Source organism: Microtus oregoni, unplaced genomic scaffold (assembly GCF_018167655.1).
Source record: "Microtus oregoni isolate MIOR12 unplaced genomic scaffold, Mior012 000003F_ref0000135, whole genome shotgun sequence".
Lineage (NCBI taxonomy): Eukaryota > Metazoa > Chordata > Mammalia > Rodentia > Cricetidae > Microtus > Microtus oregoni.
The window spans coordinates 19,475,265-19,525,897 of NW_024543062.1; the positions used below are offsets into that span (position 1 = coordinate 19,475,265).

At 47.6% G+C, this 50,633-nt stretch overlaps 2 protein-coding genes across 5 annotated transcripts; one reads left to right on the forward strand and one right to left on the reverse strand.

The window, feature by feature from the left end:
• The first annotated feature begins 492 nt into the window (after window positions 1–492).
• On the forward strand, window positions 493–11,725 carry Rilpl2 (Rab interacting lysosomal protein like 2). The gene is made up of 4 exons (XM_041648719.1): window positions 493–1,111; window positions 5,505–5,656; window positions 6,497–6,601; window positions 11,296–11,725. The coding sequence occupies exons 1-4, from the start codon at window positions 806–808 to the stop codon at window positions 11,324–11,326; spliced, it is 594 nt and encodes a 197-aa protein (XP_041504653.1). The 5' UTR covers window positions 493–805; the 3' UTR covers window positions 11,327–11,725.
• Window positions 11,726–13,856: 2,131 nt separating this feature from the next.
• On the reverse strand, window positions 13,857–37,387 carry Kmt5a (lysine methyltransferase 5A). Of its 4 annotated transcripts, none has more exons than XM_041648798.1 (8): window positions 37,323–37,387; window positions 30,434–30,558; window positions 29,192–29,348; window positions 25,158–25,377; window positions 24,724–24,811; window positions 18,924–18,983; window positions 16,179–16,369; window positions 13,857–15,579 (listed from the first exon to the last, which is right to left on the reverse strand). In XM_041648798.1, the coding sequence occupies exons 1-8, from the start codon at window positions 37,330–37,332 to the stop codon at window positions 15,369–15,371; spliced, it is 1,062 nt and encodes a 353-aa protein (XP_041504732.1). In that variant the 5' UTR covers window positions 37,333–37,387; the 3' UTR covers window positions 13,857–15,368. The 4 variants fall into 4 exon arrangements, with proteins under 4 accessions (XP_041504732.1, XP_041504734.1, XP_041504731.1 ...); XM_041648800.1 differs by lacking the exon at window positions 37,323–37,387 and adding an exon at window positions 30,778–31,007; XM_041648797.1 differs by lacking the exons at window positions 30,434–30,558; window positions 37,323–37,387 and adding an exon at window positions 30,778–31,007.
• Window positions 37,388–50,633: the final 13,246 nt, after the last annotated feature.

Genomic DNA, 50,633 nt, shown 5'->3' on the forward strand with positions numbered 1-50,633 from the left:
TCAGCGTCTGAGGCAGACCGAGTGCTGCTCCTGTCTTTTCTTTTACTTAATTTTAATAACAGGAAGCTGATCTCCCTTCCCTGTCTGGGAACTCCTCGGTTGTGAGCATTTCCTGGAAATGTGTATTGTGGTTGTTTCTGCCGGCTTCTTTCCCTTTAGCAGCCCGTTTCACAAGGTTCATTCAGGGTACAGGGGAGTCAGAGCTCTCTGCATTTTCTCGCTCACAGGTACTGAGATATGACTGGGTAGCCAACAAGATAGTTAGCTGCCTTACTCCACCAACTGCTCGGCTTCCCAGCCCAACCGCTGCAGCTGCCTACTGTTTTTGCTACGCAATTAAAAAAAAAAAAAACTTCAATAGAGACCAGGATTTCCCCTCCCCGGGCATGCAAATTCGATAGCTGGAAAGCTCCAGTTTGCAAAGTGAAAAAGTTGTGAACTTTTTTTTTTTTTAAACCCTCTTTCCGTTACCACCCTGGAAAGTCCGCCCCCGTCTCCGTAGAAACCAGGCTTCCACGCACCCGTCACCAAGGGCGGAGCTTCGTGCGGCTCCTCCCCCGAGGGCTACCAGGCCTGTGGTCAGCTCGCGCTGCTTCGTGCCGCGTTTTCGCTGCACTTCCCACGGTCCCTTCTCCGTGTCCCCTTCATCAGGCGCACGGCTGTGCAGCTGCGCGCGGTTTTCCGTGGTTCGGTGCTTCCCGCGACTCGGCGCATTCTTCCAGCCTGAGTGAGGCGTGGACTCGGCCCAGAGCCAGTGGACGCGTAGGTGACAGCCGCCCCGGAGGTCGTCAGAGTCGAGGGCGCCATGGAGGAGCCTCCTGTGCGCGAGGAGGAGGATGGGGAGGACGACGAAGGCGCCCTGGCCAAGAGCCCCCTACAGCTGACCACTGACGACGTGTACGACATTTCCTATGTGGTCGGCCGCGAGCTGATGGCCCTGGGCAGCGACCCCCGCGTCACCCGGCTGCAGTTCAAGATCGTGCGTGTGATGGAGATGCTGGAAGCACTGGTGAACGAGAGTAGCCTGGTGGCCGAGGAGCTGCGGATGGAGAGGGACAATCTCAGGCAGGAGGTGGAGAAGCTGCGGAGAGCTGGTGCATCTGGAGGCCAGGTGAGCGAAACCCAAGTTCAGTCTGGAAGTTTTCCCACAGTTAACATTTGTTGAGTACCTACTAAATGTCTGACCCTACAATGTTCCGTGTCAGTAGACTACTGCTTCGGCTTTCAATTTACTTTAATCTTTATTTTTTATGTGTATGGGCAAACCTTTTGCCTTCAAGTTCTTCAGTGCGCCACATGCGTGCAGTGCCCCATCCGGGGCCAGAAGAGGGCGTTGAATCTCACACTATGGATTTATGGATGGTTGTGAACCACCTTGTGGGTGCTGGGAATTAAACTCAGATCCTCAGCAAGAGCAGCCAGGGCTCTTAACCGCTGAATTATTTCTCTAAATCCTATTTTACTTACTTTTAAAAAAAATTATTAATATTGTGCGCACATGTGCCTCTGTGTCTGTGTGCACATGCACGTGTACCTGTGTGTGTATATGTGTATGCGCTCAGGAAACAAGTTTGTAAAGTGATTTTCTCCTTCCGCCATGCGGGTTCTGGGTATAAAACTCAGGTCCTCAAGCTTGGTGAAAAGCATCTGAGGATCTCTTTAGCCCTGTCCACTCCACTGTATCTTTGACTTTAGCCCCAGCAATTGCTTCAAATGTTAGCACACTTCAGAATCCCTTTCTAAGAGTGATCGTGAAATCTTGAAAAGAGACAGTACCTGACCTGCCAGTAGTAGTAGCTCACACCTTTAATCCCAGCACACCAGCAAGGTAGGCAGAGGAACCTGAGTTCAAGGCCAGCCTGGTTTGTAGACCCAAGTTCCTGGACAGTCAGGTCTACACAGAGAAACAGTCTAATTTTCTTTTTTCTTTTTTTGATTTTCGAGACAGGGTTTCTCTGTAGCTTTTGTTCCTGTCCTGGAACTAGTTCTTGTAGACCAGGCTGGCCTGGAACTCACAGAGATCCGCCTGCCTCTGCCTCCCGAGTGCTGGGATTAAAGGCATGCACCACCACCGTCTAGACCACAGTCTAAAAAATAAATAAATAAATAGCACTAAAGCGCAGACTTGTTAGTCTCTGTGGGTCAGAACAGGGATCTGAGAAGCTGGATGTGGGGTGTGCTATCTTTTCTGTGGTTTAGGGTTGAAGTGTTGGGCACTGGAGGGGCCTGAATGTGCTGAGCAAGCATTGTGCTGCTGAGTGAGTTGTATAGCCCATTTCTTACTTCATTAATTTTTGGTTACGAGATAAGGTCTCTCTTTTTTTCTTTTTCTTTTTTAAGCACTAAGTAGCCCTTTCTGGCCTGGAACTTCGCGTGTAGACCAGAGCAGCTTCAAACTCACAGAGATCCTCCTTCCTAAGCATCGAGAGTTAAGAGGTGGCAAGCATGAGCTGCTATGCCCAGCTTAACAAAGGTTCTAAGAAAGGACTTCCTGTAACTTCACACACATACACTCCCCCCCCCACCGTCTCTCCCTCCCTCTCTCTCTCTCTCTCCTTCTCTCTATGGGCATGTATTTCTTTCCTGTTCTATTTTTTCTTTTATTTCACTTACTATTTTCTTGTTTTGTATTATTTAAGGCAGAGTCTCACGCTGTAGCTCAGGCTGGTTTCGAACTCGCCTCAGTCATTCTGAGTGTTGGAAGCAAAGGTGTGAGCCACTACTACTGGCTATTCATTGTAGCTGCAGAGACTCTGCTTCCACATCCAGCCTGGGTGATGGCCAAGAATCTCCATCGAAGCCTGGCCTTGGACATTCGAGAAAAGTTTAACTAGTTGATCTGCCTGGGTGGCTCTGCCATGTTCTTGCTATTTGGTGTATACGGTCTTGAGGCACAGGGAGAAGGAGGAAGTTACATTGTGGCCTGGAAACTGTAGTTTGCATGTGGCCCAGTGATTTCCCCCCATGGGGCAGAGGGGACAAATGTCACAGGCACCAGATGAGGTAGCATATTTTCTTCCTTAAATACCGTCTTTAGGCAGGGTGTGGGAAGAGTGGGGGTGGGGAGCCGGATGTGGTGATACATGCCTGTCACAGTAGCTGGGAGGCTAAGGCCAGATGGTTGAGAGCTTGAGGCCAGCCTGGGCTACATGGCAAGACCCTGCCTCCAGGAAGAAAAAAAGGAAGGAAAGAAAGAACGTTTTCAAAAAAAATGTTCACTGACAACACAGTTTATTAAAACATCCTGTTCTTTTTTTATTACTTTTTTATGTGGTCATTACATGTAACGTGAAACCCTTTGCCATCTTTACTTTATGTCTGAGACAGAGTTTTGCTGTGGCCTGGAACTCCCCATGTAGACCTCAAACTGGCCTCAAAGTCACAGAAATCGGCCTCTGCCTCTCCAGTGCGGGATTGATTTACTTAAAAATGATTTTTCAGATTTATTATTGTGTGTGCCTGTCAGATCCCCTGGAACTGGGGTTATTTACGGTTGTGAGCCGTTATGTGGGTGCTGGGAACCTAACCCAGGTCCCCTACAAGAGGCATCTCTCCAACTGCTGGGTGTAAGGGTGTGGACCACCACACCTGTCTACTTTTTATTTGTATTTTTTTAAGTTAATTTTTCTTTTGAACCACGGCAGAAATGGATCTCAGGGTCTCGCTCACACTGGACTTGTGTTCCACCAGTGAGTGGCTTCCCCAACCCTCCTTTATCATGTTCAAGTGTATTGTTCACTGGCACCAAGTTCATTCATGTTTTTTTCTACACTTTTTTGAGGCTGGCCTGGTCTACACAGTGAGTTCCAGGACAGCTGGGGTTACATAAAGAGACTCTGTCTCAAAATCAAACAATCCATTCCCTCAAAGAAAACTTGTTTGTTTGTTTTTTTAATGCTTGTTTGTTTTGTTTTTCAAGACAGGGTTTCACTGTGTAGCTCTGGCTGTCCTGAAACTTGCTTTGAAAACTAGACCAGCCTGTCTCTGCCTTGGGATTAAAGGTGTGCACCACCACTGTGTGGTATACCTGGAGTTTTTGCTTGTTTGTTTTCCTTTCTCCTCTAGGTAGGCTAGTGATTTATGCTGAGCACAACATTCTCCTAATCCCCCCCTCTCCCATTTTTTTTTATTGTTGTTGTTTTTGTTTTTTTGTTTTTGTTTTTGTTTTTAGGTAAGGTCTCTTTGTGTAGCCCTGGCTGTCCTAGAACTCACTTTGTAGATCAGACTGGTCTTGAACTCACAGAGACCTGCCAGCCTCTGCCTCCCAAGTGCTAGGATTAAAGGTGTACGCCACCACCCTTGCCTTGTTTTTTTATTCTTTGGATTCAGGACGGGTAAAACATTTCCCTAGCACCCTTCAGTCACCCAGGGAGTGGGAAGCCCTGAGTCAGCATTCTGTTTAAACAAGCAAGCAAAAAGAATATGAGGAATGTCTTTGTTTTTAATGACCTTGGGAAATGTCCACCACCCTGTTATCAGTGGTGGGAGTCCTGAACTGAGCGCCTGCTGCCGCACTACTGAGGAAGTCTGAACAGAGCCGTGAGCTTTTTATCTTCTCCAGTGGCTATGGAATGTAGGCCTTGAGATGGGGCGCACAGCCCCAGTGTGTCGTGTCCCATGGGAGTCACATGGCTCTTCATATTACATAACACATGTATCTTGTGACTATTTTGATTTAATATATTTTCATGGGTGTTTTTTGGTGCTCGGGATGGAACCCTGGCTTCACACATGTGAGGTGGGTGTTTGCCTCTCAGTACCTTCTTCTTTTTTTTTTGTTTTGTTTTTGTTTTTGTTTTTCGAGACAGGGTTTCTCTGTAGCTTATGGAGCCTGTCCTGGAACTAGCTCTTGTAGACCAGGCTGGCCTCGAACTCTCAGAGATCCGCCTGCCTCTGCCTTCCGAGTGCTGGGATTAAAGGCGTGCGCCACCACCGCCCGGCTCACCTTCTTCTTTTGTATTCATTTATATTTCATGTGTATGGGGGTTTGTGTGTGTGTGTGTGTGTGTGTGTGTGTGTGTGTGTACCACGTGTGTAGGTCTAATACCTTTGGAGGACAGCAGAGGGTGTTGGATCCTCTGGAGCTGGGGTTCCATCTCATCTCATCAGCCCTGCACCTGTTCTCAGTGACGCACTTCACGGCTTCTTGTTATCTCTCATTCTGATACTCAAGTCCTTCTCAGTCTGAGCAGGAGTAGGACCTTCAGCCAGGCAGTGGTGGCGCGTGCCTTTTATCCAGCACTTTAATTCCAGGAGGCAGAGGCAGGCTTATCTCTGTGAGTTCAAGGCCAGCCTGGTCTACAAGAGCTAGTTCCAGGACAGGCTCCAAAGCTACAGAGAAACCCTGTCTCAAAAAACCAAAAAAAAAAAAAAAAAAAAAAAGAGTAGGACCTTCAAACTTTCTTTTCATTCATCTGCCTTCCTCCGCTCAGAGCTGACCTTTCCCTTCATGGGTGGGTGTGGCCCACTATGGTGACTCACCCTGTTGATCTGTTGTCTTTCAGGTGAACTTGGGACCGGACAAAATGGTGGTGGATCTGACCGACCCCAACCGGCCCCGCTTCACCCTGCAGGAGCTGAGGGACGTGCTACAGGAGCGCAACAAGCTCAAGTCGCAGCTGCTGCTGGTGCAGGAGGAGCTGCAGTGCTACAGGAGGTGGGCTCCCCGCAGCAGCCTCGGGACACGCTGGCTCCTGGTGCTCTCATCCAGTTTACTGAACATGCACACGTGCCAGGCACCAAGTGCACAGCTGCGCAGTACTGGACAGGGCTGCCCCTGGTAGCAAAAGGTCCTCGATATTTTAATAGGGAAGCCATGACCAAGTGAAGTCCAGGCAAGCTGCCAGGTGGTGGTAGCAGTGGCACAAGTCTTTTTTTTCTTTTAATTTATTTATTTATTATGCATATAATATTCTGTCTGTGCGCATGTCTGCAGGCCAGAAGAGGGCACCAGACCTCTTTACAGATGGTTGTGAGCCACCATGTGGTTGCTGGGAATTGAACTCAGGACCTTTGGAAGAACAGGCAATGCTCTTAACCACTGAGCCATCTCTCCAGCCCCCGGCACAAGTCTTTAATCCCAGCACTGAAGGGGCAGAGGCAAGCGTATTTCTATGAGTTAAAAGCCAGCCTAGTCTGCATTGTGAGACCTTGTCTCAATGCCCAACAACAAATACCTTATTCTGTTTATTTTATTTATTTATTTTTTTGGTTTTTCAAGACAGGGTTTCTCTGTAGCTTTTGGAGCCTGTCCTGGAACTAGCTCTGTAGACCAGGCTGGTCTCGAACTCACAGAGATCCGCCTGCCTCTGCCTCCCGAGTGCTGGGATTAAAGGCGTGCGCCACCATCGCCCGGCTATTCTGTTTATTTTTGGTGTCAGGGATGGAACCCGAGGCCTGCTGTGTCCTAAGCATGTGCTGTGCCACTGACCTAAAACCCCAGAAAAGAGATCCGTAGTACAGCTGTTTACTCATCCCTGCTCTCCCACTTTCCCAGTGGCCTGCTTCCACCCAGAGAAGCTCCGAGAGGAGGAAGAGAGAAAGATGCTGTGGTTACCATGGGCAACAGTGAGAAGGAAGAGAGGACCATCATGAAGAAGCTGTGAGTCACCTGGCTGCTCCCATGACCACTAGCTCATGATGATGAGATGCTGTGGAATGGGGGGGAGACTGGCCAGGCCCGGGATGGGAGGTTCTCCTCTGCTGCAGCCCGGAGGAAAGTCCCATGCCACTTAGTTATAACTGTACCAGTGCTAGGAGGAAGTTTAAGCTTGGGACACATCTTGGCAAGTGTGGGCAAGAGCCTGCCCATGGGTGACAGTCTCTCTGACTCAAGTACTTTGAACCATTATGTTATTAATAGCGTTAAAATTATTCATAGGGTCACTTTCCAAGATTTCACCTAGCCATGGACACCCAGGATCCAAAAATATTTAATGGATTATTCTAGAAATAGTTGAGTTTTCAGGAGGGTATGGTGGTGCACGCCTTTAATCTCAGCACTCAGGAGGCAGAGGCAGAGGCAGGCGGATCTCTGTGAGTTTGAGGCCAGCCTGGTCTACAAAGTGAGTTCCAGGACAGCTTAGGACTTTATACAAAGAAATCCTTTGTCAAGGAAAAAAAAAAGAGAGAGAGAGAATGAGAAAAAGAAAGAGTGAGTTTGCCAGTTTCTGGTTGTATGCTGTTCTAAGCAGTGTGGTAAAATATTCTGTTTCCCACCATGTCCAGTCTGGGGTATGAACTGTCTGCCATCTTTTTGAAGCCAGGCTGTCCACACCCTCTGCCTGGCCATCGTGTAGTGGTCAGGGGTCAGGGGTGGCTAGTGTCAACAGTGGCTTCAAGGCAGGAGAGTCTTCTGCTGGCAGTTTGGCATGCCAAAGATAAGCTATCTAGAAGGGATTTCTCGTAAATAAAGAGGGAAGTTGGGGCTGCAGCGATGGCTGGCAGGTAAGAGCACTGGCTGCTCTTCAGCTCTGACCGGGTTTCTGTGCTGCCATGAAATACTGAGCAAAGCAGTGTGGGGAGGGGGCTGGCGAGATGGCTCAGCGGTTAAGAGCATTGCCTGCTCTTCCAAAGGTCCTGAGTTCAATTCCCAGCAACCACATGGTGGCTCACACCATCTGTAATGTGCCAGAAGAGGGCACACCATCTGGTGCCCTCTTCTGGCCCGCAGGCATATATGCAGACAGAATATTGTATACATAATAAATAAATAAATATTTAAAATGTGGGGACAGTTCACCATCAGAAGCCAGTAGGGCATTGTGGTGTGTCACCAGCTCTTCCTAGGAAGACGAAACCCACAGCGACTCACTCTGGATAGGGAACCCCTGACAGACACCACCAGAGTCCATCTTAGTGAACCAAGAGTTTTACTGAGGCTACTTGCAGGAATCTGGGTAAGAGGTTACTTAGAGGAGCAGAAATGACTCAAGGACAGCTGCATTACCAAAGTTCACCCCAGCATGGGTGACAGCGCATGCAGCTGGGAACCAGGAGCCCCTGCAGGCTGCTGAGCAGCGAGGAGAGTACTTTCTGGGGCCTCAGTTGGTCTAAACCTCTTCCAGGCAGCTCAGTCTGCGTCTGTCTCTCCAGGCAGATGGGCTGGTCCGAGTCTCCTTTGCAGCTCTGTTCATTTAGTCTTGGAGGGACTCTCAGCTTTTATTGCTTACTCTGGCAGGGAGGGGCCTAGTGAATCTGGTCAGTTTCAGGGACTTCCTAAAGCTCCTTTTAGATGTTTTTCTTCCTGCTTAAGGAGCTGCCCTCTGGGGCTGGAGAGATGGCTCAGAGGTTAAGAGCATTGCCTGCTCTTCCAAAGGTCCTGAGTTCAATTCCCACCAACCACATGGCTCACAACCACATGTAATGGGGTCTGGTGCCTTCTTCTGGCCTGCAGGCATACACACAGAATATTGTATACATAATAAATAAATAAATATTTTTAAAAAAGGAGCTGCCCGCCATGATGGAACCTGGAACTCACACAGGGCAGGGACCTGGATGCAGGAGCTGATGCAGAGGCCCTGGAAGCGTGCTGCTTACTGGTTTGCTCCTCATGGCTTGCTTAGCCTGCTTTCTCATAAAACCCAGAACCACCAGCCCAGAGATAGCACCACCCACAGTGGCTGGACTTTCCCACATCAATAACTAATTAAGAAAATGTCCTATAGGCTTGCCTTAATGAGCCCGTTTCTCAATAGAATTCCCTTCTCAGATAACACTAGTAGGTTTTGTCAAGTTGACAGAAAACTTAGCACACAGAGAGTATGTTTAACCAGCAGATTCCCTGAGTGTGCTGTCACAAGTCCTGTGTGTACTGTAGAGACCCTGGAGATTCTGATTCAGTAGCAGAATCCTCCAGCTTTCAGATGTCGACACCCATTTCTTCCTCTTGTGTAATGGCAGTGGCTAGTGTCCCAAGCTCTGCCTCCTCAGATCGCCACCCTGTGTAAATTCCTCTGGAGCCTAGATTTCCTAACATGTAACCTGAGGACAATAGAACCCACTTCCTTCTATCACAGGGTAATAAGTGGTGGCTCACTATTTTCTGATACTTTTTTACATACATTCCTAAAATAAATTCCTTCCCCCCCCCCCTTTTTTTTGTTTGAGATAGACTGACTTCCTTTGTGTAACAACCCTGGCTGTCCCAGGAACTCGTAGACCAGGCTGGCCTCAAACTCACAGAGACCCATCTGCCTCTGCCTCCTGAGTGCTGGGACTAAACGTGTGTGCCCCCACCACCTGGCTACTGCTTTTTCTTTTAGAAAGATTTATTTATCTTTATGTTATGTCTATTGGCGTTTTTTCTGCCTAATGTGCATTTAGTGCCAGTGCCTTCAAAGGCCAGAAGAATACATCGGATTTCCTGGAACTGGAGTTACCACTGAACCATCTCTCTAGCCCCTTTTTTAATTTTTTTGAATGATGTGCATGTACATGCGTCTACATGCAAGTGTGCTCTCTTGCAGCTAAGCCATCTTTCTAACCCCTGCTTTTTCTTCCTCAGCACCATGGTCTTGAGACATGATCTTACTGGCATTCACTATGCAGACCTGGATGATCTTGAACTCACAGACATCTGTCTGCCTACTCAGGAGTGTGTCCTGAGTGCTGGAATAAAGATGACGTGCATCACCATGTTTTGTTTTTAACAGTAATTTTTTTTTTTTTGGTTTTTCGAGACAGGGTTTCTCTGTGGTTTTGGAGCCTATCCTGGAACTAGCTCTTGTAGACCAGGCTGGTCTCGAACTCACAGAGATCCGCCTGCCTCTGCCTCCCGAGTGCTGGGATTAAAGGCGTGCGCCACCACCGCCCGGCTTAACAGTAATTTTTTAAAATTAGAATATATCCTTTCACCCTTCCCATGTGCCCCTCCTCTCAAATTCATGGCCTCTATTTGGTTTTTTGAGAGACAGAATTGGTTTGTCAAACAGTCCTGGCTGTCCTGGAACTCACTTGGTAGACCAGGCTGGCCTAGAACTCACATAGAGCTGCCTGCCTCTGCCTCCCACGTGTTGGGCTTAGAGGCGTGTGCCACTACCGCCCAGTTTTGGTTTTTTTAATTTTTTTTTACCCTTTTTTTTTTAATTATTTGGTTTTTTTGAGACAGGGTTTCTCTGTAGCCTTGGAGCCTGTTTCCTGTGGAACTCTTGTAGACCAGGCTGGCCTCAAACTCACAGATATCCGCCTGCCTCTGCCACACCTTAGCTGGGATTAAAGGCGTGCCTGTGCCATTATCAGTTTAACCACACACTCTACCACTGACCTCTATTCCCAGCCCTTGTGTTTTGAGACAGAATTTCACTAACAGTTGCCCAGGTTGGCCTTGCATTACTGATCCTCCTGCCTCTACTCTCCAAGTGCTGAGATTACAAATGTGTGTCCCTAACAGTACACCCAGGCTAAGGTCCCATGCTTCCTTCATGCAGGGGGAACACAAGGAGCTCTAAGATCAAGCGAGCCGTGCTGTGTTGTCTGGGGAAGTGCGGCTATTTCTCCCTTTTCTGTATATCTTGGTCTAAATGAAGCCAGAAACCACTAGTTTCTTTCAGCCTCCCCTCTGGGAATTCTTCAAGCCAAGTCACTGGCATTCAAGCCAAATAAGGCAAACGTAAAATGTTGCAGGTTCACATCAGATAAGCTCACTAAACTGGTGAAGGAACCAGGGGACAGGTGACTTTTTGAGTAAGTAGTCAGGCTAAGGAGGATTTTTATCTTTGTCTTGCAGTAATGAGGAGCCAGGAAGGGATCTGCCCCTGTGTGAGTGAACCAGGACTAGCAGTGGAGGGGGGGGGCGCACCTGTGTGGCTCAGGTGCTTTCAGTCTTTGGTTACCTTGAGGCAAACCTGTCTGTGTAGCCCTGATTGTCCTCAAAGCACTCTGTAGACCAGGCTGGCCCCCTGCCTCTGCCACCATCAATATGATGTTTTGTAGATCTATCCATTTGTCTGCACATTTCATGATGTCTTTTTTTTCTGTTGTGTAGTACTCCACTGTATAAATGTACCACATTTTCCTTATCCATTCCTTGGTCAAGGGGCATTTAGGTTGTCACAAATTTACTTTTAATTACATTTATTAATTAATTGGTTGTTTATGGGTGCTCATTCCACAGCAGCTATGTGCAGTTCAGGCAGCTAGTTACAGTCAGTTCTCCTCTTCCACAGTGTGGGTTCCGGGGATCAAGCTCAGGCTGTCAGGCTTGAGTTAAGTGCCTTTACCTCCGTAACATCACACAGGCCTGAATGAATGGTGTCCTCAGCTTGTTCTCCCTTCCTTTCCCCTTCCATCCAGGTTCTCTTTCCGGTCAGGGAAGCATACCTAGACTGAAGGCCGTGGCCACGGTGGTGACCCTCTGACTGGAGAAGACAAGTAAGATGTCTTCTGGAACCATCTCTCTGTGCCATGCTTGTGCTCTGGGCTTGCACACTCGTTTCCCCCTCAGAGCAGTCAAAGGAAGATGTTCTCATGCTTCCCAGGGACAGAGCTGGACAGCCAGCAATACCAGGACTCCAAAGGAACACAACATGGCCACATCCCGCCTCCACACATGGAGAGGCCTCTGGCCTACAGCCTGTTCCAGCGTCAGCGAGAATCTGGTGATTAACGTGGCAGAGAGAGACAAAAATGTGGGAAAATATGGAACTGACGTCACTGATATTTGGTGAATACTTTTTTCTCATGCAACTTTATATGACTTTTGTATTAAAAGTAAAATGGCCTTTATACTTTCTATTGCTGTTTCAGAGTGGTCTCTTAAGAGTTAAGATGGTGCATACGCCTGTGGGCATGCAGCTCAGTATGGAACCCCATGAGGTGTCAGCCAGGGAGGCTGTCTCTGCAGCCTGAAGGAAATGCCGGAGCTCTGACTCAAAGGGGACTCAAGGCTTCTGAGCTCTAGTAGTGCAAAGTGCTTCTCATCTTATTACATCAGGTGTCAGATCCCCTGGAACTGGAGGTACAGACAGTTGTGAGCTACCATGTGGGTGCTGGGAATTGAACCTGGATCCTCGGGAAGAGTAGTCAGTGCTCTTAAGGACTGAGCCACCTTTCCAGTTGCTAGAGGTTAATTTTAGAGAGTAGGTTCTGGACTTCCACCTTGTTGAGGTGGGGGTCTCCCTTTTTTTTCTAATTTTCCATGTATTCCAGCATTGCTGGCTCTGGAGCTTCTGGGGAATTCTTCAGTCTTTGCTTCCATCTCCCTGTCAGAATGCTGCCTTACGTAGTCGTAGCTGGCATGGAATTCACAGAGATCCATCTGCCTCTGCCTCCTGAGTGCTGGGGCCAAAGGCATGTGCCGATACCCAGCTCTGTAGGTGGGTTTCACAGCCTGAACTTGACTCACCGGGCTTGTTACAGCTAGAGCTGTACAGCCCTGGTTCTCCTGGAACTATCTATGTAAGAGCAGGCTGGACTTGAACTCAGAAATCTCTCAGAGTTCTGGGATTGGGGGTGGTGCCTAATGCTTTTACACAGTCGTTCACATCCAGCTTAAAATACCAGAACTGGGAAGCCCTCGCTAGCTATCAGCCTCGTGCACTTGGAAAAGTTTGAAATTATTTTTTAAATATTTATTATATATAGCATTCTGCCGGCGTGTTTGCCTGCAGGACAGAATAGGCACCGGATCATTACAGATGGCTGAGCCACCATGTGGTTGCTGGGAATTGAACTCGGGACTTTTGAAAGAGCAGCCAGTGCTCTTAAGGGCTGAGGCATCTCTCCAGCCCACTATTTTTATTCTTGGGGATACCTGCATTGATTACCATATGCAAAGCGCTAGTCCAAGGGCCATTTCAGTATCAACACATCTCATTAGCCCTTATACTCCTATTGCATCAGTGCTGGGCAGGAAGCAGCTCACATTTGACCACTAGGGCACAGAATCCTCTACAAGGGACCATGCGACTTCGGAACACCCTTTGAGGGCAATGGGCAGGCTGTTCCATTTGACAGACATCCAGTCCCAACAGGTGGCAAAGAAAGGTTGCAGTAACACAGCCAGTCGACATGGCATATGACTGGGGCAGATGCAGCTCTAGGAGGTACCAGGTGATGCTAAGAAATCTATCTTAAGAGTCAAACCTACAGCTGGGAATGGTGGCGTATGCCTTTAATCCTAGTATCCTCAGAGGTGGAGGCAGGCAAATCTTGAGTTGCAGATGTCCAGGGATATCACACAGTGGAACTGTCAAATGTACTGAATTTGAAATGACGACAGAACCTGTATGGGGATGCACACGTGTGACCAGCACTAGGGAGACAGGAGTAAGTTATCAGTTCAAGGGCAGCTTGGACACGTCTCAAAACAAGACAGTCATACTACCATTTAGGGTATTTGCCACATGCTAGTCATTACCCAGAGATACCATATATATTACCAAACTCCCATTTTATAAAGGTGACTCAGGAACCCAATTCTAAAAACATACTTGAACTCTGGCTACCTAGAACAAACCCCAAATTGTGTCTCAGCATGAAGCTAGATCCCACCATCTTTTTTGTTTGTTTTTCGAGACAGGATTTCTTTGGAGCCTGTCCTGGAACTAGCTTTTGTAGCAAAGGCTGGCCTCTCAGAGATCCGCCTGCCTCTGCCTCCTGAGTGCTGGGATTAAATACGTGCGCCACCACTGCCCGGCTCCCACCATCTTTTCTATATTTATAAGTCACAGTATGTGTAAAGCTCAGAATAGAACTTATGGGGATTGGTTCTCTTTTTCCATGTGTGTGGATCCCAGAGACCAAACTCAAGCAATCAGGCTTGGTGGCACAGGCAGAGCCACCCGCGCCCACCCATTTTAGTCCATCTTACCCTCATAAAACACAACACATAGGTGGCATTGCCTGGCAATAAATATTTTAATTCTTTTCTCTTTATTTTTATGATGACAAATAATTTTCAAGTTTATTTCCTTTTTTTTGTGTTTGCTATTTAAATACAAAGCTAAGCCACAAACAGGTACAACCAAGACATTTTAGCTCACAGTTACACCCTCCTGTCGGATCCTCCTCCAAGTCTGACCACTGACCGGACTAGCAAGGGGTGTGGGGAAGACTTTCTTAGGTAGCACCATCAAGAGGCTGGGGGACGGGGGAGGTGTTGGGGACAAGGGTAAGTTCTCATACCTGGCTCCAGAGCCCCAGCCCCAAAATGGAAGGAAACCACCTACTTCTGCTATCACAGGTTAAGAACAATCACAATGATTCTCTGGCTGCCAGGCACCCTAGTGCCACACATCTGATGCCTCCAGGGATCCTGGGCTGCAGCATCTTCACAGGATACCAGGGGTTGTGCCTTGGCAGCAGATAGAGAACTTTCCATGCCGTAGAATCAGGATTGCAGGTCGGGGGTGGAGGGGTGGGTAGGTGTGTATGGACTTAGTAATTTCTGGTCCCACTAGAAAAATCTTACTTTTGATTAGAAGAGTACCATCTCAAATCTTCTCTACACAAACCATCCAGCCAAGCCAAAAAAGCTTAAAAAAAAAAAAATCCAGAAGAAAACAGTCATTTCACTCCTTTCCTTTCAAAACCTATATACATATAAGTTGTTTTCTGTGGTTTTTTTTCCATTTTTTTTTGATTTTTTTAAAACGTTTTATTGTTTTATTATTTTTTTTTAAAATAAATTCAGTGTTCACATTTCTATAAAGAATTAATGCAGTTTCAGGAGACCTGCCCCGCTGGGGCAGGAAAACAGTGCTTTTCCCGGCCTGCCTCTAGTCTGACTGCCCACCCTGATGCTTCGAGGTGCCTGGAAAAGCCGAAAGCCTGTGGAAGAGGTCTGTTCCCGGCTGGGCTTCCGAGCCCCGGGCTCAGTAAGCTTTGGAGAAAGCAGAGGGGAAGACGAGCTTACTGCAAAACTTTTGCTAAAAAATATTCACACATGTCAATGTGTACGCCTGTCAAGACGCTGAGGAGAACAAGAGCTTGGAGACATCCTGTCCAGGCTGTGTGTGGGGGGTGGCAGCACCCTCACACCCGCCTGTCCTTGGACGTGGGGTGCGGGGGAGTCCTGGCTTTCATCTTGGGCAGAGCCCGGCTTCCTAGTTCATGTTCCACTCCATTCTCTACACCTGTGCCGGCCGAGTCCTCGACTGCGCGGGAAGCACAAACGCTCAATTGTATGCAAAAAGGTACAAAAACAACGAGAATATAAAAGTTTTGGTAATATAAGGCCATCTGTTCAAGTCCACCTTGGAAACCTGTAACAGATATTTAAATACTACATGAAAAGGCATCTTTAATAGACTTTTAAAAAACATCTGGAGTAATTAGCTAAGAGTAAGTGTGTGTAAAAAAAAATCATTTCCCTTTGAGGGCACTTTGTCCTTTGAAGGAGGCAGGGTGGCAGGGAGGCCACATGGTTAATGCTTCAGCCAAGGATAGGCCTCAATGGAGGCCTTGCTGCGGTCTCCATAGTCGTACAGGAGCTCTTCCCCAGCTGCAATGTCGCGGGAGGCGATGAGGATGAGGTGAGGCACGCCATCGATGTCATGCAGTTTGGTCTGGCAATTCCCACACTTACTATGATTGATCAGCCTTCCCAGGCGATTAGTTTCTCGAGTGGCATCCACGCTGGTGTGGTGGGAGAGCAAAGGGATTACACTGATACAGAGGCCTCTCACGTGCTGGGATCTTGCCCCACATGACTGGTGGGTATCGACTGGCAGCCGCCCTTGGGGGAAGACAGTTTAACTCCAAAGGCTACTTTGGAGAGCTTGGAGACAGACCCAAAGACTCTCTATGGAGCTAAGTTAACTGTAGTGTTTCAAAATATATAAATGGTAAACCAGCTCCCCTGACCTCAGCCAGGAAGGAACAATTACCATCTTGGTGAGCTTCTGAGGCAAATGCCCAAAGGGAGAGAGAGGCCTTGGGAGCTGCTGAGCAGGTTTCTAGGGGATAAGTTCCCTCCTGCTTGAGGACAGCTACAATCCCAAAAACTAACTAGGGAGGTGAAAGCAGCTGATCTCACTAGACATGGCTCTTCAAGCTTGCAATCAATCCTAGGGCGCAGGAAGCTACGGCAGGAGGCTAATGAGTCTGAGGCCAGCCAGGGCTACGGTGGGCTCTGATCTAATGGTAACAAGCAAGGAAACTGATGGAGACTCAGGAAGGCTCCAGGGCACCCAGCTCTCTGCCTGACCTCCGCTGGTCACTCCCAGGGTACTCACCAGTAGGTTTTGCTCAGATACTGAAAATAGTACATGTAGCAGCCTGTGGAGGGGTCTTGTGCATACAGAGCCTCCCGCTTCTTGGCATCGGTGATCTCAATGAGGTCCCCATGGTATTCTACAACAAAGTCTCCCCGGGAGAACTGCTTGGTGGCAATTACACCCCGGCCTTTTCCATCAATGAGATCAATCTGTCAGAAGGTGACAAGACATCATGAGTTCATAAATGTAAGAGATGTCACCAAGCATGTTGTCTTCTAGGGGGCTTGTACTACATTAAAATAAAAAAAAAACTTTATATTTTAAATAAAAATAAAACCCACACCAGACAGTGGTGACGCATGCCTTTAATCCCAGCATTTGGGAGGCAGAGGCAGAGGCAGACAGATCTAAGTTCAAGGCCAGCTTAGTCCACAGAGCGAGTTCCAGGACAGCCAGGCCTGTCCTGTCTTCTTGAAAAACCAAAAATAAAATAAAAAAATAAAACTTACTCACTAGCCAAGTGGTGGTACACACACCTTTAATCCCAGCACTCAGGGGCAGAGGCAGGTAGATGGATTTCTGTGAGTTTGAGGCTCCAAAGCTACACAGAGAAACTCTGTCTGATAAAATCAACCAACCAACCAAAAAGACCCACTCGCTATGCAATAACTTAATGGCTTTTTTCTTAGTTTTTCAAGATAGGGTTTCTCTGTGTAGCCCTGGCTGTCCTGGACCTAGCTCCTGTAGACCAGGCCGGCCTCGAACTCAAGAGATCCACCTGCCTCTGCCTCCCGAGTGCTGGGATTAAAAGTATGCACCATGACATGGCTTTTACTAAAGTTCCAGGTCTAGTTCAGGCTATTCCCATCCCACCATGTAAACGAGATCCTTTAGGCCATTACAAAGTACATTCCATGTGCAATACCTATGACACCACTGGGGACTTTGGCCCAAGCGGGTACCTGTCGGAACAAGATTGTTCTAAAAAGTAATAACAATGTTTTAAGGGCCAAGTGTCTCTAGGAGATTATGAAATCCATAATGGGATGAACTTGGAGCTTTATCACCAATAGACGGAAATTCCTTCTCCTTGCCTACCCTGCCTTCCTCTCCCACCCTCATTTGACAATGGTGTAGGTGCCCATTTTTAACAATTCACATGAACAAAAACTTCAATGCTAAGAAAAACAAAACAAAACAAACAAAAAACAAAGTATACTTCGTGTTAGGCTCCCAGGTGAAATTTTGCAGATGAGAAAACTGAGGCTTGGAAGGGCAGTCACATGTTCAAGACCACAAAGCTAGGAAATGATGGTGTTGGGGGTTCTGGTCCATAAGATTCTCTGCTTGTTGGGGAGGAGCAGACCCAGCATCCTGAGCCTCCTGCAATCCAATAACCTTGGTGTTCTTCCTCACACTTGTTCCAAATGGAAACACAGGATGGATGGCTGCTCAAGGGGCCCAGGACTAAGTCGAGAATTTATAGGTGGCATCTAGGCCATACACATCTGCCTCAATACCCTGGCATAGAGAGGTAGTTCCCTCACCCAAACCACATGTGTATAGAACATACCAAGAGTCTGTGTGTGGCTTTGATTCGGCACATGCTTAGCATGCAGAGCGCTGGGTCCAGTCCCCAGCACCAACAGAAAATAAGACCCACCAGGAGAAAAGCAAGTGCCTTAGATCTCGCCACGGGTAACAGTTTGGGATACACTTTATCTTTTGCTTGCAGTGTTCTTTCCTTAAGGAATGAGTGCAAGGACGGAACACAGGGCTTCGCCCGTACTTGACAAGCTCTCTCTGTCACTGAGCTACATTCCGAGCCCCCTTTTTGTACTGAATGGACTCCATGGCTTAGACAACACTTGATCTTAGGACTATGCTACCTCGGCCTCCTAAGGAGCCGGGATGACAGCTTCTGCTACTATCCCACTGCATCTTTCTTTTTTTCATAGCTCACCCAGGGCCAGGCATAGTGGTGCTCGCCTTAATCCCAGAACTTCGGAGGCAGAGGCTACACAGTGAGAGAATCTGTCTAAACACACAAACAAACCAAAAGAGTTCTTTCAAGGGCTGGAGAGATGGCTCAACATTCAAGAGCACTTGTTCTTGCAGAGGACCCAGTTCAGTTCCCAGTACCCATGCCACCACATTGGACAACTTACAACCAGCTGTAACTCCAGCTCCAGGAGATCTGATGCCCTCTTCTGGCCTGTTTGCAACCCCATTCCATTTGCATAAAGCAGGAAGATATACACAGGTGCATATAAACAAAATCCTTTGTAAAGATTACATTTAGAAATGAAGCCGAGACACAGCAAATCAATTAAGAGCACTTATTCTTGCACAGAACCTGGCTTCTCAGGACCTACATGGAAGATCACAACGACAGACCACGAAACTCCAGTTCCAAGAAATCAAATGCCTTCTTCTGACTTTTTTTTTTTTTTTGTATTTCAAGACAGGGTTTCTCTATAGCTTTAGAGCCTGTCCTGGAACCAGCTCTTGTAGACCAGGTTGGTCTCAAATTCAGAGATCCGCCTACCTCTGCCTCCGAGTGCTGGGATTAAAGGTGTGTGCCACCACCACCTGGCTTTTGTGTCTACCAGGCCTGAATGTGGTGCACGAACATACATACAAGCAAAATAAGCATTACACACAATATATATATATGTGTAGCCAAGGCAGCCTTCTGGCTGGTCTCAGTCATGCGCTACGTAGTAAGGCCATGACTACAGTGCAGTGATGCTGTGGCCTTACCTTCATGCCTTCTTCCTTCCCGCTCTCAATCAGTTCATCAATTTTTTTCTTTTCTTCAGACTGGGTAGAGAGGAAGCAGAAGAGTGTTAGCACTCACTCACCATGTACGGCCGACCTGGGAGGCCAGAGCCCTGAGCACACCTCTCCTGACTCATCTGCGGTGAGAAATCCATCATCTAGTGTCTCTGGGACAGGAAGGACACAGCTCTGGGTTGCTTGCTATACTTAAAGACTTGATTCCTGAGACATGTAGTCATTCTGAAAGCCCAGGCTGGCCTTGAACTCATGTTCACAGAGTGTGGGAAAATAGGTAGGCATTACCATTCCCAGCTAGTTTGGATCTCAAACGTCTCACAAAGGTTTTTGTGAGAAACCCAAGTCCTGTGGTGCTACTGGGAGGCACTGAAACCATTAAGAGGTGGAACCGAGTGTGTGTGTGTGGGGGTGTCCACTGGGGATGTACCCTGTATGGGGTAGTGAACTCCTGCCTAGTTTCTCATTTCCAGCAATGAGGCGAGTGCCTTTGTCCCATGTGCTCTTCCATGAAATGCTGCCTACCTAACGCAACAGGGGTCAGCTCATGGGCTGTCTCCTCTAAAACAGGAACAGAGAACAAACTTAACAAATTCAGGTTATAAACACACTGCTTGTCCTGCATAGTGCTTCTTAAAAATGTTTAATTTACCAGGATCTAAAAATCAGGACTCTAAAGCCGGGCGGTGGTGGCGCACGCCTTTAATCCCAGCACTTGGGAGGCAGAGGCAGGCGGATCTCTGTGAGTTCGAGACCAGCCTGGTCTACAAGAGCTAGTTCCAGGACAGGCTCCAAAACCACACAGAAACCCTGTCTCGAAAAACCAAAAAAAAAAAAAAAAAAAAAAAAAAAAAAAAAAAATCAGGACTCTAGAGCTGGCAAGATGGCTCACTGGGCAAAGGCATTTGCTGCTAATTCTGACCATGTGAATTTATCTCCAGAACCCACACAGTAGAAGGACGGAGCCAACTCCCTTAACATTGTCTTCTCTGACTACCACACCCAAACCATGGCACACGAATGCCGCAGCTCCAAGTAAGTAAATGGAAAATTTGGATTCCAACTTCATGTGAAATCACCATCACCATGAACTGGGCACAGTGGCCTATGCCCACAATCCCAGCTGCTCAGGAGGCTGAGGCAGGACGTTCACACATTTGAGGGCAGCCTCAGTTACATAGTGAATTCTAGGCCAGCAGAGGGTAATCTGGCAAGGCACATCTTTAATCCCTGCACTCAGGGGGCAGAGGCAGGCGGATCTCTGTGAGTTTGGAACCAGCTTGGTCTATAGAGTGAGTTCCAGGACAGCCAGGGCTACACAGTGAAGCCCTGTCTTGATAAACAAACAAGAGTAAAAAAATGGGGGAGGGGTGCAGCACTAAGGAGACGATGTCTGCTCAGCATACGGTTTAATGCCCAGCACTACCAAATGCACACACAAATGGATGAATCACAAGAAGCAGATTAGAGAGGCTTTACTTTTTTTTTTTTAAGCTTTTTCGAGACATGATTTCTCTGTATAGCTCTGGTTATGCTGGAACTCACTCTATAAACCAGGTTAGCCTTGAGCTCACAGAGTGCTGGGATTAAATAATTGTGCCACCACAGCCCAGCTCTGCCTTTGTCTCTCAAGTATAGACATTAAAGTTATGCAGTACCATGCCCAGCCCTTTTGAAAGTAAAAAAATTAGCACCACGCTTTTTACTGTGAGGGAAGGAACTCAAAATCCCCTCAGCAGACTCTCCCCGATAGTGAGAACAGGCATCACACGCTCACTCAACGCCGCTTTACTATACACCTTTACACCATTACTCTCTCCAGTTTTGAGACAGTTTGACCTTGAACTCAGAGATCTGCGGGACTCTGCCTTCTAAGGGCTTGGATTAAAGTTTGTGTCACCTTTAATCCCAGCACTCGGGAGGCAGAGGCAGGTGGATCTCTGTGAGTTCGAGACCAGCCTGGTCTACAAGAGCTAGTTCCAGGACAGGCTCCAAAACCACAGAGAAACCCTGTCTCGAAAAAAACCAAATAAATAAATAAATAAATAAAGTTTGTGTCACCACTCCAGACTTTTCTACCATAAGCACAAGACTAGGTATCTTATGGACAAGGTACAGGCCTCACCTCCCCCCACTGCCTTATCTACACCTCCTCACCAGCTACACAGCCAGCAGCTCTTCCAGAAAGCCGGGTCTTCAGCCTCTAGGCCTCTGAGCAGCTAGCTGTGCTTCCGGCAGAGTGACCTTTTCCCTCATCCATCTGCCTGCCGTTTCCTCCTTTGTTCCGGAGTTCTCAAGACACCTTTTCAGGGAGACTGCAGACTCCTGCAGACCACGGGGCCTTAGGCTCCACCCTCTACCAAGCTGCTCTAGCTCACTAAGCTAATAAATATCCAAAGGTATTCAAGGTTGATTTTTGTCTTCCTGGCAGGACTAGTGACTGCACGGAGGGTTTCATGCCTGGGAGACAAGGACACTAGAGCTGCTCTTCAGCACCGGCCGCTGGAGTGCCTATTCCCTGACTATAGGTGCCTGAAACTGTTCACCACAGAAAACCCTAGCAGGGACAGGAGACGGGAGTAGATTCTGGATGGACACACCTTGTGGCAGTTAATCACTCCAGTGTGTACAGAAAGGACGACCGATGAGGGGTGTAGGCACCTGGAGATTTTCCTGTTGGGACTGAACACAACAGGGAGGAGCTGAACCGAGGAGAGGTAGGCCAGGAGTTTGAGGCTTCTCAAAAGCCAGCCCTCAGTTTCTTTCTTTTTTTTTTTTTAAATTTTTATTTATTATGTATACAGTGTTCTGCCTGCATGCGTACCTGCTCCCCAGAAGAGAGCACCAGATCTCATTACAGATGGCTGTGAGCCACCATGTGGTTGCCGGGAATTGAACTCAGGTCCTCTGGCAGAGCAGTCAGTGCTCTTAACCACTGAGCCATCTCTCCAGCCCCCAGCCCTCAGTTTCTTAAGGATAACTTAGGCACAGACAAAGCAGACCAGAATGCAGACAGAGTGGGGTTAGAACAGTAGTCCTGAGTGAAGGTGGACAGGAAGGAGGACTCCTTACGGTCCTCAGGTGGTACCAGAAACAGAACGGAAGCTAGGGCATTGCCAACAGTTACCATTCTTACTGTGCTGTGGTTGCCACCCACCAATGGGCATGGCAGCCAGCCTGCCATAGGGCTGGGAGCATCTCTCTATGGCTTGCTCTGTACACAAAGCCTATGGCCCAAATCCCTCTCTCCTGCTCTGAACTCTGTACCTGGCTTTGCCCTGCCAGCTTGTTATTCAGCCTATGAGGTACCCCAGAACTTGGCACTTTGATTTCACTCTTAGTCACTTGGTCAAGAATGGTATCTCTTGGCCTACCTAGTAACTCAGTCCCCAGTCTGGCCTAAACCCTCTGACAAACCTAGCCGCTATGTCCTCCAGCTTTCTCAAGAGAACACAGACCCTGCCAGCAGCAGCCACAGCCACATCATCCTGGGCAGCTGTCACTGCACTGCTACAGTCAACAGCAGGGCACAAAGCTCTTTCAGCAGTGCCAAGACAAACAGCGAGGGGCACAGTGTGGCTCTTGCTTGTACTGTTTCCTGGTCTAGTAACAGGGCACACTTTCCTTGCCTGCAGCTTATCTGCTGCAGGAAGTCGGTGGCCTGTGTCACACACGTCCCTCTGTCCCTCTGCAACCTTCTGTCTCCAGGCACAAGAGTACACAGCCTCAGCTGCTCCCACCCAGCAGTCCCCAGCCCCCCTGTGGGGCCTGCTATGGCTCCTGCTTGGCTGGGAGCAGCTCTGGGCTCTGTGGCCTGGCACCACCTCTGCTCTGCAGTGCTGCCTTTGAGAGTGACCTAGCACAGCCTCCCACTGCTGGTGGGTGTTAGAACAGCTCATTCTTGGCCAAAAGACACTGTCTTTGACAAGAAATAAAGCCAAAGCTATTGGGGACATGGGAGGGAGGGTGGGAGAAGCAGACCCTTCCTCTCTTTGGGTTTGTTTTGTAAAAAAAGCCATATTAATTAACAGGAGAGAAGATGACAGAGCTTCGTAGCTCTGCCTGCATTATCTGCTATCTCAGATGCTGAGACCTCTGCAGCAGATCAAATGATTCTTTCCTATGTGGAGGTGACCCGGAACCTCCAAAGTCAGAAAGACCTACAGGGAAATGGGGGGGGGGGTTTGACCCTGAATCACTGTATGGGAACAAGGAGGCATCTGGCCATACCCAAGGGGTTCAGAACAGAGAAACAATGACCACAGTACACTGCAGCAAATATTGACAGGTTGTCCACTGGGTACTGGACATGTGGGGCCACATGAGGGGGCTGCCTTCCTGCCTACCGGCCACTTGATATTCAGCTGGGAACAGATAGACAGGAGACCTAGGAAACGTGTGTGTGTGTGTGTGTATGTGTATGTGTGTGTGTGTGTGTTAATTAAGTGCCATTTGTACTCATTACAGTACAAAAGGGTCTCATGTAGCCCGGGCTGGCCTCAAATTCTTTAAATAACTTAGACTTGTACTTCTGTTGTTTGTTTTTTGAGATAGGGCTTCTCTATGTAGCCCTAGTTACGAGGAAGATACTACATAGACCAGGTTGGCCACAACATTAGAGATCCACCTATCTCTGCCTCTGGAAAACTGGGATTACAAGCACACCATTCCGTGCTTGGCCTTGAACTCATGATGTTTTACTTCCTCAGTCCTTGGATTGTATTATAGACCAGAGCCACTAACTCCAGTTTATACAATGCTAGGGATGGAAACCATGGACTTCCAGAGGCATGCTAAGCAAGGACTCCAAATGAACTACCTATCTGGCTCCAGGAAGCCATTTTACTTGAGCATTTTGCTTTAAGACAGTTTTACTATGCAGCCAACGAGTTTTACTGTGTAGCCTCAAACTGGATTATCTCCTGAATGCTGGGATCAGCACACGATAGCTATCACAAATCGATTTCTTTAATCTTACTAACAACTCACCAGCAACAATCTTTCTTTTCTTTTTTTGAGGCAGGGTCTTGCTATGAAGCCCTGTCTGGCCTAGAACTTGCTGTCCAGACCAGGCCGCTCTCATCCGAACTTACATTGAGCTCTCCAAACTCTGTCCTGAATACTAGCTTCATGCCTGGCCTTTACCTTTCTATTTTACAGACAGGAGAATTGGTAGCATCCTGACACAGTTATCCCTCTGCATATGGCAAGCAGATCCTAATTTGTTCACAGGTACAAAGGTCCCTTTAAGAGACAAGTCTACTCCCAATCTCCCCCGCTCTTGCCCTCTCCCGGCCAATAAACTAAACACTTAAACTATGTCTGCATGGCATATTCTGTCTCGAGCAGTGGTTTGGGCCCAACCCGCCATCAGGCACCACAAAGGTCCTCTGCCGACCTGTTACAGCAAGAATGTACTACACGACGGTGTCTAAGTATTTCCAGCACTGTTCTTTAGGAACATCTAGATGGCAGACAAGAGAAGCCCATGAAAGAACAGGTAACTTCCTCCATGATTCTTGGTTCTAAAAGGCCTGTCAACACACCCTGGAAAAGCCAATCGATTTTCTATGCCATGAGGTACAGGTTACAAAGTTCCCTAGAGTGGTCTTAAACAAGCCTGCTGCTCCACCAGGAAGGCAGAGAGAGCTGAGGATGATCTCTGCTACAGGAAGAACAAAAGACACACTCCAGGCTCCGCCTACACATATTAAGCAAAACCCATAGGCCACCATGTTCCTCCCAGCTACAGCTGATCAGACCCTACCTGTAGCTCAGCCTTGCTCTTCCTGGAGCTCCTTCGCACCGGGTAGAAATCTGTAAGCTTTCTATTTTGCTGTGTTTTCCCTTGAGACCTGGGTGAGAGGGGAGGGAGGAAAATAAGCACAAGGCCTACTGCCCTGCTCAGATCAAGGAGGCGACGCCCTGTGTTTCTCAAACACCTTAGTGTACTGGGGCCTAACAGCTCCTTTGCACACCCACCTAGGTAGGAGTTTCAAGGGCAATTGATCACTCCCCTCCCAGGAAAAGAGACAGGGAGGAAAGGCCTTGACCTCTGGACCCGCCACAGACAGAGGGAGACACCAGGAAGTGTGATGACTCAGGAGAGGCCTGGCAGTGGACTACATAGCCACAGCAGGCACCGGAGCCAGGCCACAGGAACCAATGCTCTATGTTAGAAGAAGGCACCAGGATACTTACTTTTTCCGAGGGGCCTGCTTGCCCTTGAGGGGTTTTTTCAGGGCCTGCTTGGCAACCACCGTATTGGTAGAATCACATGACGGGGGTGGAGTTTTTGGAGGCTCTGCTGCTTCAGATTTTTGGTTTGGAAAAGGAGCCAGGGGACCTCTCCTGGCATCTTTGATCTTCTGTTCATCAGACTTCGCTGAGCTTCGGATTGTATTCCCGGCATTTCTTTTCTCTGCAGAGGGGGTGGGGTGGGGGCAGGGATTTACTCTATGCACTGGTATCACATGCGTTCTAAGACAGGCTAAGAACATCATCATGGGAGGGTCCTGAAGTGGTTGGACCCAGTGTCCACTAACACCAACCAGGCAGAAGCACTTGGGTCTATGCTTTGACCGAAACATTGGCAAGGAGAAGTGGTCCTCTGTATGTGGACATAGGAGATAGCCTGTGATCATGTGAAGGAAGTACTACTGTGGATGATAATGCTGGCCTGAACGTTCAGCCAGCAGCTTTCAGACATTGGATTTCAGAACCAAGGAAACAAGCTCAATTCTCAAAGCAAGAGCTAGCTAGCACTGACGGGCAGAGTGACGGGACAGCGTCCAGACTCTTCCCACTCACTTCAGACCCTTAGTCAAACAAACGTTCCTTCTAACAAGGTTGAAGCCTGCTCCCAGAGGTACTCAGGAGGGTACCTGGGCATGCTGGAATGCATCCTGCAACAAAGTGCAGAGCAAACAGACTTACGGCTAACAGTGCACAAGCCCCGTGCTGGTGAACCATGCTATTTTTAAAAACGGATCTAATGATTCCCCCCCCGTCAGACAGGGTTTCTCTGTAGCTTTGGAGCCCGTCCTGGAACTCGCTCTGTAGGCTAGCTGGCCTCAAACTCAGAGAGATCCACCTACCTCTGTCTCTTGAGTGCTGGGATTAAAGGTGTGCCCCACCACTGCCTGGCTTTAATGATTTACTTTTTAAAGTAACTAATATACTACGCAGAGATATGAGATGGCACAGCAATTTTGGAAAACAGTTTGGCGGTTTCCTCACAAAATTAAACATATAATTACCATAAGACCAGCAATTCCACACTCAGTCATCTACTCAAGATGATTAAAAACACATGTCTACACAAACATCTATACACGAAACGTGGTAGCTTACGCACAACAGCCAGGAAAGCAAATAACTCAAGTGACCATCAGCGGATGAATAGTTAAACAAAATGTCATCTGTCCACAAATGGGAGATGATTATGATTCAGCCTTAAAAAGGCATGAAGCGTTGACATACGTACTACATACAACATGGACAGACTTCAAAAAACATGCTGAGAGAAAAAGGCTACATATCCTATGACTTCATTTGCATGAAAAGTCAACAGACAAAGCTGACCCCAGAAAGGAGTTTCAGAGCTGTGCAGAACTGTGGGGGATGGGGGTGTTCTTTGTGGGGTGATGAAAATGTTCTGAATTTAGACAGAGGTGATGTTGTGTAACTCTCCAGATACTAAAAACCACTCGATTGTACACTTCGGAGCTGGGGCATAGCTAAGGAGGTAAGAGTAAAACCCTGCACGGTGGCACACACCTGTAATCCCAGCACACTTGGGAGGTGGAAACAATGCAAGGTAAAAGCCATCTTCAGCTGCATGGGAATTTTGAGGCCAGCCTGGGTTATTGGAGGCGGGTGAGTTAGGATGTAGCCCAATGGGAGAGTGCTTGCCTAAGTCTCTGGGTTCTACCCTCAGCTCTATAAAATAAGCAAATATACTTTGATGCCTGAATTACAGCTCAATAAGCAAAAGAGGAAAAAGAAACGCATCAAAAGCAGAAGGAAAGGCGGATCTCTGTGAGTTCGAGACCAGCCTGGTCTACAAGAGCTAGTTCCAGGACAGGCTCCAAAACCACAGAGAAACCCTGTCTCAAAAAAATCAAAAAAAAAAAAAAAAAAAAAAAAAAGCAGAAGGAAGTCGGACATAGGGAGCCGGGGAGTCGGCTTAGTAAAGTGAATGCCACATCAGCATGAGGATCTGAGTTTGGATCCCCAGCACAGGCATCAAAAAAGCTGGGGATGGGGGTTTTGGGGAGGGTATGAGACAGCTTAGCAGGTTAGGGCACTCGGTGTCTCAGGACCTTCACGGTAGGAGAAAACTGATTCCTGTGAGTCTTCCTCTACATTCTCACTGACACACACACACACACACACACACACACACACTAAATATAATTAAAACAAAACCCCCGTAAGTCTATCCAGGTCAGCCCACTCCCTTCTTGGCAGGAGGCAGGTGTAACCCTGGGAGTATGCAGTCTCTGTTAACACCTGTGACATGTGCCTTGCCACAGCACAACTGGGTTAAAGTTTGACCTTTCACAGAAACCCCCACACCCTAGTCCCCGCCATTTAGCAGCACTAGGAACCGGCACACCAGCTTGTGAGCCCCCATCACCATGAACTCTGCTCTGTTTAGGAAGCAATGCAAGGCGGCTAAGGCCTCAGACAGAGTCCATCGCCCACACCTGGGTGGCAGATGCCCTCCTAATAGCTGCAGGCACGAGGACGTAGAAAGATATGGTGATGGCAGTGGAGACAAGCTGGCAGCTGCCAACACCCAAGGCCCTTCTACACACAACCCAAGGGGTGAGACAGGATTCCTTCTCTCAACTGACAGATATGACAATCAGGCTCACAAGAGAGCTGCAGTTTGCCCAAGCCTCCTCCCTCCTTTCCAGTGGCAGTTACAGTAGGAACCTAAGCTATTCTGAGACTGACTCAGACAACATAGCCCTGTGCACAGGGGTGGAGAAAAAGGTTCAAGCTGAGGGTAGGCCCCTTCCCTTCCACAGCCATAGGGCTCAGATACAGGGTCAGAGCTTGGGCCTTAGCACTTCTGACCATTTCCATTAGGGAACACACAGCTTTCTCCTATAAAGCCGATGACAGCCTGGGGGCCCTGCTCTGTCTGGCAGGGTTCATCTATAAGGAGTGAGGCATGGGAGTGGACAGGAGCCCCAGACTCCTCACTAAAGGTTTGTTTTGTTTTGTTTTCCCTAAGACAAGGTTTCTCAGTGTAACGGTCCTGGCTGTCCTGGAACTAGACCTCGTAGCCCAGAGTGGCCTTGAACTCACAGAGATCCACCTGCCTCTGCCTCTGCTGGGATTGAAGGCACCACTGTTGCCTGGCATTCCCACTAAAGCTTTAAAAGGGACTATATGGAAGAAAGCAAGATTCTTGGAGGGTTCACCTTGTTCACAGGGCTAAGTGGAGTATTCTTTGTGGTGTTAGGAGGTAAGCCGAAGGCCTCACACTTGCTCAGCAAGCATCATACCACTGAGCTGCATCCCAACCCTACTCATTCTGGGTGGTGAGGTGGGCAAAGGCTCATCCTGTAGGCCAGGCTTTGAGACTACTGGAATCCTGATGTGCCTCCCACAGAATCGTCGATACCCATGTGTTCTTTTTCCTTTTTTGTAAAGGGCACAGGATCAACTCCAGGGTCTCACACCCTACATAAGTGCTGTACCACTGAGCCCTGCCACCAGCCTACCCAAAATATCTAACTCCAAATCTCACAGTCAGCGCATGCTGCTTTGGAAAGTAACACAGAACACCTGAATGGAGAGAAACTGAAGAAATGGGGTCAGGGCCCGCCATACAAGGACAGTGAGCGGAGCCACGGAGGTCACTTCACTCTGCAGCCGCCTGCGCCGCACAGCCTGGATTCACTTTTCCTGCATTCTTAACAACCAGAAGCCTCTCGAATCGCAGGCCAGGTGTGTTATTTTTGCAATGTGGTAAGACAGGCATGAAGGATAAGCTAACTCTTGTGAAAGTCGGAAAAACCTGTCAGACAACAGGACACACACCTGACACACCCTGCTCTTTCCGTCTGTGGTTGCTTCTCACCAGTGAGAAGGAACATAGTTAGTATCTCCCTCACACTTGGCCCTGGGAAAGGGTGCTGGGGTGTGCGTGTGTGTCCGAGAAGGGAGGGAGGGTGTGTGTGTGTGAGTGAGAGAGAAAGGGCAATTTCAGGACTTACCTTCTCGCTTCCTGTAGATTCCAGCTAATGGCTTCCCCTGGCTTTTGACCTCATGGTGTGCAACTGAGTTCTCTTCCTGAAGAGGGGAGCGCATTCCAGAGCACTTGTTTGGACTCATGTAGGCATAGATCTTTGACTGCCCCGCAAACACGTTCTCCTGGAAAGACAAACATGTACTCTGAAAGAGCTTGAAAACAGAGACAATCTCACCGTACCTGAAGGGAAGACGGGGGAAATAAGAACACAGAAGACAGATGTCACCACCGCTCCAGAACAGACCAAACAGGAGATGTCAGCCCCAGGAGAATTCTCTCAGGAGCGCTCCGGCAGATTCTGAAGCCCCCAGGTCCCAGGTTTCTGAACACATGTACTCTCTAAACCTGGTACCTAAGGAAGTCTGGCCAGCAGAGGACAAGACAGTACATAAAGCTCCAGTCCATTTATGAAAAGAGTGAACCTACCAGCAGCAGGGAGGTCAGAATGACCCAGGGAAAACCAGACTCTGGATCTGAAGGGCTGGACTGAGTCAGGGGTTAACTCCCCAGGCTATGGAGTCAGTCACTAGCATAGAAACAGGCCTAAGGGAACCTGATTAGCCACTTGGTGCTGAGGCCAGCTGGGAGGGCCTGAACCTTCTGCGGCAGGCCTGGCCCATCTCAAGTCACTGCAGCTCAGCACCTCCCAGTACTGTGGCTGAGTGATGGGGGAGGCCAATGAGAGCTCAGGCTGTGGGCCAGTGCATTTAGGGCGGTCACTCTACTGCAAACCGCACCTTGGCTGCTAACACCGGCCCGCTCAGGGGGAGGGTCGGTACAGGTCACTTCTGCGTTGGTGTCTTTGGGTTTGGAGCCTCTCCTCGGAGTGACCACACAGGAGGAGGGCTCTCCCAGAAACAATGCAGGGCCTGGCTGCCTGCTAAGCCACTAAACACATCAGACACTCTGGTCACTCTTAAGGGACGCAAGTAGATCCCCTACGCCCTTGGGAAGGCAGCCACCTCCCCGGACCCTAGGTCTCGGGAGGGACTGAAAACGCCACAAGGCCACAAACTTTACGAGGTCAGCCACTTGCCAGGGTCACGGTGGAGCGGGGCGCTACTCTTGGCCAGGCAGCAGATAAGAAAGCTGCCCCACGCCGGTCCCACTTTCGGGCGCCGATGGGGGCACCCCCCCGCTGCGCCCACGTGCGCGAGGCCCGGGCCCGGTTGGCGTGCTGCTCAGTGCGGGGAGGGAGCCTGCTTACCCCGTCGCTGCGGGGCCTCCCCGGGCCCCTCTGCTCCACCATCTCCGGGCCCGGGGCCGTTGCCGCCGCCGCCGCCGCTGCCGCCGCCGCCGCCTCCACCGCGCGGGGCTTGCACATCTTCCTGCCTGGAGAGGGGGGACCCGGGGGAAGCGGGGGAGGGGCGCTCAGGGCGCGGCGGCGCGGGCAGCGGGACCGCGGGGACCGCCGCAGCCATGTCTCCAAGCCCGCACGCAGGGGGCCCGGCTGCGCCGTCCCGGGGCCCTCGCCGCGGCGCCCTCCCACCCGGCCCGGCAGGGGCCCCCTGCGCCCGCCCCACCCGGCGCGCCCCGGCCCGACACACCCACCTGCAGCCCAGCTAGGCCCATGGCGGCGCGGCCGGCGCCCTCGCCCTCGCCGCGGCCCGGCCACCAGCGCTGCCGCCGCCGCTGCTGCTGCTGCTGCCGCCGCCACCAGCGCCGCCGCGGCGCCCCGGGGAAGGGCCGGCGGCGCCCCACGGCGCCCGCTTCGCCCATGGCCCGCAGCAGGCCGGGCGCCCGCGCGCGCCGCAGCCGGGGCCCGGAGCGAGGCCGGGGACGGCGCGGGCTGGGGCGGCGCTGCCAGGCGCCTGCGGGGCGGGCGCGAGGGCGCGCGGCGGCCAATCCCGGCTCGGCGCGGCCCCTCGCGCGCGCGCCCCCGGCCACTCGGCGCCGAGACTGCACGACTCCCCGATCCTGCCGCCGGGCCGCGTCGGCATGCGTGGGATGCTCACGCGAGCCCGGGCGTCCACCCTGTGGGCATCCCGGTGTTAGGTGGGCAGTATCGGGCGGGGGCGGAGGGACAGAACCAGGAAGTGATGGGGCCTTCGTCCTAACTGGCGTCTGACTGTGGCCGGTAGGAGACCCAGAGGAGCCCGAGAGAGCCCTGCCTGGCCTTGATAAGTTTGCTGGAGTGCTGCTTCTGCCATATCTCGTTCACTCCTCAGAACAACCCGTGGAAGAACACCGTTATTATCTCTTTTCCTAAAGATGGGGAAACTGAGGCTCAGAGAAGCGAGGGACCTGGCCAAGTTCTTTCAACCCAGTTTCCAGCCTTGGTCAACGGATCCGAGAGACAGCACCGGTAGCCACAACTGATCGTTACAGAAACCGCGGAGTAAGAGAAGTTTTAGTAGGTCACTCACCTTGTGCTCCTGTGGCCCTCCCTGTAAGAAAAATGCCCAGGCAGGCAGAGTTCCAGGCACTCTGGTGACTGTAAGCTTAGCTAACTGCCTTGCGTTGTGCCTGTGTTAGGGCATGCGGGCTCACAGCCAAAGATTAGCTGTATTTGTGCAAAGTCAGAGGCAAACAAGACACTTGAAGGTACCCAGCTCCTGCCTTACAAGAGCATTACGACAACTGCTAAGTGACTTTCCAAGTCTGGCCTTTTATGTCTTGGTAGCTAAACCCACGAGGGATCTTCCAAAGTCTACAATAAATGGGCTGTTCGGGGCCACCTCCTCACGTTACCTCCTATTAAGGCCTAATACTGAGAAGGATTACAGGAAAGTCATTCTCAGAACATTCACACCGTATCAGCTTGCTTTAATTAATCACCCTCTAACTCCCATCCCTCTGTCCAGTCTACCACACTAGAATGCTGGAAACTATCCGGAAGTAGAAAAGATTCCAAAGTGACTCTCAAACACCCAGGAAGTGCCTCCCCATCTGAGGTCACACAAGGTCTATAATTTGGAGTACATCAACCCTTCCAGCTCAGTTGCTGCTTTAACTCCATCCCCCTGCTCTTGCTGCATGCCAGCCCTCAGAAGCTGGACATGGACAGCTATGAAAATTATTTGGTATAGAGGCCGCCCTTTCCCTGAACCTGTATATAACAAATATCCTATCAGCAAACAGAGCTAAGGATAAGGCGCGGTGGTAAAACACGTTCCTAGCACACAAAAAACCCTAGGTTAAACCCAAAGTTCTACCAATAATAACAACAAACAAACAGCATGAACTATCCCATTTGAACTAGATACGGAGGATCAAGCCTCCAGTCTCCACCTGGAAAGCTGAGGCAGGGTTTGCAAGTCTGAAGCCTCTCTGGGCTATCAAATCAACCACTGTTTAAAACAACCAGACAGAAATACAAGCTCTGTTGTTGCCTAGGATCTTTGAGAACTATAACCTGACAACAATATCATTAAGAGCTAACACAGTTTGACTGTTCGCAGTGTGTTAGGACCTTTAATATGACATCACTCAATGAAAACTTCTGATTATGGCTTGGAGAGATGGCTCAGTGGTTAAGAGCACAGGCTATTCTTCCAGAGGATTGGGGTTCAATTCCCAGCACCCACATGGCAGCTCACAACTACCTGTAACTCCAGTTCCAGGGGATCTGATACCTTCACACCAATGCACATAAAATAAAGTTAAATAAATTATTCTTTAAAAAAGCCTTCTGATTATTATTATACTATTACTCCTCTTTTACACCTATTCAAACAGGCTCAGAGCAGATAACTGACTTGCCTATGAAAAGGACAAAATGGGACCAGAGCCCACTTCTACTATGTAATTACATTTTACCATAAAGAATGGTACTGCTTCTCTCTCTTTTTTTTTTAAATATTTATTTATTTATTATGTATACAATATTCTGTGTGTGTCGGCAGGCCAGAAGAGGGCACTAAATCTCATTACAGATGGTTGTGAGCCACCATGTGGTTGCTGGGAATTGAACTCATGACCTTTGGAAGAGCAGGCAATGCTCTTAACCACTGAGCCATCTCTCCAGCCCCGTACTGCTTCTCTTGAATTCAAATGTCAGCATAAAAATCCATCTACTGAACATTTACTGAATACCGACTTTGTTCAGCCCATGTACACACAGCCGTAAACATATAGACAGCTGGGGGGCCATGAGGTCGGGGTGGGGGCTGTGTGAAGGGGCCTTGTAGACCATAGTGACTATTATGGAGTTACTCCCAGGAGCAATGGGACAATAGGGGAAATAAAAGTCACGTGATAAAAAATTTGTATTCTTGCCAGGTGTGGCCGCGAATGCCTTTAATCCCAAACTCAGGATGGGGGGCAGAGGCAGGGGAATCTCTGTGAGTTCAAGGCTAGCCTAGTCTACAAAGTGAGTTCCAGGACAGCCAAAGGTACACAGGGAAACCCTGCCTTGGAAAAAAAAAATGTGTATTGTTTAGCTGCTGAGAGGTGAGGATGTGAATTGTGTGGAGATCATGGAAGTGGAAGAAAGGAGAACAATGTGAAAAGGGCAGAAGAGATGGAGAAAAGTAGAGGAGCTGACCTTCCTCAAAATAAAGCACACGGAGGCTCCCTCCCATAGCCCCTACACCAAACCAAACTGAAACAGTATACCTGCGCTGGAAATAGCTTCACAACAAATAGAATAACAGCCCAAACCAAGACACTCTTCAAAGTCAGAGAGAAGCTACCGGGCGAGTGAGCAGTTTCTTTAAATGAGACAGTAGGCCTCTCAAGGTAACAAGAATATCTTTCTTTTCTTTCCTTTGCCTCCTCTTTTGTGAGGGGTAGGGTGGGGTGAGGAGTCTCACACTGTGGCCTAGGCTGGCCTCCAAGGCTCAGCAATTCTCCAGCTTCAGCGTGCAGACTTCTGAGGCTGTAGGTGTGAATGAACACACCGGGTCAAGGATGGACTTGCTAGGAACTAAGGATGAAGACCGGTGGTACGGTGCTGACTTAGCATGCACCAGGCCGTGTTTCATCTCCAGTATCACAAAAACCACCTCCTGAAGTGACTTCCAGGAGGAAGGTCTGGTCTTTGCCTTAGATGTACCCTAAAGGATGTGGTATCTATAACGCTTAATGTCTAATCCAATAATTAACCAGAGTAATGCCGATTCACCAGGCCAAGCAGTGCCCCAACTACCACCCAGATACTTGAGAAGCTGAGGCAGGAGAATTGCCTGAATTCTAGGCCAGTCTGAGGCCAGCCAGACTCAGATAGTGAGTCACTGTCTAAAACTAAAAATAGGCTTGGGCTAGGTACGGTAGGTACACATTCTTATTCCAGCACTCCAGAGAAAGAGGCAAGCAGATCTCTGTGATTTTGAGGCCGGCCTGGTTTGTATAGTGAGTTCCAGGCCAGCCTGGGCTATATGGCAAGACCCTGTCTCAAAAAAATGAATAAATAAAAAAGGGGGGGAGAGGATAAGACAGTGGAAGAGTGCTTGCATAGCAAGTATGAGGTCCTAGGATCCAATCAATCACACACACACATGCACACACACATATGCACACACACACATGCACACACACGCACACACATGACTAATTAAGTCAAGGAACACATAGCTACTGCTGAGGGTCATAAACCTTACTGGGCAGAAGTTGGACAACTTTGCCCCTTAGCTTTGGCTAAAGAAAGGGAGGCAACAGCAGAACAAAGACACAGCATGGCAAAAGTTGGTGACTTTATACTTCACCTCTGACCTCTGAAGAACTAGTGAAATAATAGATTAACTGAGAAAATAAAAGGTTTGGATTTCAATAATAATTAATCCCATATGTCTTTTTCTTCTGGTTTTTCAAGACAGGGTTTCTCGTCGGGCGGTGGTGGCGCACGCCTTAATCCTAGCACTCGGGAGGCAGAGGCAGGCAGATCTCTGTGAGGCCGGCCTGATCTACAAGAACTAGTTCCAGGACAGGCTTCAAAGCTACTGAGAAACCCTGTCTTGAAAAACCAAAAAAAAAAAAAAAAAAAAAAAGACAGGGTTTCTCTGTGGTCGCTTTATCCCATATTTCACAATAGTTTTCCCTCTATAATTTAACTAAACCGTGATTTCTATCGTTGTCGTTTTAGTTTTTTGAGACAGGGTTTTTTTCTTTAGCCCTAGAAGTCTTGGAACTTGCTTTATTGACCAGGCTGGCCTCAAACTCAGATCCACTTGCCTCTGCCTCTGAAGTGCTGGAATTAAAGGCGTGCGCCACCCTATACTCAGTTCAATCGAGTCAAGTTTTACTGGCACTCACACACTATTTTTTTACTGTGTACTGTGCCCTTGGAGATCAGAATGGTTTTCTGTGATAGTGTAGAGAGACGACTCACTGGTAAAGAGCACTGGCTGCCCTCCCAGAGGACTCAGGTTTGATGCCCAGCATCCACATATCTGTTCACGACCTTCTGTAGCTCCAGTTTCATATGACACCCTATCCTGGCCTCTGTGTTCACCAGGCACACGTGGTGTACAGACACACATGCAGACAAAACACCCATACACATAAAAGAAAAATAATAGCCTTAAAAGTTTAAAAAAAAGTTTCGTGGTAATAGAAAAAGTGAAGTAGAGAATCATAACTAAGTTAGTCAGACAATTTAAATATGCTTTTAGATGCTTATTTTCTTCCTAAGAATAATATAGTGTGAAACTGGACATGGATGAGCTGGAGAAGTGGTCCAGCGGTTAAGAGCACTGACTGTTCTTCCTGAGTTCGATTCCCAGCACCCACATGGCAGTTCACAACTGTCTCCAGGTTCCTGGGTATCTGACACCCTCACACCAATGTACACTGAATAAAATAAATTAAAAAAAATAAGCAACTGGGCATGGTGGTGTATACCTGTAATCCCAGAACTTGAGAGACAAAGGCAGGAGGATTGCTGCAAGTTGGATGCCAACTTGGTCTACATAACAAGTTCCATTTCAGTCGGGCTACATACTGTGACTCTGTCTCAAAGTAACGAACACTAAAAGGTGCTGGAGTTAAGCTAGAGGAGGAAGGGAGAAGGAGGAAACTAGTGTTAATTTTTTCTGCTAAGAGGATTATGAAACACTTTAACGTGGTTCACTATACCTCATTTCTGGTTAGGAAGCCTTGTCCCCAAAGACCATAGAAGAATGCTGGGAGAATAAATGATGCAATAGGGTTCAGAGCATGCAAAGGGGACCAATAAATATTCCCTTAGTGAGTGGAGACTTAATCTGATTATTGCTATACAGAGCACATTGCATTAAGGGAAATTCCCACTAACACGTTAGGTCTTGACATTTCAATAACAACGCAATACTCCAACTTAGAAAACAACAACAAGCCGGGCGGTGGTGGCGCACGCCTTTAATCCCAGCACTCGGGAGGCAGAGGCAGGCGGATCTCTGTGAGTTCGAGACCAGCCTGGTCTACAAAGAGAGTTCCAGGACAGGCTCCAAAGCTATAGAGAAACCCTGTCTCGAAAAACCAAAAAAAAAAAAAAGAAAAAAAAAGAAAAGAAAACAACAACAAAAAAACCACTCCAGTAACGCTCAAGTTTTTGGTTCTTTCGTGTGCGACAGAGCGGCTAGAAATGACCAGCCGCTTTTGTCCTGCTAGCGAATTATATTCTCAAAGATGGATTTGCCTGCCTCGCGGGATCGCACCAGTCCACCCACGCCATCCCATGTGGGCTGAAGTACTGCCCAGCTTAGGGGTAACGGGCTACCCCGCCAAACACTAGGGGGACCCGATTCACCCCGAAATGGACCTCTAGGACCCAACCTGACTCTGTGGTGCAGAGCTGACTCAGGATAGCGCACTGCGTGAGATATCAGTCAGCAATCTGCGCCCTGCCTCTGGGTCACCTCAGCCGTCAGCCAGGCTCGCAGCATCAATAACAACCGTTCCCTAGAGGGGCGCTGCGCTCAAGTTTCCAAAGAGCTTCGACCTAGGGATACATCAGCTCTGGGGAAACCGGCTGAACCACAGGCGCCCACTCGTCCGGCCGGGACAGCGCAGTCCGACTGGGGGAACGGTCTCCGGGAGCACTCAGGGTCCCGTGTCCCTCCGGGTCCCCGCGCTCCACCATAGGTGGATGGCTGCGAGCGGCCGCTCCTGCGCCGAGCGCTCTCTGCAGTGCAGGTTGCCGCCAGGCGACCCCTTGCGCGGGCCACCCTAGCAAATACCTCTAGCCATGGCCCGACTCGGTCACCACCTGGAATCTCCCGGGAAACCCAGCTTTCGAAAAAAGTAGCGAGAACTGTAGCCAACTGCTTCGCCAGTGCGCGGCCGCGGGTGTTGATTGGTGCGGCCTCCCGCCCTTTCGCGGGCTGGCCGCTGTGATTGGGGTACTCGAGGCTAAGGCCCGCCCTTCTCCCCGCCTCTCTGCAGGCACGGCCTTCGGGAAGGTGGGAGTGAGGGCTTTAAATTTGATCACCTCGTAGCACGGATTGGCTGAGCTAGAAAGACTTATCGGCGGCTATTGGGAGGGAGGGGCCTTAAGCTCCTCCTTCTCCTGGCTGAAGCTCCGCCTCGGGTTTTTCAATCTCCAGTTGGAGAACCAGGCTTGGGGGGGGAGGGGGGGGCATGGACCTGAACAAGAACTTCCGGTGTGCGATAGGCTTGACCGGAAACCAGACCTTTGACCTGCCGGCCTTGCTATGCTTTTGGACTGCCCAAAGCGTTCAGAAGTGTGTCGTCTCCATCGCCTTGACGTCCACTCTCAGTTTGGCTCGTTCATTCGAATTGCTTACAGCAAACAGTATGTTCTTCCAATATGTAAACTCTGGGTACAACTCCTAAAACTGGGTCAGTGGGTAAACTCAGAACCTCAAAATTACAGCCCAGCTCACCGGCCTATTTTACAGATGTGGTAATAGACTATCCAGGGCATTTGGGGGTTTTTTTGTTTGTTTTTTGAGACAGTATTTTCTGTGTAGCCTTGGCTGCCCTAGAATTCGTTCTGTAGACCAGGCTGGCCTCGAACCCTCCGCCTGCCTCTGCCTCCCGAGTGCTGGGATTAAAGGTGTACACCACCACCGCGCCGCCAACCATCCAGGAATTTTGTTTGTTCCCCAGGATTACCCAGCAGTTTCGCTTCAGGGCCTGGGTAAATATCAGGACTGACAGTCTGCTACACAGCCCCCTTCGCTCCAGGAAAGAAACACACCCAAGGTCCCAGATAAGCGCCAGCCAGTGTCCCGAGTGTTCTTGGCTTTGGCATCACTATCTGTTTTCTCTGTAGACTGGGAACATTTTGTTGGACAAAGTAGAAAGTGACACTTTCTCATGACCTGACTGTGTGCCCATGATGGAGCGCCCCAGACCTCGGGCAGTGAAATAACAAATTCAAGGCTCCTGGGCGAGTTCTGGAGCAACGCAGAGAAATTGATCTTACATTAAAAAGAAAGAAGGCTGAGGATGTTATCACATTGGTGGAGTATTTGCTTAGCAGGGTCAACACGAGGTCAACCACAAGTACCACCACCATCCAAAAATAAAAACATTAAGCTGTGACACTTCCAAGAATCCTTCAAACTTCCATAAATATGTAGAGGTCCCATACAATTTATGAACTCAGATCTGGGTATGATGACTCTTATCTGTAATCCCAAAGAATTGCTGGGAGAGTTTAAGGTCAACCTGTGCTATAGTGTGAAACCCGTCTTAAAAGAAAAGAAAATCCAGGGAGGCTAGAAACAATGTCTCAGGGTTGAGAGAACTGTCTTCTGCACCCTAAATGCATTTCTACTCACGTGTACAATACATACATACACAGGATGAAAAATACGCACCCAGGAACACATCTATATACATAATGAAAAAAATAAAAATGTATCTTGTTTTATTTATTATGTATACAATATTCTGTCTGTGTGTATGTCTGCAGGCCAGAAGAGGGCACCAGACCTCATTACAGATGGTTGTGAGCCACCATGTGGTTGCCGGGAATTGAACTCAGGACCTTTGGAAGAGCAGGCAATGCTCTTAACCACTGAGCCATCTCTCCAGCCCCCTAAAAATGTATCTTAAAAAAACAAAAGCCCATGCCAGGTGGTGGTGTCTTTTAGGAATATTTAAGACAAACCTCTCTGCCGACACAAACAATTCCAATCAGACCAAATTAGACCGAATAGGAGAGATGGCTCAGCCCACATTTACTGCAGCACCCCCAGATGACTAGGAAAGAATGGCAAGGAGAAGAGAGACGAGGGGAGACCATGTGAAACCCCAAAACCCGGAGATCATGTGTTCATTCTCTGGGGGGCAGCCTAAGTAGCCTGTGGGAGTGGTCCTGACCCTCCCTGGTCACTGCTTGGTGGGCTTTCCCAGAGGTGGAGTATGGACTAGGCAACTCCCAGGAGAGGGGACTTGAAATGGATGCTGGGGGCTAGGGTGACGCTTGGATATAGGGGTGTCAGGGGGCTGGGGTCTCACTTTCAACAAAACAGTGGTGCCCGCCTTTAATCCCAGCACTCAAGAGACAGAGGCAGGTGAATCTCAGTTAGTTCAAGGCTAGCTTGGTCTACAGAATGAGTTCCAGGACAGACTCCAAAGCTCTAGAGAAACCCTGAGTCCAAAACAAAACGTTGAAAAGGACAAGAAAACAACAACGAAAACAAAGTGCTGGGGTTGGCAGCAGGTCTTTGATCCTTTGGTTCCAGCCCTAGAGAGACAGAGGTAAGTGGATCTCTGAGTTAGAGTCCAATCTGGTAACAGTGAGACCCTGTCTCAAATCAAAACAAAACAAATCAACTGGGGATGGAGAGATGGTGTTTATTGCTGTGATTAAAAAAAAAAAAAACCCACGACTGTGGCAGGTTGGAGAAGAAAGGGTTTATTTGGCTTACACTTGATTACATATCACTGTTTATCAATGAAGGAAATCAGAACAAGGAGCAAACAAGGGAGAAACCTAGAGGCAGAAGCTGATGTAGAAGCCATAGAGGGTTGCTGCCTGCTGGCTTGCTCAACCCACTTTTTTAGAGACCTTAGGATCACCAGCGCAGATATGGTACCACACAAGATGGGCTGGGCCCTCCCACACCAGTCACTAATTAAGAAAATGCTCTGTAGACTTGGCTACAGACTGATTTATGAATGCATTTTCTCAGCTGAGGCTCTATAGTGACATTAATGTTTTAATAAAGCTTGCCTGAAGATCAGAGGGTAAAACGAAGTCACCAGAGGCCTGGCAGTGGTGTCACACACCTTCAATCCCAGGATTTGGGAGATGGAAGCAATGGATCTACATTTGTTGTCCAATGTTTTGGGTGCAAATTCACAGAAAAGCCAGTTGCAAAGGCCTGACTGCATGTGGGACTCCAGCTCAACCCCATTAGGCTTTCTTGTCTCTCCCCGCCCCCCAGCCCCAGGCAGCCCCCCAGCACACGTGCTTTTTCCAAACAATCCCGTGTCCCATGCAGGTTTTTTTTTTTTTTCAGACAACCAGCTCTCTCTTCCTCTACCTCTCTCCACCAGGGGTTGTGAGCTCTCCCTGAACCCCTTTCTCAGACTGCTGCCTAACTAGGTAGCTACGTTGAAATCCAGTCAGGCCTCAGGATAGTGGGTCCTACTCCACCAGTTTACTTTCCTGTGATTCCAAAGAGAGATGCTATGCTTCAATTTTGGTTTTGGTTTTTCCCCTTGGCTACCAATATGCAATGTGACCCTCTCTAGTGGTGCTGGGCAGTTTCTTGTCAGCCCTGTGGTCACTAGGGGAGTCCAGGTGTGGTGGGAGGTTAAGATTGAAGCTAGGGGAGGACTACGAATTTGAGGCCAGGCTGGTCTCTATAGGAAGTCCCAGGTTAGGAAGGGCTATATAGTGAGATATTATGTCTCAGAAAACCAAAAATAAGATAAAATAAAAAATAAATGGAAGATGGAGAAAAAAAAAAAAGGAAATCCAGTTGGGCTTTTACTGTTCTATCCAGCAGCAGTAAGCCTCGCATTGTGGTACAATTGTCCCCTGGCCTGGCACCAGACGGATAACAAGCAACCTCCACTAGCCACGAAACTGCAAAGCCATGAAAGCCGGCTTATGACTGGCCTGGCTCCGGAGTTTTACACAGCCCCTAGGCCTTCCTTTGTGTTACAGATACCTTTTGTTGCCCTATGTGAATCTCAACTGAGAGTTTCACATGGATACAAAGCCTATGCAAAACTTGGAAACCCAGAAAACCACGGTACCTCATAAACCAGATAGTCTGTTTTGAGATATGGAAATCTATTAACTAAAGTGTAAACATAAGGAAAAATAAAGATGCCAAGAGGCAAAGACAAGGCACCCCTGCCTCCGTTTACAAAGACTGAGCGCCCTGCAGCTGCGGAGGCGAAGTTCATTCTCATTTTGTCTGAGTCTTCATTTCATGGACCCACGTGAGCCCACATCACTGTCGACAGTTACAAGTGACAGCACATCTTCATCAGCATCATCGTGGATTTGGAAAGACATTTGGGAATTCTTAAAGGGAAGAATTAGTTAAAAGGGAGCATTACTTCCCCCACATTAAAAATGGGAAAAGCCGCCAGGCGGTGGTGGCGCACACCTTTAATCCCAGCACTCGGGAGGCAGAGGCAGGCGGATCTCTGTGAGTTCGAGACCAGCCTGGTCTACAAGAGCTAGTTCCAGGACAGACTCTAAAACCACAGAGAAACCCTGTCTCGAATAAAAAAAAAATGGGAAAACCATTATAATGGAAGGATTAGGGTTTCCATATGATGATATGCTAGACAGTTTGAAAATGAAACGATTATGCTGGGCGGTGGTGGCGCAGGCCTTTAATCCCAGCACTCAGGAGGCAGAAGCAGGTGAATCTCTGTGAGTTTGAGGCCAGCCTGGTCCACATGGCTATTGCCAGGACAGGCTCCAAAGCTACATAGAGAAATCCTGTCTCAAACAAAACAAAACAAAACAGAACAAACAAGCAAACAAAAAAAGCTAATCACAGAAATATTCAATTTCAGACAGAGGAATTTAATGGAAAACCAGTTAAAGCATTGCATTATAAGATTAGAGAGGAACATCCTAAGGTTTTCAAGAAAACAACCTTAATATATCCAGTAATCTTACAGGAACTGTCAAATTGCAGAGGTTCTCTTACAGCTAACTGGACTCCTGTGCCAATGTTAGATTTAAAGAGATTCAAGGAAGCAAAAGTCTCATATAGCATGCATTCACTTTTTGTGAAGCAGGTGTTAAACTCGTGGTCAGTTTGTAATAGAATTATTCCAACGACTGGATAGATTTGATTAAAGGTGTTTTAGAGCCCGGTCCACAATTACAATGTAGTACCTGGTTCAGAGAAGAAGCTAAGGTTATTTACAATGAGTAAAATTAGAGGTAGGGAAATCTCTCAATATCAAATTCTTGGAGAAGGGGAACATGCTTCTATAGAAAGGCAGTCTATAGATGATGACCACACCCTAGATTTATGCCATGCAGCAGCTTTGAATGCTTGGAACAGAATTGGAGAAATAGAAAAGAAAATTGAGTCATTTACTAAAGTTATATAGAGCCCAAAGGAAGCCTTTAGGGATTTCATACAAAGATTGACTTCAGACAGTAAATAGAATGATACCAAATTCAGAAGCTTGAAGTCTCCATAGTGAGGATAGGGCCCCACAGTGACGATTCTTCCAAGAGTATGGTAACACCACTAAGCTGTAAAACACCTAAAGATCAACTTTGAACTACAAACTGCTCAGAACAATTTTGAGGTGGCTAGCTGAGATGAACCAGCCTAACAGACTACTCTAGCCAGGACTTGAGACAAGCCTGCACTTTCCCATAATGCAAAGACTAGACAACAGATGATACAGCCACCTCTCCCAGGACTTGACGGTTAACACAAACTTTTCTTTTAAGGATCCCCTAAAGATACTATTGCTCCCAGACAGCAGGAAGATAATTTAAGAATACAATGCCAGGGGCTAGAGAGATGGCTCAGTGGTTAAGAGCACTGGCTGCTCTTGCAGAGGTCCTGAGTTTAATTCCCAGCAACCACATGGTGGCTCACAACCATCTGTAATGAGATCTGGTGCCCTCTTCTGGTGTGCGGACATACATGAAGGCAGAATGTTGTATACATAATAAATAAGTAAATAAACCTTTAAAATAAAATAAAAAGCAATGAAATAAAAAAAGAGTATTACACACTCTTATTTAAAAAAAAAAAGAATACAATGTCCACATTTCCAAGAGGTGGGGTGGGTGGGTTTGGGTCATCCAATGGGTTATGGATATTTATCATTATTTAGGGGTTTTGCTTACAAGTTGTTATTGATAATGGTCAGGAAAAAAGCTAGACAAAGAACATTAGATTCAAGGTTCTTGTTTTGAAAAGAGAAAAGGGGGATGTAGATATAATAAGATAGAAAAGTAGATTATTGAATCTATTTTCAAAAAAGCAACTACTAGTTTTAAATGTTTTACATCGGATTGCACTTTTCTATATTGTATACAAATTTTAGACTGTACATCTGTTTCTTTTTTTTAATTATTTATTTATTATGTACACAATATTCTGTCTGTGTGTATGCCTGCAGGCCAGAAGAGGGCACCAGACCCCATTACTGATGGTTGTGAGCCACCATGTGGTTGCTGGGAATTGAACTCAGGACCTTTGGAAGAGCAGGCAATGCTCTTAACCTCTGAGCCATCTCTCCAGCCCCTGTACATACGTTTCTAATCTTGTTCAAGGTATTGAACCTATTTAGCTCATTTAACAATATAATGCAAATTTCTAGTCCTTGACAGTTATTATTACCAACTGTTTAGGATAATAAGGAAATATAGGTAAGTAGTTAATCACTTAGTATAATCAAACTTGTAGTCACATTATGTTTGTTTTCAAGGTCAAACAAAGATATAAATAGGTCATCTTCAAACACTTCAGAGACCTATAGAATATGGTATTTAATGATTTAATAACATAGGCTCTTTTTTAAAAAATGATTATTAGACATGTCTGCTCCTGGCAGCACCAGTCTACTTCAGAGAAGATGATGGGCATAAAAGAAGCTCCACATGAAGTTTCTTACTTTGTGGCAAAAGTAAGCCACTGGGCAAGAAAGTGCCCTTGTCTCACCTGCTGACAGTATGCTGTCCTAATGGAGAAGCAGGCACAAAAGAGTGACTGCCAAACCTTGCTCAGACAAGGCAGGACAGTCCTTCAAAACCCTTGCTTCATAGAAAATTCTGTCAGATATTGTAGGTATTGTAAACTGAAGATGGATGCCTCAACATTGCAGAGGATATTTGGGTGACTGTCCAGGCAGTCAGCTGTTTTTCACAATTTTTAGAAGTCACTTGCTCACACTTCCTGCTTACTCAGGTAATTTTATTTCCTTCGTGGGTCTCTGAGGGAGTTCAAGACTAGAGAGTAATAGTTTTCCTTGTTTACCAGACACAGAAAGTAAGTTATGATATAAAGTAAATTATGTACAAGACTTTGGACTCACAAGATAGAATAGATATGGAGAATTTTCTCTGAATTTGTCAAATGCAATAAACTAGACATTGTTGATATATTTATTGCCTGCACATATTGTTTATAGTTATTTTACTTATTGTATATAGTTTTTTATATTAGTTATGCCTTTTTTCTATTTTAGATAAAAGGTGGAAATATGGTGATATTTTATTTATGTTTTATAAATAAAGTTTGCCTGAAGACCAGAAGGTAAAACTAAGCCACTGGAGGCCAGGCAGTGGTGTCACACACCTTTAGTCCCAGGATTTGGGAGACAGAGGCAGATGGATCTCTGTGAATTCAGGGCCAGACTGGGCTACACAAGATCAATGCAGAAACAGAACCAGGTGGTGGTGGCTCATACCTTTAGTCCCAATCACATGCCTTTAATCCTAGCACTAGAGGGGAATATAAAACAGGAGGCTACAGAGGCTCAGGGCTCAGGCTGCAGTCGCCCAGCCCTGGTAGGGGTAAGACTTCTCTAGTGGCTTGACTGTTTGGCTTTTATGATCTTCAGCATTAACCCCAGTATCTGAGTTTTATTACTCATGTGGCTCTCTTGTCTAACTTCAGCTTGTGTAAAGCTGATATCAAACTAGCCAGGAAAGACGGAAAGATGTCTCAGTGGTTCAAAGAACTGGCTGCTTTTCCAGATGATCCTAGTTCAATTCCCAGGACCCACATTGCATCTAATAACTAACTGTCCTAACTCCAAAGTCTGACACCCTCACAGACTACCTGCAGGTAAAACACCAATGCATAGAAAACACAAATAAATAAATTAGTGAAAATAAAAATAATCAATTAAAAGGACGGCAGAAGAGAAGAAATTGGCTTCTTTCCTAGAGGACCCAGGTTCAGTTCCCAGCACCCACATGGAAGCTCACAACTATCTGTAACTCCAGTTCCAGGGGACCCAACACTCTTCTGGCCTCTGGGAATACTAAGCATGTAAGTCATGTACAGACAGACAAGTAGAAACAAAACCCACACCCAGTAGGACTGGGGATGTAGCTCAGTTGGAATGCATGTCTAGTGTATATAAAGCCTTGGGTTTGATCCAAAGCGCAGAATACACCCAGTGCAGTGATCAGATAACAGGGTGTTTGACTAAGGGCGTCCATGGTTACTAGATGTTTTGAGCATTAAGAGGTAATTACACTTGTTTGCTCCCTGTATTATTGTTAAGGAAGTCTTCCCCCCCACACACACTTTTGTTTTGGGTATAAAAGCATGAGGAGAAATCAATTCAAGGCTGCAAGGCTGCTGCAGTATTCACAGATCCCTCCCAACTCTTCTTTTTTTAATATTTATTTATTATGTATACAATATTCTGTCTACATGTATGTCTGCAGGCCAGAAGAGGGCACCAGACCCCATTACAGATGGTTGTGAGCCACCATGTGGTTGCTGGGAATTGAACTCAGGACCTTTGGAAGAGCAGGCAATGCTCTTAACCTCTGAGCCACCTCTCCAGCCCTCCCTCCCAACTCTTCTGTTTCTTGTATCTCTTTGCTAAATACTCACTCCCCTTTTCAGGCACGTTTGACAGGTTGGCTGGTCCCGACACGTGGGAGCACGACCTCAGAACGGGACTATGTGTGGAAGCACGGGAAGTACTCGGGAAGAAAACTGTAAATATGGGGCCGGGTAATAGTAGTCAGATTTTTGTACATTTGCATAAAGATATTTACAAGTCAGAGGAGCTGAAGTAGAGCAGCAGCAAGTACAGAAACATTTAGAGTTTGTAGAGCAGATGTCCCCGTGGTGAGCACAGGGCCTTGGATGCAAACACATGGCAGAGAATTGGAGTGAAAATCCAACTGCATTATGAGAGTGTGGGCCTGGAGGGATCCCAGTGGGTGCTCTTAGTCTGTGGATCCTGGACAGTTTGAATTTTCATCCTGAATGGCAGAAGGTTATTCCCCCTAAAATGATTAAAAGTGAAATTCACCCTCCCTGGAGGAGCCTCTAGATACGGACACCTTTACAAAATTGTTTGGTGATGATCAGTTCAATCCTGGTAAGCTTGAGGAAGAAGCCGCTGAGTACCATAATAAGGAACCTTCACCTCCCTTGCTGCTGACCATGAATGCCGAGAGACATAGACCTACTGGTGAGATAGATAGAGCAGGAGCTAAAGGGCTTGAGAGATTTAGTGCTATCCCTTTCAAAAAAACAAAAAACTGGAGACTCTGCAAGTGTCGTCATTTCAGAAGGCCACTCCTCTTCCTACTGTAGTGGCTGGTTTAGATCTGCCTAGGGAGCTGTCTGTGGTGTGGAGACCTGCCGGAGCATGGCAACACTCCCCTTTAGTCATGGGTCCCTTGTAGGCTAGTCTTAGAGAGGCAGCTAACAGACGGGAGGATGTACAAGTGTGTCAGATGAGTCATTGACGGAGCAAAGGGACGCTCAGGGAAATGTAGTCAGGCTATGTCCTCCAATTCCATTTAAACAACTTGAGGAATTAAAAATGGCAGGCTCTCAATATGAGCCCACGCTCCTTTTACACAAACTCTGTTAGAAAACATGGCTGAGCCAGGCGGTGGTGGCGCACGCCTTTAATCCCAGCACTCGGGAGGCAGAGGCAGGCGGATCTCTGTAAGTTCGAGGCCAGCCTGGTCTACAAGAGCTAGTTCCAGGACAGGAACCAAAAAGCTACGGAGAAACCCTGTCTCCAAAACAAAACAAAACAAAACAAAAAACCATGGCTGTAGAGGCTTTGCCTCCTGGGCATTGGAAACAGATGGCCAAGGCTTGCCTGTCAGGAGGGGACTACCTGTTGTGGAAAACTGAATTTGTGGGAAATGTCAAGCCACAACTGAAATAAATCGGGTCTAACAAATCCCCATTAATATTGATATGCTTGCCAGAGAAAGCATTCACTGGGAGAGAGAGCAGCAGTTTAGTTGTGAGGTGGCAGTGTAAGCCCAGGTTAACGCAGCTGCCAAGGACTGGAATAAGCTTCCTTCTTCTAGAAGGCAGACTGAGCACTTGTCTAAGATAAGCCAGGGACTTGAGTAATTATTTCAGGTCTTTGTCTTTAGGCTAGTGCAGACCAGACAGCAGATAGGTTAATTGAGGGATAGGGAATCTGGGCTTTTCATTTTAAACAGCTAGCCTATGAGAGTGTTAATGCTGTCTGTCAGGCTGCTTTGAGATCTTTTAGAAAGAAAGGCAACATCTCTGATTACTTTCGACTTTGTTTGGATATTGGTCCCTCATACTCAGGACTTAGCTATGGCTGCTGCATTACAGGGAAGAAGAGTTAAGGATGTTCTTGTCCATAAAAGAAATCAAGGGGCTGGAGAGATGGCTCAGAGGTTAAGAGTACTGACTGCCCTTCCAGAGGTCCTGAGTTCAATTCCCAGCAACCACACGGTGGCTCACAGTCATCTGTAATGAGATCTGGTGCCCTCTTCCGACCAGCAAGCATACAGACAGACAGAACACTGTATACATAATAATAAATAAATAAATCTTAAAAAAGAAAGAAAGAAAGAAATCAAGGCCTGAAAAGAGGGAGAAGTGCTAGACCTCCTGGAAGTTGCTTTGGATTTGGTCAGACGGGGCATCAGGTCAAGCAGCCATGATAAGGGAATAAACCTAGGGGCAAGAAAGGAACCTGGATAGTGCGGAGATGTAAGAGAGGGATAAGAGAGGGAAGCATTGGGCTAATGAATAAAAGTCAAATATGGATGCCCAAGGGAATCCCCTGCAGGGCCAGGACAAAGGGGCCTTGTTTAGTACAGAAAAGCTGGATAGAATGTAAGTGATATTTTGGTAGAGAACCAAATGTGATCAATGATCCTTATACTAACCAATTGATTGGTTATTTTAAAATAATGACTCTTGGGCACTTGCTTTTGCTCAGTTTTTTTTCCCAAATTGATAATCTTTTTCCAGCTGATCGATTGTTGCAATTTACCCAAATGCATTCCTTTATATTTTCTAAAGTTGTGAGGAAAGATCCCTTAAAAAGTGCTATCCTGAGGCCGGGCGGTGGTGGCGCACGCCTTTAATCCCAGCACTCGGGAGGCAGAAGCAGGCGGATCTCTGTGAGTTCGAGACCAGCCTGGTCTACAAGAGCTAGTTCCAGGACAGGCTCCAAAACCACAGAGAAACCCTGTCTCGAAAAACCAAAAAAAAAAAAAAAAAAAAAAAAAAAAAGTGCTATCCTGGGGGGCTGGAGAGATGGCTCAGAGGTTAAGAGCATTGACTGGTCTTCCAGAGTTCAATTCCCAGGAACCACATGGTGACTCACAACCAACTGTAATGAGATCTGGTGCCCTCTACTGGCCTATAGGATATATGTAGGCAGGATACTATATACATAATAATAAATAAATCTTTTTTTTTTTTTTTTGAGACAGGGTTTCTCTGTGGCTTTGGAGCCTGTTCTGGAACTAGCTCTTGTAGACCAGGCTGGTCTCGAACTCACAGAGATCCGCCTGCCTCTGCCTCCCGAGTGCTGGGATTAAAGGCGTGCGCCACCATCGCCCGGCCATCTTTTTTTTTTTTTAAAGGTGCTATCCTGGTTTTTACTGACAGTTCAGCCAATGGAAGAGCTTCTTATGTTGTTAATGGTGAAGGTTATGTAGTACAGACAGCTCCACCTTCAGTGCAGATAGTAGTTGTAGCTATGGTTATCCAACTTATTGTAAGCAGTTTGTTTAATTTGTATGCTGATAGTCATTATGTTTTTTAAAGATTTATTTATTTATTATGAATACAACATTCTTCCTCCATGTATGCCCATACGACAAAAGAGGGCGCTAGATCTCACTACAGAGGGTAGTGAGCCACCATGTGGCTGCTGGGAATTGAACTCAGGACCTCTGGAAGAGCAGCCAGTGCTCTTAACCATTAAGCCGTCTCCCCAGCCCTGATTGCCATTATGTTTTTAGAGCCCTTCAGGTTCCCTGTATTGGAATTAGTAATGGTCAGGTTAGGATGTTGTTTCAACAAATTCAAGATACCCTTCATTACAGAAACTTGCCATGCTTTGTAAGTCATATCGGAGATCTTTTCAGTTTTCCTGGCCCTCCAGCTGACAGTAATGTGTCAGCTGGTCAATTAACAGATAGTTGCCTTATCCCAGGTAGAACTGGCTCAAGAGTCACATGCCCTTCATCATCAGACCAGCAGAAGTTTTAGAAAACAGGGAAGTTGTTAAGGACTGTGATGTATGCCTGCAGTATTTGCTTGTACCTCCTTGAGGGGTAAATCTTTGAGGCTTTCTTTCTAATCATTTATGGCAAATAGATGTTACTCATGTTGTGGAATTTGGCAAATTCAAATATGTGCATGTGACAGTCGATACCTAGTCAAGGTTTTTGATGACCACTGCGCAAACTTGGGAAGCCACCAAGCATGTGAAAGCTCATTGCTTAAAATGTCTTTTCAGGGTTAGAGAGATGGCTCAGGGGTTAAGAGCATTGCCTACTCTTCCAAAGGTCCTGAGTTCAATTCCCAGCAACCATTTGGAGGCTCACAACCATCTGTAATGAAGTCTGGTGCCCTCTTCTGGTCTGCAGGCATACACGCAGACAAAATATTGTATACAAAATAAATTTAAAAAAATTAAAAAAATGTTTTTTCATATTTGGGGATTCCTAAAATTATGAAACAGATAATGGATCAGGCTATATAAGTCAAACATTTCAGCAATTTTGTTCCCAATGGAAAATTGAGAATCAAAAAGGCATTCCCATGGCAGTCTGAAGATGCAGCTTAATAAACAAGGGGAGTTATATCCTCAGTCCCCAAATAATGCATTGAATCATGCCCTCTTTATTTTAAGTTTTTTGAATGTGGATGACCACAATTTGCTGTGGATAGAGTTTAGCATGATAGCACTTGAACAACTTTTGCCAAGTAAAATGGGAGGATCCTTGTCCTGGATCATGGAAGGGTCCCAACCCTGTTTTACTTTTTGTTTTTTCAAGACAGGGTTTTTCCGTAGCTTTGGAGCCTGTCCTGGAACTAGCTCTTGTAAACCAGGCTGACTTTGAACTCACAGAG

Excerpts from the sequence above, each read along its gene's own strand:
- Rilpl2 (XM_041648719.1), top strand. The coding sequence starts at position 806 with ATGGAGGAGCCTCCTGTGCGCGAGGAGGAGGATGGGGAGGACGACGAA. Across the intron at positions 5,657-6,496 it reads GAGCTGCAGTGCTACAGGAG|TGGCCTGCTTCCACCCAGAG; the intron begins GTGGGCTCCCCG and ends CCACTTTCCCAG. Across the intron at positions 6,602-11,295 it reads AGGACCATCATGAAGAAGCT|GTTCTCTTTCCGGTCAGGGA; the intron begins GTGAGTCACCTG and ends CCTTCCATCCAG.
- Kmt5a (XM_041648797.1), bottom strand. The coding sequence starts at position 30,945 with ATGGGCGAAGCGGGCGCCGTGGGGCGCCGCCGGCCCTTCCCCGGGGCG. Across the intron at positions 29,349-30,777 it reads TGGGCCTAGCTGGGCTGCAG|GAGAACGTGTTTGCGGGGCA; the intron begins GTGGGTGTGTCG and ends TTGTCTTTCCAG. Across the intron at positions 24,812-25,157 it reads AAGCAGGCCCCTCGGAAAAA|GTCTCAAGGGAAAACACAGC; the intron begins GTAAGTATCCTG and ends CCTCTCACCCAG.